This window comes from Uloborus diversus, chromosome 8 (assembly GCF_026930045.1).
Source record: "Uloborus diversus isolate 005 chromosome 8, Udiv.v.3.1, whole genome shotgun sequence".
NCBI lineage: Eukaryota > Metazoa > Arthropoda > Arachnida > Araneae > Uloboridae > Uloborus > Uloborus diversus.
In genome coordinates, this window is record NC_072738.1 from 66,728,204 (window position 1) to 66,800,292 (window position 72,089).

Here is a 72,089-nt window from a genome sequence, read left to right on the forward strand (position 1 = left end):
ACCGGCAGCAGATCAGTTGGTTCCTATTCCTTTGCATTCCTATGGTCCCTTGAATTATAGGTTGGTCTCTCCTGATCAGGAAATGAGGCAAATCAATTTGTTTAAAACCTCATGAAAACAAAACAAAAAATGTTGCTTACTTATGAATAAAGTCTGGATGGGCCGCTAGTATCTCATAAATGAATGCATTTACAAGAAAAATATTGCATACTAAAAATTTGTACTTAAGTAGGATCCCCTAATCCCTTTTTTAGATATGCTTGATTTGAATTTCAATAAAAGTAGAGAGACTGACTCATTCTTTTGGAAAAAGTGGGACACCCATCAGATTAAAAAAAAAAACAATTGTTATGAGCAATTTTTCAAAAAATAATGAACTTTTGTTTAATTATTATGTCCAAGATAAAAAAAAGTCAATAAAATTCCACTTTTTTGATTCGAAACTTGTACAAGGCTTCAAAAATGAACTGTTCTGAAAAGGGGTCCCTTTTACCCAAAGTTATTGACTTAAGAAAAAAATAGCCAAGGAAAGGCAGGAGGTTTCTGAACCTTTCTCGTGACCAAAGATATTCCAAAATTACTTTTTCATAGCAATTTTTTTTTTTGGAACTTCCCGTTTCTAAGAATTACCAGAGGAAAGTCTCTACCCCCATCTCCATTAACTGTCGCATCTTTAAGACTTAATTTTTGCACAATGCCCCGGGGAGGCCTCCTAAAAAGGGCTACGGAGTTACAGGGAAAATGTCCAGCTCCGAAAAGTTTAGAACTTTTGAGTCTGACTCCTTAACACCTAAATCAATCTCCAGAAGCACTCACAAAGCGAAAATAAGACCATCGCTCTTCTTGGAACTTAATCTAATATTAGCTTACTTAAACTTGTTTTTAAAAGCATCCAGAAGAGGGAGTTAGTAACTATATTCCTTATGCCTCACATCATCAAAGACTTAAACTTGTTTTTCTGAAACATAGCCAGTGCAGAGTCTCTCAGGTAGGGACAGTCACTCCTCTGTATCTGCACTTGACCTGTCTCAATGCAGCAGATATCAAGTTATTTAATTGTTTCACTCACTGCAAATTATGCAATCAATGGTCATTCATCTTCGCCCAAGGAATGCAAACTTGCAGAATAATGGAGGAGTGCCTCATCGATTGCAAGCTTCCTGCACATTGTGCTCTCGAGACCCAACTCCAATTTTTTAAAATAAGGTTACATCAAAGAAAATGTGCTTGCACCCTTTATGCTATGGGTTATATAAGATTTGGAAGAAAGGATCACAATCACATTTGCTTCCATTGATCAGGGCATGTTACAGCGAGTAAAGCAAGAATTAGATATACTGCCACACTGCAAAAGGTTCACATATGTAAGATTTGTTGAACAAAACTTGTCGAGTTTCTTTCTTCAACAAAGTGACTGAATTTGTAGCATTTGCTTTCATAACCCTTCCTAACCCCGAATTAAAATTGTGATAATCTTCAGAAAGCCATAGAATTTTTCATAGTCAAATGGAACAACAAAACGAATGACACCAAGAACAAAAACCATCATTTACAAAATTTATTTTGCAAAAAAATAAGCTCATGTACAAGGCGATTATTATATATACAAGTTTTTACATAAAGATATGAGAATGTGGGCTAACCCACAATCATAGGTCAACTTTTCCATATCTTTACTGTTTTATCTTCTTCAAGGGCTCCAGATGCAATTATGTTTCTTGAGGGGTGACAATGAGTACATATAACAACATCTAAAGAGAGAGGGGAAAAAAGATAAAGCAAAAAATTTATTTTAAGTAATTTTTGAAAATAACAATGCATAAAGAACAAATAAAGTTGCAGTTTCTCCAGTCATTATTTTGATTTTTGTGAGAGGAAATATGAATTCTAAATAAGACTGATGAAGCAGAACGGACTGACAAAGGATCCTGTTTGATGCCAATCAAAATTTATTCTAGAGCTCTGTGATGGGATGCATTATCCTGCTTGCCTTATGAACAAGGGAATCGGGCTCCATCACAACGCATAAGCTGAATTTACAGTGGCTATACTTTTAAATTTTTTTAGTCTTACCTTTCACAGAAATCTTAAAAGAAATTTTTGGTTTATTTTTTACTAGCTTTTACCCGTGGCTTCGCTCACGTTTATGTAGTTTTTTTTTTCAATCGATTCAAGCTCATGGCCAACAGAGGCAGGGGTCAAATAGTTACCAAAAAATGGTTTGTCCCCAGTTTCGCCGACATTTCAAATTGTCTCCCCCCTTTAATACATCAAAAGGTATGATTAAAACTGAAAATTCGTGGGGGGGGGGGGGGATAAAATTTTGGCGAAACTGGGAAGACACCCAAAAAATCATACAATATAAATCAGGAAAGCGTCAGGAGTTGTTAAAGAATTTAATTTGAGTAATTCTCAAAAATTCATTTCGAGTGAGGTCAACAATTCTTAAATAAAGTCAAACATTAAAAACACACACAAAAAAGAAAATTAAATGTTTTAAAATAATTCGGCAATGCGCTAACATAGTCGCGTGACGTAGTGAGAATGGAGATAAAAATGGATTTTGCGGATTAATTTACATTTTAAAAGTAGTTTTAATGTTATCTGAGCGTGTTGTTTTTCGAATTTGGTGGATTAATTTTAACTTCAATACCTTATACATAGTATTTAATAATCTTTTTACCCAAATTAATTCGACGGAATTTTTACATTTTAATACAAACTTTTGTAATGGCTGTAGCGCCAAGAATTTTGAACACTCGTTCCGACTGCATTATCATAACTCTGCCTATCAAATAAGTTTTTAAAATGAAATTTCATTTAATTTCATTTTCTATTTTTGCAATTAAAAGCAGCCTAAAAATGTAAAATAATAAATCCAAATCTATTATTCATCTCCAAAGGACCACAGCACCATACATTCGCCAGGGACTTGCCAAGTTTATAAAACTGCTTAAAATGTTTGCTTAACCTATAGTCATAAGATATGATTTTTAATTCCGAAGAGAAGATACTATTAATAAAATGTTTTACATGTAATTAGCCGTTCCTAGCGAAAACTAAATCTGTTTTTGACGGTAACTGGGGAAGGGGGCAGACCCTGATAACTTTATTTAGATAATTGTACATAGCAAAAATATCCGACATTGCCTGGGTCTGTAATAATTATGAGAAACAATCGCTAATTTTGTTGAGGAATTTCCAAAATATGAAATTAAACTTCACTTGTTTAAAAAGATTTTTTTTTTTGAACATATTCTAAAATCTTCTCTATATTGCTATTGAAGTACAAAATTAAAAAAAAAATATAGCCGCCCGTAATCCCTTACTGCGATTTAAAATGTTACAAAATTTGCAGTAATTGTTTTGGGACATCTTGGATAAGGCTCCCCCTCCCTATTTTGTAAAACTGTGTTTTAATTTTCATCGAAGAGATAGTGTCGCCATATACTGAGAAACTTTTGATGACTATAAACTGAAGCTACTCGAAATGTTTCCAAAATAAGTGGTAAAATTTGGCAATTATTTGAAAGTGTGCACAAATTTGTGCTGTTTATGGATTTGCTTAACTCAGTTGGCGGATTATTTTATACGTTAATAAATGATTTAAAGAAAGAAATATTAAAGAAATGGCGATATTTTGGATACATGGTGAAAACCGAGAAACAGTAATTGCGTAGTCTTTAGCTTCAAAAACAGCAACGATTGAAAAAATTGTCTAACGCCTTAGCTACTGAAATGATTCTGCAAAAAAAAAAAGTTTGGCGAGATTCCTGCTGGTCGATCAAATACCCAGTCAACACAAATTAATTTAAAAAAAACATTAATTGCCTCAAAGTTGCTTTAAACTGGAAAATAATCAGCCAAATCCATGTATTATTTGCCTATCTCATGTAAAAATCTTACTTTAAGATTTAACTTGAGAAAAGCCTTTAACAGTGAGACGAAAAGTAAAAATAGTCAACAATACAACAATTTTCGCTATCGACAGGAAGTTGAGATGATACACTAAATACTGTATTGAGTTGAGGAAAGCCTTCGAACATGGAACTAAAAAGCTCATAACTCTTTTTTTATTCTACTTAGAAATTTCGAACAGGTGCCATCTTCAGCAGAAAAATCAGAGCTTTCGATGGACATATAATGTTAATATGTGCAAGCATTTTTTCATCCCCATATTAGAGAATTTATACAAAAATTGTATTTTATCGCACCCCATGGGGGATTTTGCCCCCCATAACGGGATGAAAACTACCCTATGTGTTATTCTGATGCATAAGCTACATTATTGTAAAGTTTGATTAAAATCCATTCAGTAGTTTTTCCAGAAAGAGTTAAACATCCATCCATACAGACAAACTTTCGCATATATAATAGTAGTAAGATCTTTTACTACAGCAGCATGTGTTTAACAATGAGTCATTTGTGCAAAACATGTTAAACACTGGATACATGTATTTTCTGAACAGTTAAGAGCGTAAGAGTAAAGTTCATTTGAAGATATTAAATGTAATGATGTTACAAGTAATCAAAATCTCACAAAAATAAAAACAATTTAAATATTCATGCAAAAACTAATCTTTAACATTAATCAAAACTGCAAAAATAAACCCTCAATACTATAAAAACGGTCCATTTTCTTAAGGAAAAAAAAAATCATTTATTTTAGATTTTATCTAAACGTTTGTGCTTTCAACTTTCCACAAAAAAAAAAAAAAAAAAAATCTAGTTTCAAAATAGCGTAGAACAATTTGGTCTTTCATCATATACACTGGTGTCCAAAAGTTAAGCATAATTGTTATTTATGTGAGTAATGTGAGAAATATACATCGAAATAGGGGGGAAACGTGATATGCGAGTGCAACACGGTTACAAAATAAGGAAACTACTCAAAAAATGGTAATATTTACTTTTATCATCCCAAAAAATAGTTTAAATGAAAATTAGGCATATGAGGAGTTTACTCTTTGCACAAAAATTTTTCTTAAAAAGATGATGCTGAAGTTCAATAGTGTGTATGGCCACCTCTGACTGCCAGGCACGCTGCACAACGATTACTCAACTTTCTATGAGGTGGTGGATGAGTTGTGGGCTTAAACAGTTCCAAGCATGCTGGAGAGTTCTTTTTAGCTCCGGAGCGGAGCTTGAAAGGGGCGAACGGGCTGCAAGTTGTCTCCCGAGCATATCCCAGACATGCTCAATAGGGTTCAGATCAGGGGCGGCAAATAGGGGGGGCAAGAGGGGGCGGTTGCACCCCCAAACATTTTTCGCAGAAGGATACGAAATAGGTAGACAACAAATATATTTGCAGTATTTTAAAACTGTATTTCCTTTTCTTTCATCCTCTTTCTTTTCCAAGGAGTCAGTGACAAGGAAAGCAAGCTAAATCCCCCCTCCTTCCCCATTTTGTTTTCTTCTCTAAAATTACGTCTACCATTATATGCTTTGTGTGCTATCTCCCTCGTCAGTTGCATAGGCGGATTTAGGCCGAAATATTTGGGGGTGCAACAATAACAGGGACCTGAGGGGGGGGGGGGTATTCCCGGAATAACAAGGCAGTGGCGAAATCAGAAAATAATTTTAGGGCGGGACACACTTTGAAGTTTAAAAAACGCGATGTAAACCATATTGAATAAGATTAGGGGATGGGCAATCCCATACGCGTGCGCAGGGCTTCAGAAATGGGGATACCACTGTACCAGGAGGTTGAAATTGTGCTTGGAAAAGCTCCCATACTTGCTCGTTTAAGGAAATTTTTCAAATATTGTGAGTAAAAAAGCATTTTTAAAACGTATGAGGTAAAAAATTAGTGAACCTAAAAATGTAAAATTTTAGCCACTTTCGTATTAACTTCCATTTTTATGTACTAATGGACCCCCGTGCGCACGCCTATGGGCAATCCTTAATATTTCAAACTGCAGAAAAAGTCTTAAACGAAAGTCGATATTAGAAGCAATGGGTGAATCTAGCTACTGGTTTGAAATGGGATTCACGCCCCAGAAAAAATTTGAAATAGTAGTTTTAAAAACGCAGTTTTACAGTTCTTGGTGATATTTTAGAGGCAAGAAAAATACGTGTGGCTCCAAGGCTATGTTTAGAAAGTTTAGTCTTATAAATGTGATTATAGTCCATATTTATAGTTTGGGTTATGAATGAGACTCATAGACTGTCTCCGTTTGTTGAAAAGCAGATAGAAATACGTAACCCCCTCCCCTCCCCCATGCTACCTCTTTAACTTTTCATAATTGAAGTTCCAAAATTACTATGGAGAACAATTTTTGATGCTGTTACCGGAAGGGTGTTCTGGAGCTCTCCCCTGGAAAATTTTCGAAATTGAAGTCCTAAAAATGAAGTTCTTCCACAACAATCCGTGGTATTAAAAAAAAAAAAAAGGATTATCCCACTTAAATATTTCGAAATAGTAGTTTTCAAAACCAAAATATTAACTCTTTGATGGTAATAGAGAAAGGGGGGTCATAGGCCCTTGTTCGAATATTTTCTAAAATTAAAGTCATCCAAGTTACATGGTGTAAGTAACACATGAGTTAAGATCATATATGGTAACGTTAGGGACACTGCATTTTTTCAAAACTGAAGCTCTAAAAACGCAATTATAAACGATTTTCGATGTATTTAGGTGATTAAAAGATCCTCTTTGGAAATTTTGCGAAAGTGAAGCCTAAGAAACGAAATTTGAGGTTCTCTGTAATAACTTTAACTGGAGAAAGGGCTTTGGAGAAAAAAACATTTTGAGGACTAATAGAAAAAATGAAAACGAAATAGGAAAAAAAAAAAGGGCAGGGGGAGATATGAAAAAAAAAAGAGGATTGTGCGAGAAGGCACATAATTCGCCGCCAATAATCTGAAGCTGTATGTCAATATTTCTTTTTGAAAGAGAAATTAAGATTTTTCCCCAACATTCTTTTTCTTTTTCGTAAAATAAGTGCGTTTTCCCAAAAAAAGATCTTTTCTTCTCTTCAATAATAAAGAATATTTTTTTTAAACATCTACTCAGCATTTTGTGGGGAGGGTCACCAGTCTTGTGCCCTTTCCCCCCTGGATGCACAACTGCAGCAAAATGTCCAGAAGTACTCCTTCAAAAATTTTAGATTATTTACCTTAAAATTGATGGTTTTCGGTTGATTTAGGTGAAGATTTTATTGATCAAGTTTCTTGCAATAGTCATGTTTTTTTTTTTTTTGGACTTTATTAGCCATTGTTGTTTTAAAATAGAAGAACTTGTATTGATATACGAATAAACACCCAATTACAGAACATGCAATTATTCTATACAATAACACAGCACTGAACAATACATTGCTTGAGAAGTTTCTTTATTTGCATGAAATTATTTATTAGGTTTTTTTTTTAAATGGATAAAATTACTTTCACTAGCGACGTGTAGTGATACACTGGATTCAAGTAAATTTACTAGTATAGCAGCTATGAATTTTTTTCCCCCAACTGCGTTTCTGAGTGAAATATACTAAAGTAATTTTTTTTCAAAGTCCAAACAAAAATTTTGGGGGTGCGGCGCACCCCCTGGCACCCCCGTAAATCCGCCTATGGTCAGTTGTCGTATATCGGCTGACGCCTTTTTAAGATGACACCAACAGGACCAAAGAGATCACTGCTTGACAGGGTGATACCTTCCCCTTCAAAAGTAGTCTTAGTAAACTATGCATAGAATTTTCTTTGTTCTTTACTCAGGGTTGCTAAGGGGTTTTCCCCTTAAATAAATAGGGGGAAAGTTTTAGAATGGGATTTTTTTAGGGGGATAAAAGTTTTAGGGGTAAATTTAGGGGTTTAAATTTTAGGGTTTTATCAGATAAAAATGTTTTTCTTTAATCTTTAGAAATGCTAATGTTCGATTATTTCATTTATTTTTTTACTTTTTTGAACCATAAATAATAACCTTTGGTTTTGATCACAAATGACAGAAAAATGATAAAAATGCCTTTTCTCACTCAGCACCGAAAAATAACAATGGTCACATGCAGTGGCAGATACAAGAAGGGGGTCATAGGGGTCCTGACCCCCCCCCAAACCCGTGTAAATATTTGAACGTTTGCTAAAAAAATTAAAAATTGTTGAAACCATAAGAAAAAATAAATATTTGAATTCAACTTCTTTATAGCATTACATGAAAGGATGGGTAAAGAGAGGGGGGGGGACCATGGGAGTCGTGACTCCCCTTCAATCAGCGACAATACTTTGTAATCTGTTATTATAAGGTCCATTGCATTTGAGTAATGAAAATGACTGCTTGAAAAGGAAAGAAAATAAAACCTGGACGAAACCACAAGAAAGAGTAATAAAAAAATTTTGATTTCTTTTTTTTTGGTATTACATGGCACTTTTCGATACGACAGTGAAATGAGAGTCTCTTCACGGCGCTGCCTTTAGGCGCCAGTGAAATAAAAATAAAGAAGTGTCTGCCGTCCCGTCCGATTCTTTTCTGTTGTGATTTTTAGATAGCTTCGTTTTTGTCCGTACCGAGTTTATTTTTGTATAAGCTGTTAATAGTTAGTTTAAACCAGTGTTTTGGCATTAGGATCGGGCAAAAAATGTAAAATTTCAGTATCGTGTTTGCTCAAAACCTGGTTATACAAGGGTTCCCGTCCCATCGTTTTAGATGAAAACTGAGCTGAAAAAAGCCGGGGTTTTTTTAAGAAAAAGGACCACCTCTAACAAAAACAATGAAGTATTCGGGTGACAAAACATTGTTGTCTTTTTTGATAAGTTGAAATAAAACTGAAGAACCCAAAACCGACGGAAACATATGCGTTCTTGTATCAGACTGCAACGTCTTCATTCGCCTCTGATTTTTCTACAATTGAAAAGAATCGGGTGAGCAATGAGCATTCATCAGTTTTCGAGTTATATTCGGAAAATATTTAATTTTAAAGAAGATTTTCACCGAATTTTTTACTATTATATCAAGTGAGTTTTAATAATATTTTTCTGCATACTGTGTCGTGTATCATGGAAATTTATAATCATTATATATTATCATTAAATATAATTATTTAGATGTGTGTCCTGTGTCGAATTTTATGTTAATATTTAATTTTGACCAATATCTTAATTCATCATATGCATAAAACATTTAATTTTTATCAGATTTTCGTAGTATTTATTTATTGTGTTGGCTGGTGCGAATACTGGTCTAAAATAGGTTGTAATACAACTTAACCAGGTCATTTTAATGTATTAAATTATTATTAGTTAAGTTTAATTGATCATAATATAAGTATTTAATTTATAATAGTTAAAATTAGTTTAGTCTTCAACCAACTAATGGCCGATTTGGTGATTTTTGTTGGCATCTAAAGACACCAGACTTCAAGAAAATTGTCGTACGTAAGACTACATTCTTGAGCATGCCCCCCCCCCAAATGAAATCCTGTATCCACCATAGGTCACGTGACCTTTTTATTCCATGTGTGACGTCACAGTTAAAGGATTATGTGACTTTCTGACGTGTATGAATTTATCCCATCGCATTTTGGGGGTTTATGAGTTAAGTTTAGGGGGGAGGGGAATAACTTTTGGAGTTGGCAACCCTGTCTTTACTGTTCGTAATAGTGTAGCAATATCTCCATTCGATACAAGAGTAGAATTTGAAGTTTTTTGCTCTGATTGCTGTGGGTTTCTATTGGAGTTGAAGAAGAAGCGTTTTTATTTTGCGACAGTTATGAGCACGAAAAAGCGACGTTGGAACGGAAACATTACGAATTTCTTCGTAAAATATCCAAAATCAGGCAGAACTGTACCTCCCAATGAAAATTCTGTTGAAAAAAATGCTCAAAGCGAAACAGAAGTGAAAGACACTGAAGAATGTGAAATGCCGATAAAAAGTTCGACTGAAAGAGATCAAATTGATGTAGAAACTACTACATCAAATCTGCTGCACGAGAGAGATCCCGCTAATGGCCCTCAAAATGCAAAAGAAAATATCACTTTGGGACCTTACCAGCCGGAACTTTCTTCCTTTCCAACTGATCCAAAGGGCCGTAAGTTCAGAAAAGAATGGTACAGCTTATATTCATGGCTCGAATACAGCCCTTCTGCCAACAAATCGTTTCGTTTTCCTTGCAGAGCCTTTTCTAATGTTAAAAAAGGATATGTTGAGCCAACCTTCATTCTTCATGGCTTTTGTAAATGGTCAAAAGCAACCGAAAAATTTAAAATTCACGATGCAAGCTCATCTCATAAAACGGCAGTATGCTATGCATTGAATTTTATTGATACTCTGTCTTCAGGTTCTGTTTCTGCCAAACTTGACAAACAGTATTCCAGAGAAGTTGAAGAAAAGCCACTATTTGAAAAAAGTGTGTGAATCCGTAATTTTTTGTGCTCGTCAAGGAATTAGTTTGAGGGGACACGACGAAAAAATATCCTCAAATAATAGAGGAAATTTTTTAGAGTTGATGGAACTCCGAGCTAAGGATTGTCCTCCGATAGAAAGACTTTCAAAACAAAGAAAAATCATTCACTTACGTGCATAAAGAACATCAGAACACTATCCTCAATTTATGTAAAACACAATTTACTGATAAGATGTAAAAGGAGATCAAAAAAGCTCGCTATTTCTCTATAATAGTTGATGAAACTCAGGACATTTCTAGACATGAACAAGTGGCGATAGTTTTTCGATACGTTGATGATAACTTTGAAATTCATGAATCATTTGCCAGCCTTTACAGAACAGAAAAAACTGATGGAGAAGCATTGTTTGTTTTAATTAAAGAAATAATTTCTTCATATGGGCTAACAATTTCAGATTTGCGTGTTCAGTGTTATGATGGAGCATCTAATATGAGAGGTCCGTACAGTGGTGTAGCTACCCGAATTTTACAAGAAAATTCCTCGGCCTTTTATATCCATTGCTATGCTAATATCTTAAATTTGTGTCTAGTTAGAGCTTGTTCATCGATTCCTTCTGCTAGAAACGCATTTGAACAACTCAATTCATTATATTCTTTTATAGAATCTTCTTATAAAAGACATGCCATTTTTGAAAAAATTCGCACTTCAACAAATAGTTTTTCTGGAGGCTCGACAGTTTTGCAATCTCCCAGTGACACAAGAGCTGGCCTGGTCGAAGACCAGTGACATCTTCGAGAGTTAAAGCCATCAAAGCTCTCCTTGATAATTTTGAAGCAGTAATTTCAACCCTAGAAGAATTATCAGAAAACGACTCTTCAAATGGTGGAAAAGCTGATGTCCTTTTGACATGTTTGACTTCTTTTGAGTTTTTCTTCACTTAGTTTGTATTGCGAAACGTCTTTGAACAATGCAATACTCTATCGAAACTTCTTCAGTCTTCTAATCTTAATTTTCAGGTTGTGCAAGCTTTAGCTAAATCGACAATTGAAACTGTTAATAGTTTTCGCAGTGATGCATATTTTAACCAAATATTTAGCTTTGTGACAGAACTCTGCGAAAAAAATTCTTATTCTGGGCCAATTTTAAAAAGGCGCAAAAAAATTCCGAATGAACTTGGAGGAGGTGAACAAAATCCACATAATGATGTAAAATCATATCATCGAATCAATATTTTGTATAGAATTATAGATTCGGTTTCGAATGAAATCGAAACAAGATTTGATAAAAATAGTTTATCTGCGCTGTTGGCCTTAAGTTCTGTACTCTCTGGAACAGATATTGAGAAAGAAAAAGGAAATGTTTCAGTTATATAAGTAAAGTTTATAACATGAAAGAAGAAGAATTGCTTTGTGAATTGCGTTTGTATTATTCCATGATGAAAAATGAAGACTAGCTGGATTTTAAAAGTAGACTTGATTATTTTAAAGAGAAAAGGCTGAAAAATGTGTTCTCAAACATAGCTTTATTGCTTCAATTGTTTTTAACCATTCCAATCAGCTCAGCAAGCTGTGAAAGATCTTTTTCTTGTCTCAGGAGGTTGAAGAGTTATCTTCGAAGCACAATGGGATAAGAAAGGCTTTCATCTCTAGCTGTACTTGCAATAGAACAAGATACATCTGGACATTGATGAAATAGTAACTAAATTTTCTCTATTGCCTGACTCCAAAAATCGCAGACTAAAACTTCAGTAACGGGCAAAACCTGTAGCAATATTTTTATAATAACCTATAAAATAGATTTGAACTTCTGTCACAAAATGTAATTCGTTTTAATCACATTGTTTTTTAAATATTAAATCCATTTTATGATCGCTTCGTTTTCCTTTTATGCATGTCATTTTATACAAAGGTAATTCATGTTTAAAAAAACTCGCCCCCCCAAATGAAATGTTGAAATGCCGCCCCTGGTTCAGATCAGGGGAGTTCGCAGGCCACGTCATTCGCTGGATATTTTCTGATTCGAGAAAGTCATCGACCACAGCTGTTCGGTGACATGGCGCGTTATCGTCCATGAATATGAACTCAGGACCTACAGCACCTCGAAACAAGCAAACATAAGGCTCAAGAACCTCGTCTCTGTATCTTTGACCAGTGACTGAGCCTGTCTCAAAAATATGGAGGTCGGTGCGGCTATCCAACATAATGCCAGCCCACACCATTACTCCTGCTGATGCAAAGTGATGTCTTTCTCCTATGTTTTGCGGTTGGAAAAGAGTCCCCTTTTCTATCACGATTGTTACCTGACAAGAAGCACTCTGTAGAGTAAAGCGGGATTCATCACTGAACATCACATTAGCCCACTGTCCCAGACTCCAGTGCCGATGTTGCAAGCTCCAGTTTAAACGAAAGCATTTATGCGCTGATGTGAGAGGAATGCAAACTGCTGGTCTTCTGGCATACAGAGTCACATGATTGAGTCTCCTGTAAACAGTTTGCCTCGAAATTGTTATTCCTGTGACGGCACTGAGCGCCGAACCCAGTTCTCTGGCACAGCTGTCCCTATGACGTGGAGCAGAAATTGCCAGAAAACGATCTTGGCTTGCGGTTGTGACTCTTGGTCGACCTGGTACTGGTCGGCGGGTAACATCTCCCATATTTGAAAACCTCTGCCACAGTCTCGAGATTACACACTGAGGCACATTAAGAATATGAGACACTTCAGTTTGTGATCGTCCAGATTCTAGCATTCCAACGATTCTTCCTTTCGCAAACATGTCCAATTGGCGTCTTTGTGCCATTATTAGTTCTGCTTCACCAGACCCAATGTTTCTTAATACAGCAATTGCATGAAACGCGCCCGAACTCTCTAAAGCGTGCGAGCTGTTTTATCCACATTCCGAAACGCGCACCTAATTCGCGCATGACACCATCGACTATACTATTTTGCATAAACATATTGTTTCTTCTTCAACCAATGAATCTCCATAAGTAACTTTATATAATTTTACGAAAATTTACAGATTTTTCTCGCATTTTATGAATTATGCTTAACTTTTGGACACCAGTGTATATAGACGTAGTAGAGACTGAGGAATCTTCAAGTTCACATATAACTTCAAAAGAAAATGGACCATTTGAAATGAATGATCTAACATCAAAATTTGATATACCAATGAAGTTCTGTTAAAATTGTGCCATATTTTTGGGTTTGGATTCTTGATAACTTAATTCCAAAATTGTAATAACAAATTTAATGTGTTTTTAGTCCACAAATCTCAAACTGATAGTGCCAGAGGAATAATTTTTTGACTAATGAAGAAAATATAAGTTTCAAAGCGACAGGAATTTTTTTCAAAAAGACAAGATTTGTGTGAGCCATGATATTCAAATATTCAAGAAAAAAATGGCTAATTTACCAGTTTTAAAGGTATTTAATTAAACATAAGTACTAAAAATGTACAATTTGCTGCATTGTACCATTTTTTGCAAGAGTGTTTAATCCTAAATAAATCTAAATTGTGAAAAAGAGGCAACACTTTCTAACCCTTGTCCTTGAACAAAGGGTTGAGGGAGCCACAGGTCAATCTTGGCTGCATCACACAGTGGTGTCAACTTTTCATATTTTTAAGAGAAAAATACATTTTTTTTTATTAAAAACATTTGAGTTAAACATATTGAGTGTAAAACGAGTGAGAACATCGGTTTTAAAATGAGGTCTGTTTGTAAAGTAAAAATTTACAACAGAGAGAAAAATCTAAAATTTCCTTATGTGGTAGAACATACTTTTCATAGTAAGAATTGAAAATAAACAACCAATCATTTATATATATATATATATATATATATATATATATATATTTATCATTTCCGTGCATTGGAACCCAAAAAACGTTTTTAAACACTTCCTAATACGATTTCGGAATCAAAACAACTTGCAGCTGCCTCATTTAATCATGAAATTCCAAAACTTTTAACAGGCTGATAAGCCTAAACCATTTGAGATTCGTCATAAATATTTTTTACACTTTCTTAAATACATAAAAAAAGTAACCATGCCACATTTCAATAAAATTCAAGACTGTGGGTGCTAAGCCACATTTTTTGACTGACTTTTTCTTTTTTTTCTAAAATAAATTAAAGAGATAAAAATATTGAAATGATGCATAAAATAAGCAGATATAAGGTAGCATCTAGTAAAAAACTACCCAACATTGAAAATAATTGAAACACTTGCTGGATGCAATAAGATTGAAATCTCAAAGGAAGCATGCAACTTTCGGCGCAGCACGTGTTTGACGTCATTGGCATGATTCCAAAACAAGTTTTCGGCAAATATCGCGGAGGATGAAGGTTCGACAGGAAAAAATAGAAAGAGTAAGAAATTGGAGATCAAACATTAAAAAAAACTTATTCTTTTTGGAATTTTTAGTAAAATAAGGCTTGAAACAGGCAAAAACAGGGAGGAAAGGTTTAAAAAGAGAACAGTAAAAGCCGTATCCCTGATTTCGAATAAGCCCTCTATCAAAAACTAAAAAAAGGCATGTTTTACGATCTTTTGCCTATTTAGGGATATAAAATATTTTTTAGACGCATTACTTAACCTTTCATGTAACGAACACACACTTAAACATCACACACACACACACTAAAAAATAAAAGCACAGTGTATGAATAAATAAGTAGCTTTTTACTTACCTGTATGACCATCTAACTTTTGGACAATTTCTTGAGAGTTAATGTTCCAAATGTACACCAGTCCATTTTCAGATCCAGACACAATGAACTAAAAGATTTTAAATTATTATCCTTTTTAATGCCTAACATTTCTAACACTTCCCTAAACTTATAAAGTATGGCAAACATATAAAATAACACTTTCCAATGTAAAAAAAGGTTGATTGATGGTAGTTTTGTTATCATCTGGGATCTGAAATTGCATTAACAGAAACTTTATGGAACATGCATAAAGAACAAAAACGCAATGTAAGCCTTAGAGAGAGCAAAAAAAAAAAAAAAGCCAACTAAACCCCTAGTTTGTAGCAAATTAATGCAGAAAAGACTTTTGAAGTTCCATTTTAGAAACATCAACAATATCTCTGTCTAAAACTGAACTTTGATGTTTTTGTAGCAAGACAGAGTTTAGTGCTTTTTTTTTTTTTTTTTTTGTAATAATGAAAGTAGAGTTAGTGATTTTTTATTTAAAAAATTTGTAGACATTAATTACTTACATAATATGTTTCATACAATAGATGAAAAAGCAACTTTTAAGCTATTTTTATTTCATGGCAGTAGCTGTTTTTTTAAAAATAATAGATATAAGTATAGACTAATTTCAATAGAAATGCATGATTTAAATTAACTTCAACGTTTATCCTTGCCCCGTAGCTACAACTACCAATCCTTCAACAATAATTCAAAGAAACCAGTAGTACCACTATTTCCTATTTTTTTTTTTAACTTGGCAGTTTTTCATGTTTATCAGTTTACAGTCAACAAAAGTTCTGAATGAATTCAATTAGTATAAAGAAGGCAAAAATCTTTGATAATAAAGCAATCTGAACTAATGAATTCATTCAATTTACTCTTAAAATTATGATAAGTACTCTAAATATTCAATAAATTCTTCAGTTTTATAAATACGTTATAATATTTGAATAACATGTGATTTTGTTTTATGCTTTGCAAAAAGATAAGGTTTCCACCATCATGTATGTTTTTAGTGTAAAATAATACGTTGAACAATTACTTTTCTGAACTATCTTAGTGATGGTGTATTTGAAAAACTTAAAATTTTGTTTTGTTCTGAACTAATTTTGAAGCCAAAGCAATATTGCAAGAGTCAGAAAATCTGTTACACACACACAAAGAGGGATCTATGTAGTTTTGTCCCTTGAAGTTAAGATTGTATAATGCAGTATAGTTAAATTTTGAGCAATACATTCTAAAAATGCAAAATTAATTTATAAAAATAAATTCAATGGATTTTAATCAATGGTTTTGTTAAAAAATCACTTGATTTGAATCGACAAACCCTAGAAAATAGTAATAAAATTTTCTTTTTAGAAATGTAAAAGCAAAAAGTAATTACCTTTCCTCCTGTCACGGAAAAATTTGCAAACATCGAAAACACTTTGTTTTGGTGACCAACATACATTTTTATACACTGCAAAGGCAAAATTCAATTTAGTTATTCTTTGGGGAAACAAATCAAACTTAGTAGTGTAATTTTAAATTTAACATGTAGCATTTGTAATAAAATTACATTAAAAAGAACAAGTATCCTTTAAGAACTAAAATAAAAATTGGTTTTAGAATTTCCAGTTGTACTAAGAAAAATTTAAAACTTGCTACAAAAAGAGATGAAAGTGGACTCAAGTAAAATTTTTGAAAGTTAAAAATTTAAAGTAATAAATAAATATCCCTTTTCAAAATGAATTTAATTGAACATATAAGGGCCAGGGGTGAAAGTGCACACCTTACAGCCCACTGCTGAGGCTCAAGGACATTAAAGTGTGATTTTATATTTTTCACGGTGTATTTCGTGCTTGTTTAAAAGTATTTTTTAGTTTGTTCTAGAAAAATTAATTAGTTTTATTTTTAAGAGCCAAGGGGATTAAGATTGCACCCTCTACCAGCTCTCGTAAATATAAACATGAGACTTAAGTAATTAAATTTTTTTCTAAAAGCCGGGGATGAAAGTACATCCACACCCCTGAAGACACTCATGGACATAAACATGGCTAATATTTTTCATGATGTAGTTTGTCCTTTGTTAAAAACGAATTTAATTCATATTATATTAAAATAAATTAAAAATATCATATATATTTGTTTAATAATCCCCCCCCCCTCAAAGCCAGGGGAGTGCAAGGAACCTTTTTGCACCTTTCTGCCGGCGTCCATGTCTATGTAGCAACCTGTCTATGACTAAAATTTTCTAACACTATTATTTAATGTAAGTCACACGTTTCCAATTATGATTTGAAGCATATTACATTAAAAAGTATTCCATTAAAAAATTTAAATTTCATAAACTCAATGGCAGTAAGATATTTGTTGCAAAATATTTATAACATATTTAAATACTTAATCATACTATAAAATGTTGAAATTGAAAGGTTTTCGTTGGCGGAAAAATCATGATGGAAGCATACCTTGCTTTTGCTCAAGTCCCACAGTTTTAGAGTGCTAAAAACAAAATAATAATAATAAAAGTTAGAAGTTGAAACTAAATAAATAATTTATTATGGAAAATATTACTTCTGATTTAAGAATTTAAACACTGAAAAGTACTTTCATTGTAAAAAAAATTCTGTAGAAAATTTTGATAAAAGTGTAAGTAAGGGCAAGGCTCAAAATCGCCGTAAAACAGAACCTTAAAATGGCTCGCTTTCTGTTCTGTTTCAGGAGAGCGTTGACTCCACTTGAGCCATATTTTACGCCAAAAAGGACAGTTCCCTACGAACAGAAAAATCTTCAATCTCATTGGATCTTTGCTATTTAATCAACGCCCCTGTAATACAAAGTATTATGGGATTTATCATTACTTGGGCGTGTATTTGACTCATAAACAATACAAATGAGCATGCGTTGGCAAAATATCACATAATAAAGCATTACTAGAAATAATGTGATTGAATTATACGATAAAGTGGGAGGTCACTTGTGAGATTTGCAATAAATAACGGAGCTCTCATCGTTTAATTTAATGTTGTGTTATTTTAGGTTATGGTAAAACTTTCAATGAAAGTCAATGGTTTGTTTTATTTACTTCCCGGTTTTTAAAGGTCTGGATTCACGGTCGCCACTCCACAGGTGGCGACCTAGTTTGAAAAAGTGGCAACCTAAAAAAACTTCCTCAGTCGCCGTAAGGTTCTCAAACATGCATTTTATGTCTTGCAATAAATTTATGACAAAGGTTTTATAACGTGGTAGTGGCAGGTTTTAAAAAATCACGATGCCTCGATCATTCTAAAAATTCTATGATGTGTACTAATTCTAAAAAAAAAAGATTATAAAACCCACAAAGAGTTGAGTTATAATTAAAAATATGTAGCAAAAAAAAAAAAAAAAAAAATCACACTAGTCATTAAATGACATTAAAAATTCATCAAATTGTTAAATAATCCATCCATTTCATTATTTATTTCTACCTTCGCCAAGCGATCATGTTATGATAATCCAGCCAGAAATGTGGCATTAAAAGTTTTATTAAAATGTAAAACATTCCATTAAAACTACATCAAACAACTTTACATATTTCCAATCTCACCAAGCAATGTATAACTCAACCAAAACATGTCATCATAATTATTAAAAGCTACATTAAAAATGTAAAAAAGTTGGCGAACTTAATTAAACCTCAAATTTCAATCTTGCCAAGCGATCAATAACTCAGCCAAAGCGTGTTAAAAATAAAATGGTCCATTTAAATACACAGCAATCCGCTAATTAAATTAATCGACATTTTTTTTGAATCTCACCAAGAAACCATATTTCCGTTATCCTTTCAAACTTTCAATGAAATTATTTAAATCTAGTCACGATATGAATTGTTGACATGTTTACACATATCGTATAAGTGGACTTTGTTACTTTGGAAGCCTGAAGTAAAGCTTATTTTGAGCATTTCACTAGTTGCTGTTTATTCAACCGTACTTTCAATTGATTTTTTGTCATTAATTGATCGGCATTGTCTATCTTCTCTGATGAACATTTACCAAACGCAACTTCATTTATGCAACATAAAAATGGCAAACGCCATCGCTAAATACATCGCAAGCTTCTATTGGTTTTTGGATAACGTAAAAATCTTTCAGAATCATAATAAATTCAATATTTTTCAGCTCTTGATTATGCTGCGTTTATGCTGTGGGAAAATAGAAAGACCCGGATGTAGGTAAGATTTCCCATTTCTGTCGATTTTCTGCTAATGTGGAGTTCGCTAAATACATCCTATTGGTTTTTGGATAACGTAAAAATCTTTGTTGTGTTGCTACAACCAAATTTCCCAGCCTAATGTGGAATGTTGCCAAAAAAAAAAAATAATAATCGGCATTTTTGAGTTTTATGCACAGTTCATACACTTGAAAAGTATACAAATATAAGACTGAATAAAAAACTGAATTTTTAAAAAGTGTTAATCAGCAAAACAATTACCATAATTATCAAATTAATTACTTCATTTATAACACTTACATGTTACTAACATAAGTAACTGATTTGGCTTTAGATAAAAATTTTGTAACAGAATTTTTATCCTAAGTTTTCAAAAAATCAACAGCAAGTTTTCAAGCTTTTCATCAGAAAGTGATCAAAGAAATGGAATAACTAGTTTTCCTCTTTACTTGGGAGAAATTCAATCACATTCTACATTACTACGAAGAATGCACAGGACTCTTAATGTAATATATGAAATTATTTCGAAATTTTACATATCACTTATTTATTAATTGTCCACATTGATACTATTACATTGAATACTTGATAGAGTTTCAGCTATCTGAAGTGCTGCAAATTCAGATTGAAGTATGTCAATCTCTTTATGAAGAGTAGTCAAGTCAAGGTGCAAAAAAGAGAAAGCCACGAAATTCCCAAAACCTTTAGCAGGCTGTATAATTTAAATTCTTAGAGCTTTATCATTTTTTTTTTTTGCTTTCTCAAAAACATAAAGAGTATACATGACAAGTTTCATCAAAATCTGAGACCAGGTGCTATTTTCTTTTGGTTTGACATGGAATGAATCAAATAAAATAAACTACAAAAAAACTTTTAAATAAAGAATTAAATAACTCTGTTTAAGTTAGCATATATTAAACTGCTTTCTAGCTTTTAAATTAATTGGAAAATTTGAAGGATGGAAAAAGATTAAAATCCTAAACAAGGCATGCAGTTTCCAGCAAAGCACATTTTCAAAACACTTGTTTTAGAGGAAATTGCTGTTGCACTGCTACTACTGAGCTATAGCGCCATCTGTTGAAAAGTAAGGAAATTTTTTTTGCTAAATGATTTTTTTTTCAAAATATTTCTTGAAAAATACTGAAAATTAGGAGATAATTTCAAAAAAAAAAAAAAGGAGTCTCATTAAAATATCGGATACTTGGCAGGTATATACTATACTAACGGTTACCTCTATTTTAACAGAAAAAGGTCAGAAACATTAAGGGAAACCTTTTCAATTTTTTGAGGAGTGAGGAATTATTTACTGAGAGGTAACATTTACAGAAGGCTTAGACTTAAGTGCCAAAAAAAAAACTGGTAGCTAATGCATTTTTTTGGCACTCAAGGCTTCCTTAAGAGGTTTTCCACCTCCAGCTCAGTCACTCCTATGCCGGGCTGATGAGTGCTAATAAGCACGAAAATGCAGTCCTCAGCTGGAATTGACTGAGCTGGCGGTGTATTTCATGTATTTCTGCCTTAGCCCTGGCTATGGGGCGGTAACTTACTTAATAGGCTTAGACTTTGTTTAATTAAGAGTTTCTGATAGTCATATTTAAGATGGAGGTAAATTATTCCTTTAAGCATTTTGAAACACAAATCTTTTATAAACGTAAGCTTTCATTCATTTTTTAAGTAATGAAATTGGGGAAAACCTACTTGTCTAAAGTTGCAGTCAATACATATTTTCCATTTGGTGAAAACTTTGCAAATGAAACAGATGCTCCATCACCTAAAAAAACACATATAAATTTATAAAAAGTTGTTTCATTGTAAACAATAACATTTTTATTACATAATAAACTTTTTTCACTAATTTTAATTACATTAATTTAAAAAAGAGATGGTCTAATATATAACATGAGGGTGATTCAATAAAGTGTGACTTCAAAAACATGATAATGTTGATTTCTGTGTATTATTCTTCAATACCACAGAGCTTTCACAATTTACTCAGAATATAAATTTTGTTTTGCTAATTTGCATTACAAATTTGGCTAATTTCAGGTATTTTTTTAAATTTTTATAAATTAAAAAAACACTTAATGAAATTTGGTGTTACGAGCTTATAAAAATAAAAAGCAGTGTAATTATACTTAAGTTTAATTAAAATGAGTAAATAAAGTACAATTCTTTTCTCAATGAATGTCACTATAATCCTTTTTTGAATTACAGAATTAAAAAAAAAAAGACAGACATGTTTTTATGAGTTTGGTATTTAGTGAATTGTCTGTAAATCGACTAAATTTCATTCTTAATGAGAACCTGCAATCAATGTCATATAACGAAGAAATAGAACCTTAACTTACCACAAGAGAATGTCTGCACACACTCCCAGGTCGATGTATCATAAATGTGGCTAAAATAGGAAATTATCAGTAACTATGAGTGTAACACACATATTTTTACACATATATACAGTACCAAATCTTGAATTCTAAATCCCAAAAATTAGGAAGACCCTAAAATTTGGGACTTTAAAAGTGCCTGACTTATTAATAACGAAAAATATCACCAATGAAGCTGCAAAATTCTTAAATGCCAGTAAATTGTGACTCAAGTAGAAGTAATTTCAGATTTTATTATTATTATTTCGATTTACAGGCGCTTAACTCAGGAAATCAAGATAGCACAAGAATACGCTACCAGTAAACAATGTTAAAAAGTAAAGATAATGTTTTCTTTAGCATGGGAGGGCGGAGACAGGGCCACCAAGAGGTCATGGCAGCCTAGTCGTAAACAAGGGGCTAGCTGAGAACTAGAGCAGTATAAAGTTTTACTGGAGCAGGGAGGGGACGACCATGCTGACAAGGGGCCTGCCTTGGCTCTTGGAGACCCTCGGTAGAGAAGTTGACTTTCATTGCCTATTCAGGCATTTATCCACCCTTCTGCTTTCCATTAGAATTGACCAACCTACCCATTTTTTGTAAAATAAAAACCATTCTTTTTGCCTTCCTGTTAGTTAAATTATTTAACATTGTTATATTTAAGCTCAAACCATAGTTTATTCAGATCTCATATATTATCAGATCATAACATAAATTGATTTCTGCCCTCTCTCTCTCTCTCCCACCCCTCAAAACAAAAAAGAGTCATTAAAAATTTGCTATTAAAATTTTTCCAACTACAACACACATTCAAAATAATGGAATATCAGAACTGTTTGAACAAAACTTCTCCCTGAATTGGAAAAAATGAAAACATGCAAATTAAAAATTTCAGATATTATTATTTTAACAACTTTTGGATCATTAACACATTGGAAAAATAGATTTTTTTATATGGGTCAAAAATTTAGAATAATCTATTCATTCAATGTGAATTTTGAAAAATAGCGAAAATATTTGCATACCTGTTAGCCGATAGTTTGTCACAAGTATGGAGCTTGGGCGCCCGGATAATTTTATGCTCTTTTAAAAGCCGCTTATTGTTAAAATGGGTCGTCAAGGTAATAAATAGGGAAAAAACGAGTTGCATATTGTAACTATCAACTCGATTCAAATGAATGTTTTACAATCTACGGTATGTAAGATTTTAAAAGAATAATAGGATTGACCAACTAAAAATAACCGAAGTAAACGAGGTACAAAAATTGTAACACCTGGCAGAGATGAATCCAAATTAAAGTAAATCGACGAAAATAATCATTGAAAAATGCTTCTTACATCCATAAGTGTTGGAAAGAATGTATAGTTATCTTATCCAGGCCAACTCCACTTGGACAGTTGCATAAACTGCTGTTTTAACTGCGGATCTACGAAGCAAGCCCAAAGATATATATGAAGCAGAAATGTGCACGACTCTCCTGGAGCAAAGAAAAGCTCATACATACAGGGGCAACAAGGTTGGAAAAGTATTATATTAAGTGATGAATCTTTTATTGAAATGTCGGTGAACAAAAAAAGGTGTTCGGGTTTGATGTTAAAAAAGAAAAGCGTATGAGAAATCTTGTGTAAGACATTCTCTCCAATTTGACACATCCTTTTTGGTTTGTGGCAGTATGAGGGCTGCTGGAATTGAGAAATTATATATATCTTAAAATAAAAATAAAACAATGCGTGACTTCTGCTCCCAGTAACAGAAACTTTCTAACCAGTCTGAGACACCATTTTGGGCAGTTGAAAATAATCTGCAGCATTATAATTAGTTTTATTTTAAGTTTCATAAAATACTCAAGTCCCTTGTAAAGGTCAAGAATCAGAAAATTTTCAACTGGCCAGTGCCACTAGACCTGAAAAATTAGTGGCCATCACTGTCGCCGAGTTTTAAAGTATAAAGGGGGGAGGGGCAGTTTTAACTCCTTTCATAAAAATAAATAGAACTCTTCGCACTATAAAAAAATTATTCCATACATATTTATTTAAGTACGGAAAATGCAAGTCAAAATAGGTTTTTGAATTTTATCAAAAAATTAATGAATAAATAAATTAGTAAATGAGAAGTTGGCAGGAAACTGCATTTTAGATGAATGTTTTAGTTTATAGCAAAGCTTCTAAGGTAATGAGGATCAAATACAATTGTGCAGATAATGGTTCAGATTTTTCCTGAAAATAATTATTAAAAAATAAATCTATTTTTTTTTTTTTTTGATATTTTCAATAGTTTGTATTGAGGGTATATATCCAATTCTGTATCCAACTTAGGCAAGTGATAGTCTCATCTATTACCTTCTTGCGAATGACCAAACATGGTGTCTACGGGGAAAAATTCATGATTATAAATAGATTTTTGAATTTGTTACATAAAAGTAGTAATAAATTAAAAATCCTTAAAAAACTAATTTAATTGAAAAAGTCAGTTTTTAGCACATTAGCCTCCAAAGCAATGAAGAGAAATAATATTCTGAAGATAAAATTTTGCATTTTTAAAGACAATAATTAAGAATTATCTAATTAAAAAAAAAAAAGATTTGCAGCACATTTTAAGTTATTTTTATTAGTTTGCAGTTAAATAAAACATCCAATCCTGCTTTGTTTTTGACAACTTAGGCATTTAAGCGTCTTATCTACTTTGATCTTATGAATGACCAAATACGGCGACTATGTTTCTAGCTGAAATGCTGAAGCATCCGTTGCCTTTACGGTCAAAAAAAAAATCTTTGCCAAGTTGTATTTTTTTTTCTTTCTTTCTTTTTGTTTTCTTTTGGTAAAATTATCTGCAGGTAGCTGAAAAATCTGCGACGCACGTTTCCCAGTTTCTGCTACCGGGCTTTCGCTGTTTATCAATAATACTGCATGATACTTCATCTGAGGCGCACATTTAGTGACACTTATTCTTTCAACAAGATTCTACTCCGTGTCAATTCTCTAAATCGGCTCATAGATTTTAAACAGAAAGAAGAATTTCGGTATTAAACTGGTCAAGCAACTCTACCAATCTCAATACAGTCAAGAATTTGTGGTACCGTCAAATCTAAAAAAAGAAGTTCAAGTTCTGGAGCCCGCCAACAAAAATGAGCTTGTTGCTACATTGAAGAGGGTATGGAAACAGTGTCAGAAACGATTAATGTAAACAGGTGGTAGAATCCATGTGTGAAAAGATTAAAGCATTTTGAATCCAGCAAAAAAAATGACGCATTCTGGTATTGATATTGCTCTTTTGAAAAAAATGTTTCCCCCATTAAGTCAAATATTCTAATTTTTCGACTTAATGTAAACCTTCATCACTATAAACTTTTGGATTATTCTGTCTAAGGTTATTTTTAATTGAATATACAGTCGGACCTCCATATATCGAAGTAGCAAATTGTCGGAAAAAGATTCGATATATAGAAACAATCTTATTTTATCATAAAAATCTCCTAAAACATTAAATTAAATCTAATTTTAGTGCATGAAATCCAATTTCTAATTTATACGAGCATCGAATTAAACGAAAGTTAATAACTGAAAAATTAATAGAAATTACATTTTTTGTGCCTTCATACATCTTCATTCTTCGGGAGTTCAACTTGATTCGCAACATAAGGGGATTTTCGTTTTGACAATGCAATCGAGAGAAAAGTAAAAAATCAATCTACTTAATCTGAATGATTTTTACTGAAGCTAAAAAGACTAGGAATGATAATCAACAGACAAAAAAGATAACTTGAAACTGATTTTATAGTGTTACTGGTTACAACTAAGATTTGAAATAAACTTGAGGGAATTTAAGAACTCCAGAACGGAACAACGACCTATCTACACACCCCTCAAACCCAGATTTCTTATGAGTTTCTTAGCAACCATTAGTAAACATAATTTTCTCCCCTAACCTTCATTTTTCATGCGACAAATAGTCTAAAGTGGAGAAAAAAAATCTACGAATGTCTCGAAAAAAATTTCGATATATAGAGATTTTTTCGATATATAGAAACAATTTTTCTATGTAATGAACATTGAAATTTGCTGCGATTTCGATATATAGAAAATTTCGATATGTGGAAGTTCGATATATGGAGGCTCGACTGTATTTGAAATTTAATGCACACTTTAAGGTCAAAGAAAGGTGGCACGTTCAATTAAATACCTAATTTGCACTTATATTTGGTTAGAACAAACTTTTCCCCAAAAAGTGAGACGAATTCTATTATTTTGAATTTGTGTTGTATGATCATTATAGGTACCTAATTATTTTTCAGTATAAGGTGTTTTTTTTTAAAATTTTCCTACAAATATTTTTCCAAAGAATTTCTATTTTCTCTCCCACCATCAGAATAAGGGCACTTTATAATCGTGTAAACAACGATAAGATACTGGAAGTGGTATGGTTCATGCTTTTTTTATTGGGTTTGTATTGTGATAACATTATAGTGAACCACCATGTGGGTGTAGTTTATTTTTGCTAACTGGTGTGCTGTAACTTGAAGCAGCATTTCTCAACCCCTTTAGCCTTGTGGACCAAGTGCAATTTCAAAATAAAGATTACAAAAAAAAAAAAAAAAAAAAACTTGTAAATCAATGTTGCAAAAAGTATTAGCTTACCATAAACCGTCATTGCTGGATGATAATGCTTTAGATCCTGACCAATCAAAATCAACCTAGAAAAAAATGTATCTACATCAATTTATAGAAAAACATAGAAATAAATTCTTTAATGAAATTTTGTACAGAGATACTTGATAAAGCTTCAAGTACTATAATACATATTTGTACCAAAAAGTTTGTTATCAAAAACAAAAATTAAAATTATAAAATCCATTCTTGGAAGAAAAAAAAGAAACACTTTGCTATCCTATGTAAATTTCTAATATTTATCAGTTTAGCTGTTTCTAATGCATTACTTTACGTACATAGTGTATTGATACATGTATAAAACTAACAAGAGATTCTAGACCTTAAATGAGCAATAGGTGCAAGCATGGTAAAAACCATTATGAGCTAACTCCATAGATAATGCTCAGGGGTCTAGCCAGAGGATATTTGGGTCCGTTAACGGACCCTTCACAAAAACCCAATCAACCAAAACGGACCTTTCACAAAATCGCGATCGAACAAAACGGACCTTTCACAAAATCCCGATCAAACAAAACGGACCCTTCACAAAATTCTGATAAACAAGATCGGATCTTTCACAAATTGTTTATTGAAAGAACAAATCTGAAAGCAAAATAACGCATATTTCTGTGTATAAATTGAAGTCAAATTAGAGGGATCAGCTTATTTTGGGGGGGAAAAAAAAAATCGGCACTCTTGCGATGCTCCTGCAAGGGATAAATGATTGCTACTGCCAAATAAATATAATGGTTGTTTGTTTTATCACAGCTAATTAGCAGCGGTGTTGTTGTAAACTTTTCTGAAAAGGCATTGGTAAGCACTTTTCTCCCCCCCCCCTGCTCATGATTTAATAAACAATAATAATATATATCTGCGAAATGAACTTAGAGCTGCAAAGGGATAATAGTAAGGGTGGGGAAAAAATATGATCTCTTCCGATAGGGTTACCAACTTCAAAATTATCACCACTTAGCGTCTGGCGTTGAACCTTTAATAATGACTTGATTAGAAAATATTGTCTTCATTTCACCAGCTTGTCAATATTTGCGTTTTTACGGTGCGGTGCGATGTTTAATTGTTATTTTGGGAGAATATTATATGGGTTTTGATTTTTCGATGCTAACAAGGATGATTAACTTTAAGTAAACACTTTTAATTACCGTATTTTTTTCTTTAGATGTCTACATTTTGAAAAATGCAATCTTTTAACATCCGATTTGAGAATCATATTTTGTTCTTTTTTCAAGCTAACTTCCCTTAATTAGGATGCAAATAAATGAAAAGTCTCTTTATTTATGTTGGAACTCTCATTTCAAGTTTTTAAAGCAAAATTCCATTTTCTGTTATGAGTCAAAAATTAAAATGATGAATAGATGGTTTATTTTATTGTTTTATTTATTTTTGCGTCAACTGTGTCCACAGATATTAATGAAATGTTTATCATAGGACTCTAAAATGCAATTTTAAAATAATTTTATCAAAAATATTTCTTTTACAAGTCGTTTTTATACTTTTGATGCCTTCACTTTGAGAATTGCGATCTCTTTGCATCCGCTATGAAAATCCGATTTTTCGAATTTTTGATGTTTATTCCTCTTTGTTAAGAGATAAACAATTAAAATATCTTTTTATTTTTTGTTAAAATCAGGGAATTTATAAGTTTAAATCGAAATTCTGTGTTTTTTAAGAGTGTCTTGGGTCAAAAAGTTAAATGCTGAACCCTATTCTGAAATTTATTTTATTTATTTATTTTTTTGTTACAATTATTTTAAATACTGTACAGAAATATTTCTAGTATAATTTAACATAATGTAGAATGGTAGATAAATATTGATACTTGAGAGAGCGATGCTCCCCCCCCCCCCCGCCAAATATCAGAAAAACACTTCAGAATGATTTTCTCGACATAGAAGAGTAAAACACTCAACTTAAAGTTTAATTTATGCAGTTTGTGCCATCTCTAAATTCTTAAATTTCGTTTCAACAAATTTTTTTTTTTTTTTTTTTTTTTTTTTTTTTTTTTTGCGAAATTATTTGATTTTTTACAAAATTAATTCATTTTTCACAAAATTATTTGATTTTTCACAAAAAACGGACCCTGTGAAAAATCCTGGACAGACCCCTGATGCTAAACTTGATACTTCAATGTAAAACTACATGTTTGATGTAATTAGGGGTGAGAGAATCACAATTTTGTATTAAGATTGGTAACTGTTTCTCAACCATAAATATAATTTATAAATTAAAAAGTGCCTATAATTATGGGACATCCTATTTTCTGTTTTTCTAAACAAATTCAACACCTTTTCTAAAAAATTAACACTAACTTGTACTTCATGTACTTACAAAATAGATTCACCTTACAAAATAGATATATCTTCAATTCATATGTTTACAAATACAAATGTGACGACCAGCAACAGGCTCTGGGCCCAGCTAGGCTGGTCCTAGTCAATTAATTAGTCCCCAATGAAGATCAATGGCCCTCTTAAAGCTAGCCACTCCCTTGCTCATTACCGCCTCTTCCGGTAAGCTATTCCAAGTGCCCACGACCCTGCTAAAGTAGTAGTTTTTCCTGATTTCCAAGTTAGCCTGAGATTTAAATAGCTTAAAACAATGACCCCTTGTCCTGCTTTCCCCGCAAAAATTTAATCCATTTACATCTTTCATTTTGATAAATTTAAATAACTGAATCATGTCCCCCCTGACTCTCCTTTGCTCCAGGCTATACATGTTAAGCCTATTAAGTCTGGTATCATAATCTAAATCTGAGAGTCCCCTTACTAATTTAGTTACCCTTCTTTGAACCCTTTCCAATACGAAAATATCTTTCTTCAGATAAGGCGACCAAAACTGAACAGCATACTCCAAATGAGGTCTTACTAAACTCCTATATAAAGGCAGAAGAACTTTCTTAGATTTGTTTGAAATAGATCTCTTGATGAACCCAAGCATTTTGTTGGCTTTGTTACTAGCAATACTGCACTGTTGACTAAACTTGAAGTCCTGATTTATAAAGACACCCAGATCCATAACATTTTCAGCCTGATTTATGACTGAACCCTGTAAATGATATCTCATACGCTTATTTCCATGACCTAAGTGTAGCACTTGACATTTCCCTACATTAACTGCCATACCCCATTTATCTGCCCACTTAGTAATATGATCTAAATCCTCTTGCAGCTGTTTTACTTGTTCTTCATTTTCGACAATCCCCATAACTTTTACATCGTCAGCAAAACAATTCATGCTTCCAGAAATATTTTCATTGATGTCATTCATAAATATAATAAACAAAAGAGGCCCTAAAACTGATCCCTGAGGAACCCCACTTAAAACATCACTCCAATTAGAATGATTTCCTCTCACAACTACTCTTTGCTTCCTACCAGTAAGCCAATTTCTAACCCAAAGTAAAGTTTTTCCTCCTATTCCAATGTCAGCTAACTTGCTGAGAAGAGCAACATGCGGTACCTTGTCAAAAGCTTTTTGAAAGTCAATATAAACAACATCCACACATTTTTTGTTATCTAAAGCTGAGGTAACCTTGTCGTAGAAATGCAATAAATTAGTAGTACAGGATTTACCTTTCCTGAAACCATACTGCAAACTAGTCAACAGACTATTAGTCTCTAAGAACATCATGATCTTAATTTTGATCAAAGTTTCGAAAGTCTTACAAATCACCGAAGTCAAACTTACAGGTCTATAATTCCCAGCAAGACCTTCAGACCCCTTCTTGAAGAGGGGCGTTATGTTAGCCACAGGGTTGGCTTTTTGCCGGCAGAAACTGGTTTTTGCCCTGCCAGTGGCAGAAACTGGTTATAACCGGTAAAAACCGGCAGAAACTGGCAAAAACTAGAAAACGTTTTTAATAGCTCTAGTAATTACTTAATGACAGGCAATTAAGTAAAATAAAAAATATAACTCCATTTCGTCATTGCAAAAACTTAATATAATAGTTATTTAATAATTAGTGTAAAAATGTTAAATAACAAGACTGACATTTCTAAAGCAAAGTAAAATTTATCATAGTTGAAATTGCTATGTATTAGAAATTTTAGCCTTGTAATGTTGTAAGTAACAAATTTTTCAGTTTATTGTTTATAATTATTTTGTTTGCATTTAATATAAAGTGTAATATATATATATATATATATATATATATATATATATATATATATATATCAAATTTTTAAATAAATACAGATTTATTTTATTTCATTAAACTCTAAAATTCAAGAACTTGTCATTTTACACTTAATATAACTGAATAAAGCTATTCTCAAAGAGCTTAATCAAGCAGTTACTGATAATTATTTACTCGCCTATATGCTCCATCTAAAGTATTTGGGAGTAAATTTATCATGTAATCAAGAAGAAAGTGCCAGAACTTTACTCACAAATATTAACCCTGATTATGTACCTTATACCATTGTTTTACAAAATAAATCGAGCCCTTTTCCCAAAACTTATTTTTCCCAATCACGTTGTAACAACTACTTCAAATACCACATGGTGGTACCTGCTTGAAATTGGTTAGGTTTAGAAACAGCGTCAAAACTTGTATTTTGTTACAGGCTGCTGCAGTGTGAAAACAATGTAAAATTTGATTTTGAATGGGGATAGTGTTGTAAATCAATTGTGTTTGGGTTAATATTTAATTATTTTTCTTATAGATTTTCTATTGTATATCAGGAATTGCATTTATGGCATTTTTTGAGTTTCTGCCATAAATGTGGCAGAAAGGGGTTTTTGCCATGCCGGTTTTAACCGGTTTCTACCAGTGGTTTTTACCGCCTCGGCAGAAACCTGCCAACCCTGGTTAGCCAGCTTCCAGTGTTCCTTACTGTGAATAGTATTTTATTGCATGTGTCTATATTTTTGGATCAGGGTGCAAGTTCAATTATACTGCTAGAACTTATGATGTTAAAGGCAAGAAATAAATATGACAGTTTAAACATAACAAATTTTTACTCATCTCAAAATTGTATACAAATATAGCTGTCATACACACACTTTATTGCTCTTATATTATCTTCCTCTTACCTAATATACTTTAAACAAAAATAGGAAAATGTCCCCTCAAAGAATATAACCTATTTCAAAGAGGAGGAAAAGCTATGTTTGCCATAAAACTAGATCTCCCCAAAGAATAACAAACAATTTTTGTTAAGTAGACTATCAGGTTGGCAAAATTAGTTTGCTTGTTGGCAATTTAGAGCTTTTCTTTCGCATTTTAAAAAGTTTAGAAGAAAATTTTAAAAAAATTACAGTGAATTTTTTCTGAAAAAAAATTTGGTAATTTTGAGGGAAAAAACAGACTTTACTGACTAAATTCTATAAATACTGACTTGTACTGACCAATTTTCAAAATACTGAATTTTACTGACCAGTTTTATGCCCTGATGTATTTTTTACAAACAACATTGATCATTATTTAGGCACTTGCTAGAGAATTTTAACAACTGAGACAAGGGGAAGAAATAGATAAAGCTGATTCAAAAGTCAAAACCATTTAGTCAGCTTAAGAGTTTACAATCAAATTTTATGGATTTTTTTTATTTTTTAACAGCTTTTTTGCACAAAAACTTTTTTGTTGACTCTTGAATTTGCAAAGCAAGAATTAGTAAACTTTTTCAATTGCATATACAAATTTAGTTGTATTATACTGCTGTACTAAATGTATTTGATAAATAACAATTTTCTTTGATGTAGCTAACTTTGGAAATACAATCCCAAGTAGCATTAACTCATCCGCCGATCATCGAAATCCGATCAAGCTTTGACCCCCGCCTGATGATCGGATTCTGATGAGTTTTCATTGTAAATTGCTCCAATATGTCTCATCGGCAATAGTAGAATCCGATCATCGAAATCCGATGAATTTTGCTCCCTATACTGATGAGATTTGGAGCAATATATGAGCAGTGCTTTTCCAAGGCGATGAATTTAGGATGAAAATACGATGAGAAGTAGTAACAGCAGCAATATAGGGACAAGCAGGAGGAAAAAAATTTAACTGAGAAGGTGATCGACCATCTTGGATGATCACGTGACCCTTCCGCCATTTTGAAAACTTCCAGGAGGGGTATTTTCGAATGACGTCATTTGGGACAATTATTTAATATCTTTTTTATAACTTGTTTATTTAATTTCTAATTTTTCTTTTGGTGATTCGAGAGTTTAACCTAAGTTGCTTTGGCCGGGAATCGAACCCTAAGCCTCTGGAATACAAGCTTCATATTCTAACCACTAGACAAGTAATGTTCTTTCCAAGGAGGAAAATAATTTGTTAAATGGAAAATCATTTGTGGCACCATCTATCGGGGGCCAAGACCATGACAGATTTCTGAACGGAAAGTGAGAATTTTATTCAGTGAATACGCTTGTGGCGCCAGCTAGTGAAGAGTCGGAGTCGATCATTTTGTCCGCAAACCAAGTCAGAGTCGGTAATTTTGGGAGTCAAATTGAACGGAGTGGAATTGTTTTGGAGATAGAGAGAAATCATTGAAGAGTCGGAGTCTCATTTTGTTCACAATTCTAGTGAAGTAATCGCTAATTGGGGTCCGAATCGTGGAGTTGAAGTTGAATTGATTTTGCAGCAAGTCGGAGTAAACCCTTCTAAAATCCAGAAGTCGGATTCGGAGTCAAAGTCATTTTTCCTCCGATTCTCAACACTGAATGTTGATCCGTATAGCCTTACGCTTGATTAGTGATGTGGATCGGGTAAATACCCAGTGGGTAGGTAAATATTTTTTGGGTATTTACTCAAAGCCTGGATAAATATCCAAAAACTGGCTATTTTGCAAAAAAATACAGAAAGTGAATGGGAAATGTTTTTGAAAATCTAAACATGAAATAATTGGTAAAATTGATACATATATGTGTATTACACAGTTTATAATATTTTTTATTGAAAGACTTGATGAAATTATGAAAGAAACATATCGTGAACCAAAGAATCTTTCTTTTCAATGTCATAATTGGAGCAATTTATTGATGAACTTCAGGATTTCAAAATCACAATCTAGGTTAGTCATATTCAAAATGGAAAAAAAAAAAAGCATGAGGGATGTTTGGAAGAATAAGCTGAGAAGTTATTGAGACTATGATCTTATTTATTTTATTGCTGTTTAAGTGATAACGTGGCAAATATAGAAACAGTGTTCCCATTAATAAGCAAAAAAAAAAAAAATGTTTTCTGTAGCCTTGCTCATTTACATTTGCTCCCCGGTTCTTCATGATGAAATTTTATTCAAACTATTTTTAATACACGCAATTAGTGCTGTAGGGTGGGATGGTAAATATTTTTGTGGGGTATTTATCCGAAGGCAGGGTAAATCCCCTAGAATTGCGCATTTTGCAAAAAAAATTTAGGTGGTATCAAAAGGTGATGATTTTCTTTTTAAAACATAAACTGTAAAGTGAAATAGTAAAAATACAAAAATTTACATATTATAATATTTTTTAATTAAAGGCTTAGTGAAATCTTATCAAAAAAAAAAAAAAAACTGAACTATTCGTTGAGAATAACTGGATATGTAAATATCCATTTCATCTCAAGGAAAATCTCATTTACAAGCTTACGTAAGAGTAGATGTAGGTCTTTTTCTTTGTTCCATGCTTATGTTCTTCCCAGGTTTTTCCTCTTGCAATTGAGTTCATTTGTCTTTTCTTGTTGTTTGAATTTGTTTTGATAAATAACTGTGATGCTTGTATTTTTCGCTTGGAAATGTTTTAATTATTTAAGTTCTGTCATGCTTATATTTTTGACTTCCGGTATCCCCTTTGCTTGACTTGCGAGAAGTCGGGGCAAGCACTCACGAAACATCTCATGGTTTTTCCCTACCCTCGGGGAGTAGCCCCCGATGAGGCGCCAGAGAGTTTTGGGATTTTTATTCAATTTTACGTTTCTTTTTGTTAAATTTTATATTGCTATCAAATTTTATTTGCTACTAAATTTATTGACAACCAGTATCAAAGTTCTGCCAGTGGCGCTTGTTGAACTGAGTATTGAAGCTTGATTCAATTTAGGTTGAATTATTTGAATTGTCCTGGTTTAAAATACAGATTATGTTAATGTTTCTTAGATAGATACAGATTATGTTAATGTTATATATATATATATATATATATATGAGATGCAGAATACGCCTCCTGAACCCTTGAACTTGGTTTGGAGCGAATTTCTACAAAAGATATAGGTAAAGAAATAGTAATAATAAATTGAGCGACATTTCATTACATTTTGATGTCACACAGGGACAAATTACTGGGTTATAAAAGACTAGGACCTTTAAAAATTGATGTTTGCTTTTTTTCGTAAGCAGTTAAGCTTTTTACTTTTTGTAGAATGGCTTTTTATATCTGAAATTTGGCTATTAACATTGATTAGGCATATCCAACACATTTAATGTGAATATCATATTAGATTGTTAAGTTGTTTCACACAATAATTCTTCAAATATCTGATCAAAATACAATTTTTGGGAAAAAAATTATTTTGTATATGGTTGTTTATACATATACATATTGGAATACATACAGAAAAGTATTTTAGTTAAATACAATTTTTTGAAATAAATACCCGGGTAAATACCTATTTTGGGTATTTACCCCTAAAAATAAATACCTGGGTATTTTAAATCATTACGTTTAATCAATAGTTGGATATTCAAATAATAAAATTTATCCTATTCTAACAGTTGGGAGATTTCCAAAAATTTTAGATTGGGAAAATTTTTATCGGAAAATTTAAACGACCTACTTTTTGTCCGATGAAATGCAGCTCGGAAAATCTTCATCTGAAAATTTTATCGTTAAGATCTCTTTTTCCGATGAAATGTAGCTCAGCAAATTTGCATCGGAAAATTTGATTGTTACGATTTCGTTTTTTGATGAAATTTCGCTTGGAAAATTTTCATCGGAAAATTTGATCGTTACGATCTTTTTTTCCCAATGAAAATTTGACCAGCAAATTCTTATCTTAAAATTTGATCGTTACGATTTCGCTCATCGAAAACCGGTTCTCAGATTCTGATCGCAACGATATCAGCATGCGTTACACGATGAGTTTAGGAGTCGTCGATGATAGACCGAGCAAAATCCAATGAGTTGATGCTACTTGGGATATGCACCTTGTATGTATGAGGCATTTAAAATCAATACCAGCTCAATCCATGAATTTTTCGGGTTTTTTTATTTCCTAATCTGATACCATTCTGGTCTTTACTATCACGTAACAATGAAATAAAAAACTAGCAGATACTATTGATTTAAAAAAATAAAGTCATACTTCGAAGATAATTCAAACAAAATAAATTTCTTGGGAAAAAATAAGAAGGCAATGCATGAAATATTTTTGTCTCTCCTGTCAAATTAAAAAATGGAATGAGCCAATTTTGATACAAAACTGTTCATATGAAATACTTGGTTTCAAACAGTTTCTGAAATGAAGCATTAACTGCATTTATTATCTTTACTAATAATAAAGCTCAAAGTCTCTCTGCCAGATTGTCTGTGACACGCACAGCGCCTAAACCGCTAGGCCGATTTTCATGAAATGTGGAACAAAGTTAGTTTGTATCATGGGGATGTGCACCTTGAAGCGATTTTTCGAAAATTCGATTTTGTTCTTTTTCTATGCAAATTTTAAGAACATTTTCCTGAGCAAAATTATCATAAGATGACCGAGTAAATTAGCAAGTTATCATAACGTGGAACCGTAACATGGGCAAGCCAATCGGTGAGAAATTGACTATACATTATTTGTAAATATACCAGGTGAACCAAAAGACCTTTTAATTTTCTACTATGGGCAAAGCCGTGCGGGTACCAGTGGTTATACATAAAATTCACCAATGATAAGAGGGAAAGATTTAAAAAAAAATTCCAAATAACTTCACACATTACTGATAGCATTATGGCAACGGGAAGTTTTTCTTACTATAAAAAGAAAAGGTAAAGTAATAACAAAAGAAAAAAACAGCATTCAGCACACAAAATCTAGCTTCTAGCATTAATTTGAATTTTATCTTGAATTCAAATTAGAGACGTACTGAGTAGTCGGTAACTACTGGGTACTCGGCCAAATTGTGATCAGGTACTATGTCAATACCGAGTAGTTGTAAAAAATTAAATATTGTTCAAGACAGATTTAACAACTAATAAAAAACGGGAAGCATATAATCGACTGCAATCATTTACAATTCAAATTTACTAATCAAACTTAAATTTTTAGAATAATGAAGTTTGTTATTCTTCAATGGAATAAATCTTTATTTTAATGTCCCCAAAGTTTATAAACGTTATTCATTAAAATTGGGGCAAACAAAGTAAACATAGAAAATATGATTTTTTTTTTATTATTATTAAATGGATTTTTGCTACAAACAAAAATTACTTATTAAGAGCATAAAAATACCTTTTTGCTTATATAAAAAATAAAAGCAAATAAAACATTAAAAGCATACTTATGCAGAAACACTGCAGACACTGGTTTTGGCATTAGAAGGAATGCCTTTTTCGCTGCATAAAATGCAAGCTTATGGATTTAAAGACATCTGTCGGATTTTTTTGTTGAATGTCATTACATTCATCAGCTCACTTTATGCTCAGAAAAAGATGTTCCTTGTAACACAAAAACATGTGTCTGCAGTGTTCCTGCACATTTGTGCTTTTAACATTATTTTATTTGTTATTAAAAATTATTTTTCTTTGGTGGGCTAGAACTATAATAAATTGATATAACTTGTTTTAATTGCAACTTGATTAATCATCCATTTTATTTATTTATTCATTTTTAATATGATTATATATTAATATGATTTTCATATACTGAAAACAAAAGATAACAAAGGTTGAAAATAATGATCTGATCAGTGCAAAATTTTTCTAGTCATAGGAATAGAATCACATAAAAAATTAAAACGATTGGGTTTTTCAAAAGAGGATGCAATCGGATTTAGAAATGCGCAAAAATCGGGACTAAGCCAAAAAATCGTAAAAACAAGATCCAAATGCATAAACTTGATGATATTGTGCCAAATATGCTAAAGGAACTACCACATTAAAAGGAAAATTGAAGTTTTGGAGCAAGTTTGTCCAATTTTGGCGCAGAAAAGTCCATTTGGCAGTTTGCTGGAGCAGTTTGTGTTGGAGCAGTGCAGGATCGTCGATTGGCGCAGCTTGCAGATCTCTGTAATAGCAAAAAACATAATTTGAAATCAAGATGCCAAAACTGGAATTAATGCCAATGGCTGGATGCTTTTGTCTAAAGAGGGTTGAGTAAAGTTGATAGGGTTGAGTATAAATCAACTCAATTCTGGGGGACATGGATGGAAGGGGGGGGGGGGCATGGACCTAGTAGCCAGTGTGGCTCGAGGAAGCTCAGGACTTAAAAGTGACCCAGTACGTCAACTTCAATCAGGTGAGGACAATGAGCAATTCTCAATCACTTCATGCTTGAGCACATGGCACTCATATGCGGTTGAAGGAGAGCAATTGTGTAACTAAAAAACTAACTTACAGCTGTGACACGGTCTGCATGTGTGTGCAAGGTTTTAACACACTTCCCTGTCTCAACATTCCACAATTTCACACACTCATCATCCTATTAAAAAGAAAACAACATGAGAGTTGATTCAGAAAAGCTGGATTGAATACAAAAGCAAACATTTGATAAAATTCAGTAGGTAAATATGAACTTCCAGCTAATCATTTTAAAACCAATGAAATATATATACACCATACATTTCAAAAAACTCTATTTGAAATACACTTTTTCAAACGAAATATTACACAACCAAATCTTTACCAAACAAAAACTACTTTTCTGCAAACATTCAGCAGAGGTTATATACTGTAACTGCAGTTAAAAAAAGTGTGTAATCTATGTAGTTAGATATAATTGCTATTATATCATCTGTTTGCTGTTATATCATCAATATAACAGCAAACCAGATAATAAAATACTCATTGACCAATTCATTAAGATAGTGTTTTTTCTGGGATAACATCCCCTAATCTATATATTGATGTTTGACGAACATGCAGTTAATCTTCAATATAAGGTTACTATTTTAAAGCCCCCACTCATTAGCCCCATTCACATGGACTTTTTCTACTCGGGAAAAAATTTGCTTTTAACCGCATATTCTGGTTATTTCCCGGGCAAATGTGGATCTTTCTTCCTCCTGCTTTCAACTGGAGTGATTGCGGGGGTTTAATGCAGAAAGCACTTCACGAAACGGGTTTAGAGTACAGCCGCAAACCATGCTGGGTAAAAACCACTTTCTCGGCTACAGGGTATAAGCTTGGTTCACATGTGAAAGGTGAATTTTTCTACCGGTTTTTGGTCAGATCATTTTTTTGGGAGCCGGAGCAGGGAAATGCGAGTTACAAAAGGCTCTTGTGAATGCGGCTATTGAATATGATTTCTAAGTATGGGATCATCATAATCCGACATATGGTCAGATCTTAAATACCGAAATCACTGACAAAGATCACTGTTGTGAGAATTTTCTTTAGTGTTTTCAGCACCACACCCCCAAAGCAGAATACTACTAAATTTGCAATGTATGTCGCAGAACAGATGCTTGAGCTGCAGAAGAATTCTGTTCAAAGGAGTGAGGAAAACTCACGACAAATTTTCTGAAGAAATTCTAGATTTCTGTGAAATTTCTGCAGAAACTGCAGATTTTTTGCAAATATCTTCCAACTCAAGATAAAATTTTGCACAAATTTTGCAGCTTCCTTTAAATTAGATGAAAATCTAAAATTCTTGGAAGTTACGATAATTTGACGGAAAGCTCGCGAAAAATGTTGAATTCGATTAGTCATCTGCAGGAAATTTAGATTTACTTTGAACTTAGAAATCTGCAGAATTTGTGCGAAGATCTGTCTTGAGTTTGAAGATATTAGTAGAAAATAGGCAGTTTCTGCAAAAACTTCATATTCTAAATCTGAAAAGATTCTTGATTTCTCTAGCGTTTTTGCTTTTTGGTTCCTCTTTTCCATATTTTTCCCAATCAACCTACATTCACTGCAATTTCCTTCACAAACGTATATTTTGAAAACATATCAACATTGAAACACATCCATTGCCGAAAATTGAGCGTCTTGTTTTTAGATTTTAAACCTTTTGCATCCTGAAAACATTTCAATTATTTAGAAAGTGTTGAAGTGTTATATTATTCGCTACTCTAACTCAACTCATTTTATTCATTATTATAATAATTTATTTATTCATTAAAATTATTTTAATTTCTCCTTCATGCCATGTAAAATTAACCAAAAAACTTAGTTTGACACCTAGATTCGGATTTTTATAAAATTTTGTATCTTTGCTTTTTTTATGCATTTTAGAAAGCATATGAAACATTTTTGGAGAATCTCAATCAGTTTAGGTTCTACAGAAATGCACAGCAAGAGTGAAGTTTTAAAAACTGAAAAAAAAAAAACCCCTCCTGTATTAAACTATTTTGATTTAGAGCCCCCAATTTGTGGAAAAGGTCACGTTGGTTGCTTTTGTATATAATGCTTGAAATACTTGTAGAAGAATTGAGCAATTTTGGTCAAATGATTTTATGTTGCAGAACATCAACAAGTATTCTGCTTTGGGGCATCACACTGATTCAATTCAGACTTTTCTGTGGTATACAACCTTTTACAAGTAAAAAGTTTCAATTCCTCTATATCTAGAAGGAAAAAAAAAGCATATAGACAGCATGTTGCAGTGAACAAACATGCCTGGGGCAAGTAAGATGTAGATTTTATTGTAATGGGGTGAAAAAAAGGGCTTTCCCCCACACCATTAGCTGTTATAAATGAAACTTAGAAATCATAACACTAAACATTAAACTAAACAAATGAGTTCCTTTTTCAGGGGTCTGTCCAGGATTTTTCACAGGGTCCGTTTTTTGCAAAAAATCAATTATTTTTGTGAAAAATCAATTACTTTTGTGAAAAATCAAATTCTGCAATAAATTTTTTTTTACAAAAATAAAAAATATTTTAATTGTTTACCTCTTAACAAAGGGTAATAAACATCGAAAATTCGAAAAATCAGATTCCCATAGCGGATGCAAAGAGATAGAATAAAACATGAACCATCGATTCAGCATTTAAATTTTTGACTCATAAAAGAAAATGGAATTCCTCTTTAAAAACTTAAAATAAGCGTTGTTACAAAAATAAAGGGACTTTTCATTTATTTGCATCCTAATAAAGCGAAGTTAGCTTAAAAAAAGAATAAAGTATGATTTTCATATCGAATGTAAAAAGATTGTTCTTCAAAATGTAGGCATTTAAAGAAAAAAAAAGATAAATAAAAGAGTTTATTTAAAATTAATTATCCTTCTCGGCATCGAAGAATTAAACCATATAATTTCTCCCAAAATAACAATTAAACATCGCCCCGCCAAACGCTAAGTGGCGATAAACAATCAAACATCGCACCCACCAGACGCTAAGTGGTGATAAGTTTAAAGTTGGTAACCCTATTTGAAGCGATCACATCCCCCCCCCATCCCTACTATCCTTTGCAGTTCTAAGTTCAGAAGAGTGCCTTTTTTTTCTTTTGCAATATTAGCAGCTTTTGCATAAGTTGATACCTCTAATTTAACTTTAAAAAAGGTTCCAAACATGCTGCGTTATTTTGATTTGAGATTTACTCTTCCAATAAACATTTTGCGAAAGATCCGTTTTTGTTTATCAGAATTTTGTGAAGGGTTCGTTTTGATTGGTCGGGATTTTGTGAAAGGTCCGTTTTGGTTGATCAGATTTTTGTGAAGGGTCCGTTAACGGACCCAAATTTCCTCTGGCCAGATCCCTGTTTTTATAAATTATTTTAACTGACCTAAGTACTGCACCAGTACTTTGAGCATGTTCGTATACAACTATTCCAAACTAAAATTTTCCAAAAAAATTTTAATTTCTTACTAATTTCATTAACTTTAATAAGTTTACTCAATTGAAATCTTATAACTCATTAAATTGACATGTTTGAATGCACTAACGACTGTTGTATTTATGTACGCAAACTTTTATATTGCCAAATCCATATTAATTGGCTTTAAGGTCACTTTTGCGAAGTCCTGAAGAATGACCTATATTGAGGTCCGACTGTACTATGTTTATGTATTAGAATAAAGTAAAACAATTAAAGCATTACCTTGTTTATTCATTGAAATAATCTGAATAGTTGCATTAAATGTCTAACATCATTACTGCCATCTTTACAATTTTTGGTCAAGAAGGCATTTTGATTTTTAATTTGTTAAAACATGTCAGTGGAAAAGATGCATTGTCATCTTACAATGGGCAAACATGTGCATAAAATGTTGAAACAACAAGGGTTTTTTCCAATTTTTATATTGCAAAAAAAGAATAAGTAAAAAACACAAAAGGTTACCTTTCTTTCTTCTTTTCAAATTTTTAATAGAAATTGCAACTCACCGAGCCTGAAATTATGTAACTTGATTTGGGATCAAAATTAGTACAGAAGACAACATTTTCATGTCCCTTTAGAGATTGCAGAATTTTTGCCTAGAAACAAATAACATTTAATAAATGAGATATTACTCTATTTTACTTGTCAAGTACTTAAAAAACTAGAATAATACAAAACATAATACATAAAAAAATAATTTTTGGTATCTTAGTTTGCCAAAATTAATTCTACTGAAATAAGCTGGTGTTGAAAACAACTATATTACATATTTTAGTAAATTTGAAAAAAATACAAATGTCAAGTTATAAAGTTGATGATATGAAATAAGTTTTCACCTTTCAAGTCTGAATTTTATTTTTAAAAATCACTTTCAGAGGACTTATTCAACTGGACTTTATAGACTTCAAAACTGAGTAAAAATAAAATGACTCAATGTTTAACTTTACAGCATTTAATAGACTAGATCTGCATGAACATCAAATCTATTCTGATTTTTTGACTAAATTGAAGAAAAAAAATAGCTGCTACTTATTTACATTGTAACAAAGCTAAAAAAAGCAGAGATGAGACGAAGTTGAATACTTTCAAAGGGGGAGGGGGAAATATTGGGGTACATTTTGAGGTAAATAATGTAAATCTTATTTATGTTTAAGTGTTTGTTGGGAGAAAGTTATTGTGTACAAAATTCATCAAAATCTTAATAAAATGTGAGTTAGTTGCTAAATTTGTTCAATTACTATTTATCTGCTCTCAAAAAAAGCCCTTTCAAAATTTTGTACTTTTCTCTATCTCTATTTATTTATTTATTTATTTGCTGCCATTAAGTCTTATGGCTTTTACTTCCCTCCCCCCACTTTTCCGCCTCAATCGCCGCCTCTGGTCAAAACACATCAAGAGTCATAACAGCAAACAATGGCTGCAATACACATGGTAGGTGAACCTCTCCTCTGTCTTGGGGTAAGAGATGGTACTAGTAGACCTGGTAGTTGCTGCTATACAGCATAATTTAGAAAAAAATTTCTATGAAAAGGATGTTATCCTAGATGTTATCTTTAAACGCGTTTTATTCAAAACTTGAAAATGTCCACTTACATCCCTTTGCTTCTCACTGCCTCATATGTGCAATGAACTGAGCTATATGAGAAATATCTGGAATTGAACATAAAAGGTTCGTCAATTTGCTTGGACAAAGGTTAGTTGAAAAAAAAAATCTCAGACAAACCATTTTAAACATAACTTTTAACTTCAACTAGCACTGCCCCTCCCCTCACCATTGCAGGGGGGAAAAATTGGGGTTGCAAGAAAGAAAACTTTACATAAAGAGCTAATCTTGCCTTAAACTTCGAACATAATAATTATTTATTTAAAATAGTATTGTTAAGTTTCTGAGAAGCTCCTTGTTTTCTTAATACATAATACATATTCTTAGTCTGCTTACATGTTTTGCCACTACCTGCATCTAAAGTGCTGTTTTTCTATTATGGTAATAAGTGGTTTATGTAACTTGAACCATGAAGAAATGCAGATTTTCTACAATTTAGTTAGAATGGGCATACAAACCTTGTAACAACACTCTTGTGTACTAACTTATGGGTCATTCTTCAAAAAGTTACTTTTCTGTCACAGGCCTTTTACAGTAAAACTTTTAAGGAACAATTCATTTAACAAGGCATTTTAATTTTATCAAAAATATATCTATTTAATCCTGCCAACAATTTTTTTAATAATAATTTCTATTTTAGTATATTTTGACCTCCGTGGCATGTCACACACCTTGTGTGACTGTTTATGTTGCTTAATAACTACTTTAATTAAAAGTATATACTCATTTATTATTCCTTTCCCAAGTGTCGCAAATACTAATTGTTTAAGTACATATTTTATTTTTTAATATTGTGTTTTAGTTTGTTTTATTAGGATAAGGAGTCATGTCACACAATAAATTCTCACCTACATTACCTTAACACAAAATGCCATTCCTCGTTAGCACGCAGCAGTAATGACATTAAATTTTATTTTCCATGATACAAGGGAGCCAGCCCCCTTGTCTATTTTCATCCATAAAGCAGTTGTGATATTTTTGTTGAAAAACAAGAAGATATAGATTTTGTTTTAAAAACTAAGTGTGGTTTTTGTTACTTTTCACCTCCATGAACTTGAATTTCATAGATGTCAATTAATGTAGAAAAAGAAGTGGACATGTTCTCATATGCTTAACATGTGCAGATTCTAGCAACAAAGAATAAAAAAAATATTTCCCTGAAAAATGTATCCATTGTTAATGGAAAATCCTCACCTCTGTGACAGACTTTATCAATGTCATTATTTTTGAGGTGAAAATTATTGATAAAGGGGAAATTAGTTGAGCACATGCATAATCATATCAATCTTAGGCATTCTACCAAAATTATAAATTGCTATTATATTCTCAAATTTAATATTTTTAACATAATAACATATGGTTAATTTTAACAAATTAATATAAATATAATTTTATATATAATGTAATAAAAATAGTTAATTCTAACAAATTAACTATTTTTAACACACATTTGAACAAAAATGATAGCTACTAATTAAGCCGTACTTTAATACTTTATGTATTAAGAGAGCTTAATATTAGATTCCTACTAATCATTAAAATAGCTTACACAAAGTTTGTGCAATTAACAAAATTACTTTGATATTAAATTGGCCTTGATTTTTAAACATTAAAAGTTTTTTCTTTTCTTTTTACTTTCGTGAACTAAGCATTTTTTTTTATTATGAGTAAAATAATTGGAACTTAGCTGGGCCATTGTTTATGGTTACTTCTAGTAGGTAACACTTTCATGTAAGAATGTAAAAAAAAAAACCAAAAGGTTTCAAAATTGAAAAATATTTGCGTTGAAAAATTACATTTTCTGGAGAAAGCTCCTCTAGAGACGTACTGAGTAGCACTTTGGCCGAGTACAGTGGCAGATTGATTGAAAAAATCGGCCCTGGCATTAGGAGATGTAGCGGCCCCATAGCTCTTATAGATATTAAATTTTATCTAACGATTGGGATATCACTTAAATATGAGGAAATTATGCTTAGCAACTAAATATGTTTTATTTAAACAAAATTTAACAGATAGGAACACTTCTGCGCCTTAATGATGAACAAATTGATACAATATTAGCTAAAGCTTTTTTTGGGTGAAAATTGTGATTGTAATTGTCCATTTAAATATTTTTATAATGCCCGGAACTTGATTGAATATTTCCGTAATGAAAACACTGCTTGGCTAGTATGTCCTTTTCTGCAGTCATAACAAGTAACTTAATTGCCATGTTATATGAAACTGATCTAGCGATGTTCATTCGTGAAAGACTAGGGTCGTCTTAGAACGTGATGGGTCCCTCGACACAAACATACATTTTACTGGGCCCTGTCCTAAACATTCCCTTTTTTATACTGTCATACCCTGACGACCCCCAGACTCGATGCGAGGTCAAAAACCTGGTGGGAGGGGTCAGGTATACGAGTTTGGCAGCCCCTTATTATTTTTTTCAAACGCATGTATCAATACAAAGAGAGAGAGAGAGAGAGAGAGGACTTAGCTTTATGACTTCTGGGAGTCATTTAAGTATTAGCAATATAAACTTAATGGAAAGATTAACATTGAGTCTGAAATAGGGGGTCCGGGGGGGGGAGGCTCTCCCGCGGAAAATTTTCGAAATTGTAGTCCTAAAACTCAATTTTAGACAATATTTGGTGATGTTGGGGAACGTAGGTTCAGGGTTTCTCCTACTGCAATTTTTCGGAAGTGGAAAACCAAAAACAGAATTTTAAATTATCTTCGATTATATGGTATGAAGAGCGGTTCCGGGGGCTCTCCTCTGAAATTTTTTAAAAAAATGTTAGCTCTGAAAACGCCGTTTAAGAAGATCTTTGGTGATTTTAAGTTGAGATAGATTCCAAGGCCATCCACCAGAAAATTTTCAAATTGAAGTCGTAAAAGCCTTTTTTCGGTAAAGACTAGGGCACCGGCAGTTACTCGAAAGTTAAGTTGCAAAAACGAAATTTTTGCTGATCTTCAGTGATGTTAGGAAAAAGTTTTCAGGAGGCTTACCCCGGAAAATTTTCGAAATTGAAGCACTAAGAACGAGATTTAAAACGTTCTTCATTAATGATGCCAAAAAAGAGGAGGGGACGGGGGAATTTCCTAAAAATTTTTTGATACTGTTAATTTAAAAACAGTTTTAGCCATCTTTGGGAATGTTAAAAAATGGAGAGGTTCGAGTACTTTCTTCCATCAAATTTTCGAAACTGGAATTCCATGTTATGGCAGGAGTGGATTCGACTGTTCTCTTATGAAGTTATTCAAAATTGAAGCCAAAAATTTAAATTTTCCACGATCTTCGATGATATTAGGAGGGGGGGGGGGGAGGTTCTGGGGACCGCCGAAATTCTTTCGACATTGTTTTCATCAACTTATTTTCTTTTTAAACTGAGGGGACCGAAACCGTAAGTTTGTACAGGGTATAGAATACTTTATGGCTCGTCAAAAAATGTTTGAAACTCACATTTTGGCATCCTTTGGCCTTTGATTTGATAATCTTAATAATGTAGAGTCTTTCTAGCGCCTCAATGGTATTTTAAAATTGCATTTTTTTAAATAATTTTATGGAAAAAATATTTTGTCACTTTAATTCTAATTGCTATAAACAGGGTCGCCGAGAGCAAAAGCGGATCCGGGAAAAAAATGACATAGGTCACTTTTTTCACAAGCCCCCTTCTACACCTTTCACAATTAGGGTATATTACCCTCTGCGCGAGTTCAATTCCGAGCCGGCCTCTATTCTCCAACTAAGCTGACATGACCTCACGTCGGCCGTTGTTGTAAATTGTATTTTATAGCAATTGTGAATTGTCATTTATAAATAAAAGCGTCAAAGAGACCAAAAGTATTTTAGCTTTATATAGCCACTAAGGTTTCCCTGTTTTTTTTTTTTTTTTTCAATTTATTCATTTATTTTTTATTATACCACTAAAAATGTATTGGCAGCCCCAGGGCCCGACTAGTTAAAAGTGAGGCCCTAGGTCCACATTAATTTAGAGGTCCCCTGAAGACTATGCAGTGTTTGATTAACATTTTTAATGCATGAATACGCTTTTGGAGGCATCTTTGTCTAAACACACAACTATGTATAAATCACTTTAATGTGCATTTATGAATCCCCTTTGGGCCCCCTCATAATCGTAACCAAGTAAATTCGTTACTGGCAGACTGATTAAAAATTCCCCTTTAAAGAAGTTTTTTTCCCAATTAATAAGTCATAATTTTTTATTTTTTTAAAAATATGTGTATTTTTCATATCGTTGCAATGCTATGCAGAAATGTGGGGTCCCTTAAAAACATGGGGCCCCAGGCCTAGGCCTAGTCAGCCTGTGTGGTAATCAGGCCCTAGGCAGCCCCATTTCAGAACCCCCCCCCCCCCCCCCCCCCGCCTCTTGGTGATGGCCCTGCCCCCTCCATCCGCAAGCTTTTGCCCATGCCTAAAGAGGAGCTGAGGCTGAGTTTTGGGAATTTGCGTTATTCTAAACACATGCGTGCAAAATTTACATTTTGCTGTCAGTAGACATGCCCGAAAGACTTTGCTGTTAGTTGATCGGCCTGAAGCATGACCGGCCCACCGGGCAAATGCCCGGTTGCCCGCCGGCTGTATCCGCCACTAGCCGAGTAATCAGCCTTTCACTACTCAGCCGAGTACCGAGTTACCGAGTATCAATTATGTTTTAAGTAGAACCATCGGTGCAGATGTGATGAATTTTGAACACATTGAAATACTAGTATAGACCTCCATGTCCATTAATAGTTTTTAAAACAAAATTCTAGTAGAAATTTAATTAATCATTACTTAAAAATTTTTATTTATGTCAAAAAAGTTTACAAAAAAGCTATTTTTAAAATTAAAAGTAAACAAATAAATGAAAGGTATGACTAATCAAGTTGGAATTAAAACAAATTATATCAATCTATTATAGTGCTAGTCGGCCAAACATAAATAATTTTTAAAACCAAATAAACAATGTTAAAAGCACAAATGTGCAGGAACACTGCTGACATGTGTTTCTGCATTACAAGGAACGTCGTTTTCAGTGCATAAAATGAGAGCTAATGAATGTAAAATCCAACAAAAAAAAAAAAAAAAATCCGACTTTTGTCGAATGTCTTTAAATCCATGAGTTCACATTTTATGCATTTTAAAAGACATTCCTTGTAAGCCAAAACACATGCATGCTGTGTTCCTGCACATTTTATTATTTTAACATTGTTTTATTTGTTTCTATTTTTTAAATGAAGGTATTTTTATCTTTTTTATAAATAATTTTGGTTTGAAGCAAAATTCCATTTAATAATATAAAATATTTTTGTCCCATTTTTAATAAGTTTAATCAACATTGTGGACATTAAAATAAAGATTTACTCCATTGAATGATAACAAACTTCATTATTCTCAAAATTAAAATTGGACTTGTGAATTTGAATTGTAAATGACTGCAGCATATCATATGCTTGCACTTTAAAATCTGTCTTGAACAGCATTCAATTTTTTACAACTACTCGGTATTGGCAGAGTACCTGGTCAAAATCTGGCCGAGTACCGAGTGCTCAGCAAATTGGCAGAGTACCGAGTAGTTACCGAGCACTTGGTATGTCTCTACTCCTTATGTATCTAAGTCTTTGCACTTTTATTTCAAACAATATTTTTGCAATAAAAGTACTTAATACTTACAGAAGCAGTATCCCAGATTATAAGACTTTTGTCGTCTGAAGCACTGACCAAGAGATGACTGTCATTTGACCAAGCAATATCTGATATTCCCTGTTGATGAATATAAAAAAATACAAGGAATGTAAAAAACCAAATCCGGTTTGATTTTAAATTCTTAATAACTAAAAAGTGCATTAGCATTTAAAAGTAACATGCAGAAAGATAAGAATTCAAACATGTTCTAAACTATACAGGGTTAGTAGAAACCACCCATTACGATGCTGCAAGGTTAGGTTTACCCTAAATATAGATAAAAAAATTACAATGTATCTATAAAGTTAAAAATCACTTTGTTAATATGTATTAGCATTGAACTAGAGTAACAATAAATTTCAATTATTTACACTATACAGTTATATCCCATTAACAGACTTACATAAAATGCAAAACTGTTTGCGAACTCAAAACATTTCTTTAAATTTTTGTGGAAAAAAAAAAAAAAAGCTGTGCACTTGTCATCCTAAATTAACTAATAGCAAAAATGTTGTCTTACGCAAGTTAAATGCCACCATGAGATTAGCATGATAGCTAAAACATAAGTTAATAAAAAAAATTAGTTTCATAAATATAACCACACGACCAGCTAAATCAAGAAAAATAAAGTAAATTAATAATAAATATAAGGTCTTCAAAAGTGTCTGCAACTCTGCGAATGCCATTTTCAAGTTTGATAATATTATCTGGGTCTGCTCATTAATAGCAAATTGATGGATGTAATACATTAGCTTCAATTCTAATTACCATTTTTCTGTTACAGTTGGCTGTATGTTTAACGAGTTTCAAGGGACCATAAAAAATCGTCGTTAAGTAGAAAGCGTCCTTAAATATAATGCTTTTAACACTATAGTGAACCATCTGAGACCGTGAAAAACTGTCGATAAACAGAGAGCCAACTGTAGTTGTTTAAATTTTTGTGACAAAAATATTTAGTTCCTCCAACTTCTCTATTAATGTGTGTGACTGTATTTGTATCTCTCTCAGAAGTCAATAAGGTCCAGTTTAGCTTGATAATTTTCGATTGTTGTACATTTTAATGGATGAAAAGCTGTGAGCTTACGGATGTAAAGACGATCAACAAAAGCAAATATCTGGCATTAATTTTGCATTTAAAAAAAGGTTTTACGGCAACCGTGAAACATGTTTCTGTAAACTTTTTCGTTTCATCAGTTTGCTATTCTTTTACTTTTTAGTACAAACATTTCTCAAGGGAATATTTTTTATCGGCTGAGATTGATTGACAAAATAAAAAGCATGCCATAAGTCAAAGCATTATTAAAAAAAAAGACTTTTAAGATCCATGAATAAGAAATAAGGCCTCGAGGAAGCTCGGGAGTCCTGTAGAAAGTCGGAAATTTTAAACATAAGTGTGGATTTGAAAATCTTAAAAGATTGACCTGCTTGTTCTGCCATGTCTGCAGAAATGTAGCAAATTGTCCCCCAGAACAACAGTAAGATATCTTACTGTTGCTCTGAGGCATAGTAAGATATCTTACTGTTGCTCTGAGGCGACAATATATCAATATAAATCAGTAATTTGATCAAAATCATAGTTAGCATACACACTTGAAATTGTAAGTTACCAATTTATGTCCTAAAAGATTCTTTTCTAAAATTCCCTCATTAACACTCCATATCTTGACAGTTTTGTCATATGCTAGAAGGGAAAATAAGGACAGTTAAATTAAGTATTTGGAACAATATAGACACAAAATCAGTCAAAATAAACTAATATACAAATAATATTTTTGCATGCATTTACAAATCATAGAAAGCTAAATGAGCAACTTGTACGACATTGAATGACATGCAATCAATCCAGATTTTAGTAAATTGAGCCTAATTTTATGCCAGCGAAACCTTAGTTCAATTGTTGGAATTAAATATAAAATGTAAACGAATAACTGTATGCATTGATAAAAGAGAGGAAAAAAAAAAAAGATTTTCGTGTGTAAAATTGATTGTTCTTTCTAAACAGAAAAAAAACCTCTCAAAACTTTTAAAACACTGCACCAAATCAAAGAAATAAACGATCCACTTACATGAACTTGCCAGCCATTCACCACAAGGACTAAATTTTATGGATGATACAGCATTGATGTGTCCTTTCAATGTAAAGTCTAGTCTATAATTAGGAGACTGAAACAGAAATTTCAATTTTATTAAGCTGAGATATGCAGAACAAACTACTACATCACATGCAACTGTACTAAAGACTTCATATCATTTGTTTCCAAGTTTTGACACTGTATTAATAGAGATATAAAAGCATTTCTTTCTCTCTGTACAGATATAACTGCAAAACTATGCGTTATAGGCTTATGAAAAGGTAGTTATATTACATTTTTCTATCGTTTAGTAAGTTTTTAGTAAGAAATTAGTTTCGGTTTACTACCATGCCGGCCGCACGTTTTAAGTACATAAAGTTACATTGATACAAAGAATGATTACTACCTGCTGACTAGTCCCAACGATTCTTGACATTATTTTCTCCACTTATAATGATGTTTTAATAAGAGGTTTTTCTTTTCCCTCCACGTTTTTCTCAATACGACACACGTTTCTGTCGAAAGTGTGTTGTCAAAATTACTTCACTTCCCATCTATACTTCGGTCATTTTTTTTTTTTATAAAGGAGGTAGGTCAATAAAGAAATAGCCATCGATGAAATTTAACAAACGCATTAAATTATGTTGAAAAAATTAGTATTTATGTCATAAATAAAACTTATTTTCTAATAATATTTTATTTAAACTTTGCATGTTTCTAAAAGTTTGCAGTTTACAGTTAATAATTTTTATATAAATACCGTGCATCGTGCATATCATGATGTTTTGTAAACATTTCAGAAACGAAGTGGCTATTGCGCCTTAAATTTTAAGGTACAATAGCACTCGCTATTGCGCCTGTATCGCATATATACATGTTTTATCGTATCGTAATCGATATGTATGACGTCGTAGAACCATTTTGAAAGTTCTTGACTGTTGGACGTATGTATGTAGCGTGTGTGCAATTAATTAAATAAAGAGTATTACTTATCCAAAATTTCATTTAAGTTCGAGCTGCAAAGAAGATTGTGAATCGGGGTCAATTCACAATTCGATTGAAAGAGAAATTTGAAGTATGTAGGTAATAGTTTAAATTTTTTTTTGTTTGTTTGTTGCCGGTAACATCACATTCGTTCCTGAATGTGAATATTGCTATGTAATTTTTAAGTAAACATACAGTTTACGTGTTATTTTTACTATGATGAACAAGTACCTTAGTTTTCTGCACGTTAAGGGCATTTTTATCATGTTTTTAATAACTTGTTGTGGTGTGTTTGTTGCTGTGGAATTTTGTAATTGATTTTTAACCTGCCCTCCGATGAGCTAGAGACTTAAAATTTAGAATTTTTTTCCCGTATTTGTATCACTAGGCATTTTCCAGAGTGTTCGAAAGTTAACAGCCATAAATTGCATGAACAAGCTCTCTTCCATTAATGTTTTGTGTTCATATCTTTGTAAAGTCCATAAAAATTTACATGTCGGATATTTCGTAATTTATGTGATGATAATACGAACGCTTCAAATTTTTATTTTAAAGTGGGGTACTAAGCGATTTTTAAAGGTTTAATGTAAACACATTAAAAAAAATTTTGCGTGCATTGATCTTATCTTGCTTGTACATATAAATGTAGAAAAAACTAAATTATTTTGAGGGTTACATTGTTGTTTATAGAGCAATTTATTGTTTAAGCTAATTTTGTCGACTGCATAATTTCACTGGACTCTTAGTCAATCCGATGTCTCTGTCATTGTCTGATAAAAGTCTATTTAAAATGGATTGAAACAATTTGGACACTGTACGAAATAAAATAAAGTTCTAATACACCATGTTTAAAGTTAACTTAAAAGTAAAATATATTTCTCAAAGCTTCTTGCAAATACAAAGTCCCATACAAGTTTAATGAATCCGTTTCATTTGAGTAAAATTACCAAATTAAAGACTGGCAAGATATTTTATATTTTTTAGAATAAATTTATTTATGCAGTAATCTTTGTTAAAATACTGATACTTGTTGGCTGAATTATTAATTGTAAAACTGAAATCCATTCCTTTTATTCAGATTCTTAACTTCCTGAGTGATAAAACAGTTTCGAGCAGTCATTTTTCATGCTTGCTTCTGCTATTTAGAGGAATTATGTAATTCTGAAATTTTCAAATTAACTAATTGAATCACCAACTTTTAAAAGATCCATCAATCATGCTTTTAATGCTTGAATTACTTTCTGACTTTCAGACAAATAATTTGCACAAATAATTTTCATGGTTTAAGGATAATTACTGAATTTTTAAATAAAAGTGCACAGTTAATTTTTAAATAAAAGTGCAAAGTTAAAAATATTTGTGCACAACAAGTAGCAACAACAAATGCTCCATTTTAAAGTTTGCTTATATGTCAAGGATTTTTCATGCTTGGTATTTGTTTTTATTCTTGAGATTTGTTTTCCTGTATGCAGAAAGATGTCCAATTTGTTTAAATTTATTTTAGTACTACTTTTTGATGCTTTTCTATATTGTTTGTCTGTGTAATTAGAGTTTATTCCTGGACTGTTATGAAACTTGGTACTCAACTTGAAATGGTTTTGTATCGTGCTATATTTTGAGAAATTTTCCTGTAATAAGCAGGCAATGCATTCAATTCTTGAATAATTTTCGTTTTAATGTGTCGTTAATTCTATTCTTACTCTATTATGAAGCAATCATAGCTAAGCAATTTTTTTATCATAGATGATTACACCTCGGTGTAAGTGACAACAAAAAAACTTATCGATAATAAGCTATTGCTAACAGCTAGTTTACATTTGAACCTATTTCAATTCCAAACATGTTGAGAAACAAAATATATTAATTATTATCTGAATAGGTTGAATACATATTCCGAACTATCCATTAGCATTGTAATAGGGTTGTATTTAGATTTTACATTAAGTTTTTTCTCCCCTATAAAGTTGTAATGCACCATGTTTATATTGAACTGAAAAGTAATAAATGATTTCCCTAAGCTTCTTGCAGATATAAAGTCCCTTACAGTTTCAGTATTTCTTACTAATTGTCTGGAAAATTTGCAATTGTGAGTTTTTGATGACTATAAAAATAATTACCAGTATTAAAAAAAAAACCATGATGCACATGTTCTACATAACAATAATTATAAATGAGAAAGCTTAAATCTCCGACTAATTACCAAGCAATAAAAGTGATTTTTAAGTTATAATTGCATCAATTGTCTAATGCTTGTGCCCTTTATTTTTCCTTTCAAAGCTTCAAGTGTTTTGATTACTATTATAAACTCACAATCACTAAGTTTTCACAGTCTGTTGCAAATTCTGAAATTTTATTGTGTTTTGAATATGCATTAAATTTGAAGGAATTTTTTTATTTTTTTAGTTTGTTTCAACATTATGGTTTATTTTTTTTATTCCATCAAATCTTAAATTTTTTATTCTACATGTTGTTAACTTGTTTCAAAAAAAGAATATTGAAATTCAATGTTCTACGAGTGATAGTACATAGTTTATTACTATGTAATCAGTGTGTAACTCACTGCTCGTACAGGAGGAGGTCGCCAAATCCCCCTAATGAATCCTCACCCTGTACAAAGAGGTATGCAAATTGTTCATTTCTCTCAAACTTTTAAACATTACTATCTACGTCACCCGGCTTTGCACGGTCCACCTTGAAAATTATTTATGTCAAGTGACGTGTGTTCAACAATCAGGCTTGAAAAAAAAAATCAGTAAAATTTTGTGGCACATTTCAGAAAAAAAGCAAAAGGTAAACATTTTAAATCCCTCGATTACACGAGAAGCCTTTAAAACAAAACCCAGAATTTTATTTGTTCATATTGGAGACAAAAAAATAGTAATAGATCTTTCGTCTTGATGATTTTCTTCACGCTATAAATTTTAATAAAAGCATTGTGACGGAAAGTTGAGATGAAGCACTAAATAATAATTTGAATGAAGGAAGAATTTTGTTGAAGTATTTCTGGTGCCAATTTCAAAAAAGAATGAATTTTTGTCAGCCTTTTAAAAATTACTTTTATGATACTAATTATTTAACTACTGCGTTTTTTTATCTACTCCATAACTAAGACAAACTAGTTTTTATCGATGATATTAACGCAAAAGTTAGTGCATTTCAAATTTTTGCCACTGGTCAGGTCTCTATCTTTTTTTTAAAAATCTAGGTCTCCAAAACGGGAAATTTCGGTGTTGTGAAGCTGTGTTGAGGAACAATGGGACAGCATACTGCCATGCTAAGCGCAAACGTCGTATCAGCAGCTGAGTATGTTACTGGACATTTTCAAGTGTTGAGTAAAAAGCGTTTAGAAATAATTGCCTAGGTAGGCTTCCATTGATTTTTTTCTAAATCATACTGTACATCAGCATCTACCACGGCTGCTAGTACAATCTCTTACCCCAAGACAGAGGAGATGTTGTACTGGTTATCGCCAAATTTTAATTTTGCCACTTACATCCCTTTTGCTTCTCACTGCCTCAAATTACCATAAAATATTGTATTTAGGTGAAATGTGTGACACAGAACCACCCGATGATAGTAAGTCAAAATTTGACAAAAACTGCAGACGGGGCATTCCACTGTATTTTTGACATTATGTAGAGTTCTTAACGTGACCTTATTTTAATTTGAGCTGGTGTGTTGGTTGGAAAAGATCAAAATAAAATAATATGCTAATCAAACAGTAAATTAAAAAGTTATGGCAAAAAAAGGTCACGTTACGAACTCTACATAAATGTCAAAATTACCGTGGAATATCCCAGACACGATTTCAGTGTCTAGCACAACTAATTATAAAGTAGTTAATTTAATAAATAGCAATATGAGAAAAGGTATGCCATCTGCTTTAATTAGACCATGTACTTTTCATGATGATTCTAATAATTTACAACTAATGTAATATTCAGTAAATTACCGCTCATTAGCCAGGGCTAAAGCAGAAATACATGAAATACACCGCCAGCTCAGTCATTTCCAGCCGAAAATGACTGAGCTGACGGTGTATTTCATGTAATGTAATAATGTAAGACTCTAGTAATTTACTTCCTCTTCTTTTCCAATGTTTAATCAAATGCCATTGTATAATTGAACTTGACATAAATGATATTGGTTTTATCTCACTTTGCAACAGAAATAAGGATATTGGAACTCCTATCTAATGTGGAACTAATGGGAGCAACACCATGGCCTTCACTGGACCATCAGATGGAGTGTTTCATCTCTCGCATTTTTCATCTGTACTTGTATCAGGCAATGCCTCTGGTAAGGGGGATTGACTAGGCTGTACCCACCAGCCAGCAACTCCTAAACTTGAAGCAAAATTGCCTTTCAATCAGAAGATATGGACCTTCCACCACCCATCCAGCCAACAATTGCCTATACTTGAGTGCAAGCTTACTTGACAATGGAGAAATAAGCTGATGCCAAGGGAAAAAATAGTTCCTGGCGATGTGTCCGACATTTGGGTGAAATTCTGCACTTCACTTTAAAAATCGGATTAGTTAGTTAAACACACACATAAGTAACCCTTTTTCTTGTCATAATTTCTGTCAATCGTTGAATATTATCAATTTTACCAGCTGTATAGTATGCAGGAGGGAGATTTGGTTTCATATTCAACACCAAATCCTCTGTTGCTTTTTTTCAGTTTGATGTGCTCCTGACTGTAGTGCAGCCTTTTGAAAAATGATGAATGGACCAGGCCTTGATTTGTGTACCTGCGGGAGGTGGGAAAATTCGTAATGGGCCCAATGGCTCAAGAAATTTTTAAAAACTAGCACTAAGACTTAATAATGTTGCAAATATACACTGCTAGCCCAAATTTTGGGAGGGGCCCAAAATTTATAGGTCCGGGCCTTCGAATTGACTACTCCTATGACAAAATAAAGAAACAATTTCATTTTCTACAGTGACACTATTTTCTCATAATTAAGCCAAGGGAGACAATTTTGCTTTGATCATATTTGAAAACTGTTGTTGAAAATAAAATATATCAGTATGTTTTTTCTATAGTGACATCATTTACTTAGTATTAAATAGATAGCATTTACTTTCACACATATTTTGAAATTGAACTATTTTTGAAGCATGGTAATAAGTTAGTAAAGGATTACTGTGGAAGGCCTCCTAGCTGGAGGCGGCTAAAGAAGAACAGAAGGCGTTAATTTCATCTGGTGAAGTGCAATCTGAAGCATTAGCATAGGTTTAAGTCGTTACAAATGCAAGAAACATGCTACATTAAAAACCGAACAAGAAAGAATTTTTAAAAAACCTCTCAAATTTCTAAAATTAATTTGAATTCAAATTATGTTTTTTGAAATCACGAGCTGCGACAGGACCCTACTCATTGGTTACTACCCCACTCTCTTGTTTTTAGAAACGGTTCCTGTCCCTCCTCTTAGGCGGTTACGTGTGTATAGTTGGATATGTGTAGGCTTGTGTGTATGCATAGGAGCTGTGTGTATGCATGTGGCATGCGTGTATAAGCGTGCGTGCGTGTGTGTAGGACATGGACGCCACCGACCAGGAGCAGCAGCTACCGGGAGGAGTCGCGCCTGCAGAGGATGGTGGGTCTAAACATCAAGGACGGTCAAATGAAAACAATTAGCAATCGTGATTGTACTGAAAAAAACCTTAAAAGGTGATAAATATTTCAAAAGTGAAAACTCTTGATTCTCTGGAATGAAATTCAGTTATAAATGAACTGACACAAAATTGTAAGGAGTTCAACATAACTAACATGAGCTAACACAAGCTATGACATAAAAAATTCGTTTCCATTCTGAAACCAATAATATAGAAGAAATTACCAGCAATCGCTACTATTTTTAATCAAGCTAATTCCAAAAATTTTCTTTAAATTAAATTGAGATAGTGAAGCCAAGGATGGACAGCTTTATCCACTTTTTAATTTGAACGTAAGCTCGTCCCCTCCCTATTTTTTGAGTTTTAACAATTTTTATATTTGTATATGTGACTTTCTATCTTTTCCTTCCCGTATAACACTATACTGGTATGATAAGACATTGCTATGATTAAGAACTGGTTCCCACCCTAGGGCAGGGTTGGGTTTTGGACTGTCCAAAACTGGTTTAGGACAGGACAGGTGGTTTTTACTGTCCAAAAAGGTCCGAAACTGTCCAAAACTATGCTAAAGCTAAAGGGGTGTAATCTAATCAATTTGTATTTACTACAATATTCGTAATGCATAAATATAAATATTAATGAGGTTTATTATATATATAACGAGTATTTGATATTACTTTTCTCCAAAATGTTCATTTAAATATATTTTACTTAAAATAAAATGTCAATAGCTCTATCACATAAAAACTTTCTTTTGTAACAGTTGGTAGAGTCATGAAAGGAAATTTACATTTCTACCAAGACAACTAATTTCAGTTACATTTATAACTCAAAGGAATGTTATTAAATGTACAATATTTTTTTAAAAACTTCATTTTTTTAATGGTTTTTGCAAATAAATTTCGCATGATGTTTTAATGAAAATTATTTTTTAAATCATAGCTTAAGGAACAAGAAATTAATGATTAAACACAACTTATATTTTAAAACTTGTGCTATTCTTTTTTTAGTTCATTATTTTAATATAATGCATTCTGTATTTACAAAAAATTGTCATTTATTGCGTATAAGTCAATTATTGCACTATATTTTTAAAACTTTCTTTCAACACATGCATAAATGTCGAAAAATTTGGTTTATGGAAACAAAAAAAAAGAGAAACTCATGCATACAAAAATTGAAATATTTAATGAAGAATTTAATTTCTACGTAACTAGATTAAAATCTGCTGTATATATAAGCTATATATGTATTTATGCTTGAATGTTCACATTATATATATCTTAATATATAAAAATCAATGTCCTGAGATAACATATATACATATATATATATATATATATCAACGCACAACCGAAACCGCTGAAGCTTTAGACTTGAAATTTGGCAGGCATGTCCGCATGATTACGAAAGTAACCACTAAGAAAGGATTTTTCGAAATCTCAATTAGTTCGGGAGAAATCAATTAAAACCCCTTAATTTCTGCGAAATTAAAAACCTGTCATTGAAATTTAAATTCCTTATTTTCGAAGGCTTTCCTCCATTCAAATCATAATTCAGTACTTCATCTCAACTTTTGGTCGATAGCGAACTATAAATTTGATATTGTTTTTGTTTCTCACGTGATTCTTCGAGGCTTTTCTCAAGTCAAATCATAATGTTTCTGTCTTTTGCTTTTATTTTTTCAAAACTAGAAACGAAGTTTTTAAGAACATCATCACAGGCGAACTATCCTTTTGAATTTAGAAGAATGCAGTTTCCTGTTAAAGTTTGCTTTGCAATAACCATTAACAAGTCACAAGGACAGACTTTAAAAGTAGCAGGGATCTATTTAAGAGAAGACTTTTTTTTCACACGACCAATGTTATGTAGCTTGCTCCAAAGCCAGTTCATCAAGCAGTTTAATAATTTTAGCACCAGAAAAAACTAAAAATGTTGTATACAAAGAAGTTTTAGCTTAAACATATGTATAACAATAAAATGTGGATGGCCTGTGTTTGCAAAGATAATCAATACTTTAAAAGGATCATTAATAACAGTTAAAGATCGGTTCAGGACAAGGGCATATATATATAAGGAGTCCAGGGTCCCCGGGATCCTCCCCAAATTAGAAAAAGTTATAGGTAATAAGTAATTATTATAGGGGATTTTCGAAACTAGGCGCACCAAGCACTGTTAACCCCTGCTAATTCCATTACCCGAGCAATGCCGGGTAGGGAATGCTAGTTAAATAATAATGATTTAAAAAAAAAAAACAATTTTAGAACATTTTGTTCTGTTTTTGATATTTTCTCACAGAATATGGTTTTTCAAAAAATAGTTTTGGACACAAGTATTTTGAACCGGATGGTAACAACCTTGCCAACCCGGTTTTCATTTGCACACATGCACACGCATAAGTAAATTTGGTTACCATTATCAAATAATATTAATGATAATAATAATAATAAATAAATAACTAAATAAATAAAAAAATAAACTCATGCATACAAATTTAATTGAAATCAAGAATTCAACTTCTGTAACTAGATTAAAATCAGCGGCATAAATAAGTTGTATGTTCACATTGAATAAATGTTCAACATAAAACTTTACTTTGATGCACTTGATTCTGCTTTTGATTTCTTCTCACAAAATACAATTTCTCTAAAAATATAGTTTTGGACACTTTCGGACAATTCTGGACACAAGGGTTTTGGACAAGACGGTAAAAACCAGGGTTTTTACCATAGTGTCCAAAACCTTGCCAACCCTGCCCTAGGGTGATCACCCCCAAAGGTGTAATTTGGTGCTTCAATCAGTCGAGAAATACGTGATAGGCGATAGGAGAGGAGGGCGATTAGTATTTAAAAGACAAGATAATAATGCCAACTAATATCGAAATTTAAAACGTTTGTAAAACTGATTGTTAAGGAGTTCAGACAAAGAATCACCAGCAAAAAAGAAACAGAGTAAAGTTCGAGAGCTTCCTCCTCACATCTTGGTTGAAACTTTAGATATTATTTCATCATTCATCCCAAAGTTTGAATTTCTACACGTTTTTTTTTTTTTTTTTTTCATTTTAAGTATCTGTTTTTATTCTTATTCCCCCAGATTCCAATTTAAAAAGAATATAACTTTATAAAAAATGTATTTCTGTTTCTGAAAAGTACTTCATTTTCTTGGAGAAGTATTCCCCTTCAAATACTTGAGTTCTGTTTAGGAAACGAAAAAAAGCGCTAAAAAAGGGTTATTTTTACTTAATTATTACTAATTTTTTTATTACTAATTTTTTACCTATTCATTTCTATTTGCTTATTTTAAGTTTTGTAAAAAAATTTAAATGGTTAAAGTCTATTGAGGGGTGGAGTTTTTCCACGGAAAATGACGCAGTGGAAATACTTATATTTTTATCACAGAAAATTAAATTTCTTACAGACAAACCAACTGGTCAACATAGCGGCCCATTGTGATAGCGATGTTTGGGTAGGAAGGGGGCAGTCCCGTCGTTTCGAATTCTTCCAAAGGGAGACGGGGAGGGCTCATTGGAAATTGTATTGGAAAACGACAAAAACCATGCTCACTTAGATATAAAAACATTAATTTATCAAATGGGTGGGGGAATAGACTCCCCGACCCAGGTCTGGAGGGTTGACTTTTACGGTTTTCAACCGCCACCCCCTTGAATAGACTAAATCCGCCCCTGGAGATGGAGGAGAACGAAAAAAGATAAAGATGCTGTCGGAAATAGGAGAGCTATGATAAAAGGGTGTTGATGCATAAAACATTGAAGTTAATGATCAATAACTATGAAGCTTATGGTTAACAAAGCAATAAACAACAAAACCAGAGTTTTGAACTCTGCTTTTATCAAAATTAGTAATTTTGTAATTATTACACTAATAATTTCTTTATAATTGACAGTAATTAATTCATATTTTAATAATTCATTAACATTTTTTTTCTAAAGATGATGAATGGTGAAACAAATTCTAAAGATGTCTATTAATTCAAATGTGTAAATATGCATATTGTATGTATTATTTAAAATGTTCATGTATGTCTTTTATTAAGCTACCCAGTCCGGTAATTAGACTTGATCATTTTTCAGTTTGACTTTTTTAAGTTTAAAGAGGCTTTAGTTGAAGTCAAAGAAAGTTATTTTTTTATTTTAAGTAGGGAAAAGATGCGGCTGACTTCAGGTCTGCCTAGGGGTGAACCAAAATCTTAAACTTCCGCTTCATCTCGTTGGCGAGGATGACAAGTCCCGCTTGGCGATTTCAGAAGTCGCTCTCGGCTGCTTAGAATTATTTTACGATGCCAAGGATCGCAGCCAGTTATGGTAGTTGCGCAAATCCAGCATACCAATGTCAGGGTTCGTATCCACATTAAATGTAGCTTTGTTTATGGGTCATTCTCCAGAATGTGACTTTGCGAAAATATTTTTCAATTTCAAAACCTTTTGTTTTGATATTTTAATTAATTAACTGATAAATTCAAAAAAAAAAAAAAAACGTTCATGGAAATATAAAAAAATAATAATAAATAAATAAATATTTAGTGTTTGAAAATAGAGGCCGGCTTAAATTTTAGTTATCTGTTTTATTCAATAGTATAAATATGTATCCAAATTAGTTAATTTGAGAATATACTGGTAATTAGTAATTTTGGTAGACTGTCTAAAATTGAGATGTTTCCTCTCCATCATTTATTCTCACATCAGAAATAATGACATTGATAAGGGGGAACACAAGTGATTTTTCTTTTGATATGATATATTTATTTTTAAAAGATTATTAATTTTAAGGGGTTTTTTTCTGTTTTAAAGTGGTTAAAGATTTTTTTTTTTAATTTTAAAAAGCTTATTAGCGGCTTTGTTTAAATGTGCTGCTACTTTATTTGTTCGTTTATTCATTTTTTATGCACCTAATTCTTTAGATGAGCAAGGCATATTTTATTTCTGGAAATAGTTTAAAATATTAAAAAATATATTTTTGAAGTAGTTAGCGATTTGAGCTAATTTTGAGAAAATTGATCATAGAATAGAAAGTGTATATTGATTTACGGGAAAGTAGGCTCGTTTAGTTCTGAACGTAACTTCTTGTTATTTACTTAATAACCAACTTCATGGAAAGTAGGAATGTTAAAAGTAGTATTGATATTTTTTTCTATTTTCACTGTGATAATTAATTGTATTATTGATAAATATTGTACCATTTGAAAGAATATTATTTCTAGGTTTTTTAATAATAAAAATTATAATTGAATTTTCGTGTCTCACTGCGCCCACTCTTCCTCTAATTATTCTATTTATTTTTCACTTTTTTTTTTTTTTTTTTTTTTTTTGCGCTATTTTGAAGATGCATTGAGCTTTCTTTCATGCTTTTTGAGCCATGGTTGCAAATCGTTTGCGTTACATAGGTGAACTTAATGCAAAACTTCATCTGAATACAAAATTCCCAGATTACTAATGCTTATCATTTAAGAAATAAAAATACCATAAAGGTATACACTAAATTTTATCTTTATGATGATTATATCCTTATGTTGGGTGCCAATTTGCCATAATAACCAGACCTTTATTTCCACATCCTACTGACCCTTTCGTTTTCATGGATATGCCTCATCCAGAAAATCCCCAGTCATATAATATGCCGGGTGCGAATTTTCGTTCCAGTCCATTCGCAGAAACGAGAAACTCGATGAGTAGGTGATTGCTAGAATGCAAGACATCAAAATTCTAAATGTGTGTGTGTGTGTGTGTGTGTGTTTTTTTTTTCCCCCTCCTTCCTTTTATTTTTACAAGAAAAGGCTGAAAATGAGTGATTAAAATATTAAATGAAATCACGTTTGCGAAGATGAAAACCAAAAAATTCTTTAATTGAAAGACGATTCTTGGTCCATCGCAAATGTTTCGCATTTTTTGTTTCAAGCAAATAAGGCGTTGGCCTAGTAAGCTTAAAAAAATGTGTTGTGTAGAAATTTTAAATTTGTAAAAATTAATTTATATCAGTTCTTTTTATAATATATTTTTATTTACAGTTTACTATACAGGGTCCGCAGACCTCCTATTTTTTCTTATTTTCCTACTTTTTTAAAATGTTTGAAAATTTTCCTGTTTTTTCCTATTAATTCCTATTTTGTTCAATGTATAATCTTGCATCCTGCTTTTTGCCCTGATTACTGTATTTTTGAGCACCTTATCTACAGTTTATCTGCTATGAAAGTGCAAAATTAATGATGCACCGATTATCTGTGCTTTTTCCCCCCTCAAAAATAAAACTATCGAACCTTAATTTACAGCAAAAAAAAAGACTGCGTGCCTGTAAGGTTATTTTTTTTTACAGAGGTTTCCTTTTACTCTATTGATTGAAGATATGTAAATTAAACAACCTTACAAATGAAGAAAAAGCTGTCTCTGTTTGCCTCCCCCCCCCCCCAATAGTACAGTAAAACTAAGCGAAAAAAAGACAAAACACAAACATTCCCCCCAAAAGAGTTTAAATATGGTGCAAACAACTTCTTACCTTCCCAACAAGAAGGGGTAAAAAGTTCCAGCATTTTGTGTGTTAGGATTGGGGGGAAAGGGGGGGGGACAAAAAGAATCCTTTCTTTTTAAAATTCTATTACTTAAAAAAATTACTCAAAAATCGCAGAATCCACTCTATAACAGTAAAATAATAAACTGTAATAAACAAAAATGCTAATTAACAGGGGTGCCCGGTCGGGGAGGAGGGAAGGGGAGTTCCATGGCGCATATTGTGCCATTGGAATTTTTAAGGAAATTTTTTTGAAGGCTTTGTTTTTTTAAGGCTTTTATTCTGGAAGGGTAGTTTGTAACGCTTGAGGGGTGCTCCATCGCTTTTTTTTTGGGGGGGGGGAGTAGTTTGCATTCTAAAATCAACGATTGCAGTGAAGTACATGAATAAATTTCACTGATTTTTAACATTTCTGAAATAGGTTAAAATGCTTCACAAGCTCAATTACAGCTGGCGTAGCTACAGTTTCTGCCGCTCGGGCGATTCCCCTATTTGCCACCCTTTCGTTGAGACATATCTAATACCGTCAAAATAATCCGTCAAAAAATATTGAACTCAAAATTCAAAACTTCATTTAAGGAAGTAAAGTGGAAATATTTTAATCTGTATCCTCCCTCCAAGACAAAAGGGGGGGGGGATCAGGTGCCAATCTTAGAGAAATATCCTAAATTTGCGTCAAAAATTGCAGTTAAAAATAGCGTTTGGGGGGATGCGGTTCTCTCTTGAATCTTCATCAAAACTGAAGTGAGTTTTATACCAACTGAATGTACATTTACTTTAAAAATTATAACTTCTATTCATGTTCCTAAATGGTAGCAGTACATAGGAAAGAGAAACAATTGTGGGTTGTGTCAATTCAAAACTTCATTTAAGGAAGTAAAGTGGAAATATTTTAATCTGTATCCTCCCTCCAAGACAAAAGGGGGGGGGGATCAGGTGCCAATCTTAGAGAAATATCCTAAATTTGCGTCAAAAATTGCAGTTAAAAATAGCGTTTGGGGGGATGCGGTTCTCTCTTGAATCTTCATCAAAACTGAAGTGAGTTTTATACCAACTGAATGTACATTTACCTTAAAAATTATAACTTCTATTCATGTTCCTAAATGGTAGCAGTACATAGGAAAGAGAAACAATTGTGGGTTGTGTCAAATCAACCATTTTTGTTGCAAAAGCTTCTCCTCTGGCTTAAGGAAAGCATGCGCATAAATCCATTAAAATCTGACTTAAAATATATTTTAAATTTTTGTTGTCAAAAGTTTTGTTTAGTTGAAAGATGTTACTTTAGGTGGGTAGAAGTAAAGTTTTGTCTTTGTTTGGGTTTTGAAGAAATGATGGATGCCATTTAGTGGTGCTTCAGTTTTTCTAGTCCCCAGTAATTGGCACATGTGCTTAGTCCCTAATGTGTTGTGCAATGTGTCACTAGTTTGACTTCTGATACTTTTGCAGCAACAATATTATATGGATTCTACTATTGATTTGAATCCAACAGAATCAATTGTTAAATTTTAAAAGAAACAATAAAAAACAAATGGTCAGACTGTAGAGAACTGTTACATTTTTATGGTCCCTTTTAGCCATCGGGTTAATGTTCCTTTTTATTTGAAAATAGCTATAATTCATAAAATCAAAGCTGCATGCCGAATGATGAAACAGCAATAATCTCGATACTTTTTTCGATATAACATTCCAAATTTTTATTTCTCTAAAATACGTTTTTAACTTCAGGATGTGTGATTTAACCTAAATTTGTGTAAAATTCCCTACTTTAAATTAATATTAATTATCTTTCATATGATGATAAAATTTGTATGTAATCTAAAAGTGGAAAATGAAGTGATTTTCCAGTTTTATTAGCATATGCCAATTACTAGATCACAAAGTGTCATACATTGGGGTATCAGGTGCCAATTACTGGTGATTTTGTCAAATTTTTATACATATATTTTTATAAAAATATCCATTCTAATTTTTTTGCTCTTATTAAACTAAATAAATGCACATGTGTGCATTCTTTGATACAAAAATATTTGCAAGTGAATATTTTTTTTCTAAGTAATGAAAATAGAAGTAAGTTTATAAAGGAGAAACTCTTAAAGTACCAATTACTGGGGTCGTTACCATACCTTTAGATTTTAAGTTTTCATAGCATTAATACTGGTTAACAAACAGATTAAGACAAGGCCTAAACCTATCATCGTCCCTGCAGTCTCAACATAAGTGAATTTACTGCCATATTTATTCTTTGTAAAAGCTTCTTTTATACTTGGGTAGCACGTATTCCGGGAGAATACTAGTGTTTGTTCAATAACTTTTCTGAAACATATCCAGAAAAACACTACCAAAACGTGTGCCACAAAATGTTCACTGTAAGAGCTCAATAAGTGGCATCGAATGGTTTATGTGTTTAAAAAGTGCAGTTGGGGGCCCGGCGAGATTCATTTTTGGGGATTCCGTAGAGATGAACAGCACTATGCAAAATATTTCCCATGTGCTTTGTTGGTTCATATTCGAAGCCCCAATGTCGTGAGGTCCGCTCGCAATTGCGACATGGTAAATCCGCCACTACTTGCAGTAGAACACAGCTCTGTATTATGTACAGTAGTACAGTAAATATTGTCCGACTTCATTCAGTTTGTAGTCAAGTATATAATTCTATTAAAAAAGTTTAGAAAATTCTTAGACGAATAAAATTCAAACAAGAAACAGTCAAAAGATTTTTAATGACAAAATTCAAAGTTACTTATACACTTATATTTGAAATCAATAATCACTATTCAATCAATAACAACTCAATTGAAATAAATTACAAACTGATAAATATAAATGAGATCATGGTCAAACATAATTGGCATTATTTTTCTACCTTTTCAAAGCAGAAACTAATAATATTATGTATCTATAAAGATTCCGATAATGTTAAATTTTGAAATGAAATCCGAAATAAATACTATATATTTTTATTTGATAAGGATAATAGTGTAGTTGTGTAAAGGGGCGATGGCGGATGAACTGGAAGCGGAAAGGGGGGGGGGACTTAAGATGAAAAAGACTGCTCTACGAATGTAATGAACATTATTTAACTTATCATGCATTACTGTTAAAAAAAGGTTTCTTTAGACTCAGAGGCAATGGCATGCGGTGATTTACTTCCCAAACCGCAGACACAAATAATTTATTGCATTTAACTATGAGTCGAAAATGGGAAATGGGAGAATGCAATGAAATTCTATGAAAATTAGAAAGTGATTGTGGATATGTAGATGCAATCAAAATATTTAAAGTAGGTGTCTAGGTGATCCCAAAAGTGCCAAAGCATATCAGTAAAAATAGTTCAATGTAACATATGAGCTGTTATACATATGAGTATATTCAATAATATACATAATTCAATACCGATAGTAGGGTTTCTGGTAACTCTTTATAGACAAGCTGCAAGCGTGGGCAATGTTGTGAGTGGTTTTCTCAAAAACAGAAGTTTGGCTTGCAAGTATTCGTGTGCTTCATCAGTGGCTTTTCTGCAGCAGATATCGAACATGAAATGTTGCATAAAAATAACCGAAGACATTACTGATTGCCCCTTATTGAAATCTTTGTCAAGAGAATGGAGTTAAGGACAAGATAGAGTGCATGAAATGTCACCAGTGAGTACATGCACGGCCTGATTACTGAATATGCCAACTAGGCCATGGCCTAGGGCCCCCTCTCTTTAGGGGCCCCCAAATGGCCAAAATTGTTTTATGCAATTGCTAAAATTGTAAGGTTTAACTACTTAGGGGCCCCCAAAACAGCGTTTAGCCTAGGGCCCCCTGATACATTAATCGGGCCCTGAGTACATGAATTCTGTGCCAAAAGGGGACCAAAGTGTATGATCCTTCCCCCCCCCCCCAAAGATGGATTTCACTGGTTCATGCTCGTAGGAATGTTATAGCTTTTCTCATTTTCCTTAAGTGATATTTATTAATGTAATTTCTTAACTTAATTAAATTTACAATAATCCTTGAAGAATTATAAATAAAAGAAATATATTGTTCATACATAACGGATGTATTAACTTTTTCCAAGTGGTAATTCGAAATTAAAAATTGGCTTCTTTTGTAGCAATAACAATATGCTACTCCTCAAAAATCATTTCTGGGTATGCCACTGAGTTTTGAAGAAGGGATCACATTTTGCTGATTAAAATCAATTCTTGATCTTGAGCAATTTAATTACGACATTAAAATGTTGTAAAAAACCATCAACAGAAGTCACTTTGAACTGCATTAAAACTTACAATATTAAAAGCACTTGAATCAAAAAGATTATTTGTCGAAATCTGGAAATCAAATTTATACAGAAAAAAAAATCCGTTTTATCATTCATATGGCAACTGATTTAGTTTTTAGATAACTATCGTGATCAAGATCCACTTTTTAATTCCATTTTAAAAACTTTCTCTTTTTTTCTTTTTTTTTTGAAGTTTAAGCCTCAAAAAGTTATCATACAAGGATCATAATGCTGTCATACATGGTTGAACGTAAATTTATATGGCTTTGAATATCTTAGTTTTTGTCTATGCGAAAAAAAAAAAAACATACTTAAAAATGTAATAATTACAAGAAAGAAAGAATCAATTATATAATCGAAGATTAAATTTCCTAATATAGGACAAAGTGTTGTACCTTGGCTTGAAGTATATGGCTGTTTGCTGAATAATGAAACAATTTTATTGTGAGTTTTAGATTTTATATTTGATTTAAATTACTGACGTAAAAAATTGAAAGAAGAAAAAGTGTCGCAAGGTTGAAGACTCTCCCCTAGACAATTACGCAGAAGCACAGTTTCTACAGAACCAATACTTCAATTTTGGTGGCTGCAAGAGGCCAATGCAGGAATAATGGTGCCATTTTAGGCAGGAATCGCAGCAAATGGTATCACCATTTGCTGCGTCCTTGCAACATACGCCACAAACCCACGATGGATTTTGTTTTTTCATTTTAAGAATGCTTCGCAGTTGCAACAAACCGTCAACTGTGAAAAAACATTCTATGTCCTTAATATTGACGCATGCTTCGACACAGGAAGATGGGATTTTTTTTAGATCAACTTCTATTTCATCTTCATCAATTAACATTTTCTGCTGTATGGCTCTTACAGCGCAGTTGTTATCAACAAAGCAGCTCAATATCATTTTCTGCTTCTCCTCCAGTGACTTTCTTGTGAATGGAACGGGTTTTGACTTTTTTTTTCTTTTAAGTCCAATTACTGTCGTTTCCGATCCTAAAATATAACACAAATAAATTACTTTACTTCATCGATGAATTGCTACGATTGAAGCATTAAAATTTAATAATTGCTTAGAATTAATTGGACTTGATCGAAATGTTTTGCATTGATTGGTGATAAGATTGGTGATAAGATTGGTGATAAGAAGAAGATTGGGTAGTTAAGATATATAGCATATACAACATTTATTTTTATTCAGAAACAATTAATTCGTTCTGGTTGATGTCAATGAAAACTGTGTACAGTGCACGGAGAAATTTCCGTTTTATAGATTCACACACGTAATTTGCCTATTATTTTTGCATATTGTTGCATGATTTTTACAATACGTGAAAATTTTATTTTCAAATGTTCAAAATCTACAGAAAACAACTTTTTTTTTCTGCTCTTCTATTAGAGCAAACCTTATCTAGCAGCGTTGTAACGCTGTAATTAGGCTCCAATCAGTTAGGTTCAAATCTTTAACACTTAAAATACATAGGGTAGACCGGGGCACGTTTGCGCATTGGTACGTTTACGCAGTGCCCTTTTTTCAAAACGAGTTATAAATGGAAGTCAACAGTCATACAAGATTGATGCTATACTGTTAAAACTACAGGATGCAATCGGCACACAACCAATGGCAGAAAGGATAAGACAGGAAAATTTTCAGAGTCAAAGGCCTAAAAATATTCTCCTACTTGGTAGCTTGGATAAAAATTTGAAACGTTAAAGAGAAATAAAATACAGTTTTTGAAATGAAATGAAAAAAGTTACTAAACATAATTTCCGCATGAATAAGTATTACCACATCCGTAACGAACATTTCGAGAGTGGCCCGGGCCCGGTGGGCACGTTAAAGGCACAAGTTTATGTACTTCACACTGCCATTTTTGTTTCGTGAAATGTACCTTTTGGTCGTCCTCTCCTTTTCGTCGGTGGGGGCAATTGAATTGCGCTGCCTGCAGCAGAAGAGCAACTTGGTTTACTGCCATCACAAATAAATTGGCTAAAATGAAACAAAAAGAACAAAAGATCCAAATAAGCATAAATATCTTTAACAAAAGAATTATAGTGTAAAGTTACTTTTTGTTTTTTAATGTTTTTCTGATTCTATTTAAAGTTGTCTTGTTTAAAACACGCATAAAAACATGAAAGTATTTTTCTTACTTGGGGGACTTAATTGGGTCTTTCGTTGCTAATGAATTATTGCATGACGTTGCACTCTCATGCTCTTCATACCTGTAACATACACAGAATAAATAACCAAACTAACAACTAACAGTGATATTAAATTAGATAATCAAGAAAACTAAACATTAAATTAATCTTTTAAGTGTTAACCTGACGCTTAATGTCATATGATACAACAAAATGGAGGACCTCGGGGCCACTCCTGGACCAAAATCAAACACATCCAAGTATTACAAAATTTATCAAAGCCTTGGTAAATATCTTATCAATATTGCCATGCAATTTCTGTAGAAATGCAGCAACAGGAGATAGAATCGCTGTTAAGTTACGTAAAGGCTCCTTCAAAGAGGATGCAGATCAATAGTTTGCTTAATAACTGAGGTTAGAGGGGAAAATGCTATAAAAAATATATGTTCAGCTTTAAAATGAATATAATTTCGAAACATATCTTATTAATATTAATAAAGAGTTAATTTTGTAAAAATATTTACTAACAATTTCATTTGTTATTTTAACAAGAAAAATATTGTTTAATAACGAATAATTTTATAAAAATTAAGTTAAAACTAAGTAAGCAAACATTTAAGCAGTAAGTTACCGCCCCTAAACCAGTGCTGAAGAATTTACCATAGCTATTCAATAAATAAAAATCAAACTTATCTCTCTAAAACGAGCCTAAAATAATTTATTTAAAAAAAATTATGAACAAATCGCAGTTACAATGAGTGCTTCTGAATTTATTACTTTATTAGCATATGATTAAATCCATTAATAACTACCATAAATAACAAGCCCATATTATATGCAATGCACTTTTTTTTTTTTTTGAAAAAAGGTTACTTTCGGGATTTATTTCTTTTTTTCCTTGCAGTGGTTTGCTTCTGATTGGAACTGAAGGTGGAAAATTCTAATTTCCCGGCACACTGGTCAACCTCGCTTTCTTTCGGCTTGCCGGGTAATGCGGTATAAATCCCTCTGTTAAAATATGTTAAAAATGTAACATAAATATAAGAATTTTAATATTAAGCCTGCTTTTACTTTTAATTTTTTTCTACTCGATCACTGTTATGTTTCATACGTAACAGTACTTCATCCAGCTTTTTTTTTTTTTTTTCTCTCAAGGTATAAACTACTGGTCTAAAAAATGCTTTGATTATCAGTTAAGAAGAGAAAAAGTGCTTGAAAGAAAAGGAGAAATAAATAAATAAACCCTCATGTCTTACTTCCTTTCGAAATTTGAATCCCTTGAACTCTCCAGCATACTGTTAGAAAATGCTGAATAAGAATGCTCTGTTAAGCCACTAATTTCACTTTCAGCTTCTTCTGAAGTGATTGCCACATTTTTCCCTTGCTCCCATAACCTGCAAATAAAAGTGAGAAACATATATATATATGTTACGGCCAAAGCCCGAAGTTCGGCCAGTTCGCGAAATGGCTGGCCAATTCACGAATTGGCCAAGAGGTTTGGCCAAAGCCCAAAATAATTGCAATTAATATTGTATTTTCTACTTTGGCTGGCCATGTCGCGAAGTGACCGGGAATCCTTGAACAAAGCCCGAAATGATTACGAAAGCTTTTCCATTAACAGATAGACGACACATCTGTCGTTTCCAATGTGACAGCGTGGCGTGCGAGTGGTAGAAACTAGATAGAAGGGTGCCCAGGGCCGCCGAGAGTCAAATCGAGTTCCATGTCAGTTTCGTCACCAGGCCCGCCTCCCACTACATAAGATTTTATTACGTGTTGTACGTCACAGGATGATCTTTTCCCACGTTTTTTGTTGTAGCACTGTAACTGCTTCATAATTTAATGCTTACCTAAGAATTTTTGTGACCTCCACTCCTATTGTCAGAGAAAATAAGCAGCCCTCAATCTCCCATTTCTGACCGGTCCCAGGCCGTGTTTCTCAACCTTTCTGTGTTTCTGACACAAATTTTAAATATAGTTTTCATTCCGAAACCAAACCTAATGACAGTAAGG

At 32.5% G+C, this 72,089-nt stretch overlaps 1 protein-coding gene across 1 annotated transcript; it reads right to left on the bottom strand.

Annotated features, from left to right (window-relative positions):
* Positions 1 to 1,559: 1,559 nt before the first annotated feature.
* Positions 1,560 to 51,085, bottom strand: LOC129227383 (WD repeat-containing protein 5-like). The gene is made up of 13 exons (XM_054861935.1): positions 50,954 to 51,085; positions 50,542 to 50,638; positions 50,083 to 50,156; positions 48,464 to 48,553; positions 41,705 to 41,794; positions 37,776 to 37,859; positions 26,231 to 26,286; positions 21,578 to 21,627; positions 20,928 to 21,000; positions 17,486 to 17,519; positions 16,420 to 16,494; positions 15,027 to 15,114; positions 1,560 to 1,751 (listed from the first exon to the last, which is right to left on the bottom strand). The coding sequence occupies exons 1-13, from the start codon at positions 50,981 to 50,983 to the stop codon at positions 1,657 to 1,659; spliced, it is 936 nt and encodes a 311-aa protein (XP_054717910.1). The 5' UTR covers positions 50,984 to 51,085; the 3' UTR covers positions 1,560 to 1,656.
* Positions 51,086 to 72,089: the final 21,004 nt, after the last annotated feature.

Bases quoted from the DNA above. Each gene is read 5' to 3' on its own strand.
- LOC129227383 (XM_054861935.1), bottom strand. From the start codon at position 50,983: ATGTCAAGAATCGTTGGGACTAGTCAGCAG. The intron at 48,554-50,082 runs GTAACTTACAAT...ATTCATCAACAG, and splicing joins ATCTTTTAGGACATAAATTG to GGAATATCAGATATTGCTTG. The intron at 26,287-37,775 runs GTAAGTTAGTTT...ATTTTTTTCTAG, and splicing joins ATGCAGACCGTGTCACAGCT to GTTGATTTTGATTGGTCAGG.